Source organism: Myotis yumanensis, unplaced genomic scaffold (genome assembly GCF_028538775.1).
Source record: "Myotis yumanensis isolate MYYU_CA2020_CCGP unplaced genomic scaffold, mMyoYum1.0.hap1 SCAF_18, whole genome shotgun sequence".
NCBI lineage: Eukaryota > Metazoa > Chordata > Mammalia > Chiroptera > Vespertilionidae > Myotis > Myotis yumanensis.
In genome coordinates this window covers 644,976-717,064 of record NW_027223769.1, presented here as the reverse complement: position 1 = coordinate 717,064, position 72,089 = coordinate 644,976, and the positions used below count along the sequence as shown (strand labels likewise).

Genomic DNA, 72,089 nt, shown 5'->3' with positions numbered 1-72,089 from the left:
GGTGCTGCTCAGGTCAGGTTACCAGCCACCTGGGGAGGCTCCCAGCTTTGGACTAGCTCTGCTGCCCTCTGGTGGACTAGCAGCTAAATGTGCAAGAAAAGGTCATGTTACAGTTGGGTATTTTCTGAGTTTGTATTTTTCATTCAACTTACACTTTACAAAAATATTTCATATGTATATAAATACATATAAATTTAACATATTTATTGAATTTTAGTTGACATATAATAAAATTAACATATTGAAAAAATGCAATTAATTAAGTTTTGCTAGTGTATGCACCAAGGAATTTCTTACAATGAAAATAATTAACATGTCCCTCACTCTTTCTTTAAATTCTTTATTGTTGAAAGTATTACATATGTCACCTTTTTCCCCCATTGACCTCTCCCAGCCAGCCCCCACCCCCCAGCATAGGCCCTCATGCCCATATTTTTCTGTGTCCATTGGTTATGCTTATATGCATGCATACAAGTCCTTTGGTTGATCTCCTACCACTCCCCACCCCCGTCCCGACCTTCCCTCTGAAGTTTAATGGTCTGTTCGATGCTTCTCTGTCTCTGGATCTATTTTTATTCATTGATTTATGTTGTTCATTATATTCCACAAATGAATGAGATCCTGCGATACTTATCCTCCAACTGGCTCATTTCGCTTAGCATAGTCCATCTATGCTGTTGCAAATGATAAGAGTTCTTTCTTTTTTATAGCTGTGTAGTATTCCATTGTGTACATGTACCAAAGTTTTTTAATCCACTCATCTGCTGATTAGAATTTAGGCTGTTTCCAAATATTAGCTATTATAAATTGTGTTGCTATGAACATAGGGATGCATATATCCTTTCTGATTGGTGTTTCTGATTCTTTGGGATATATTCTGAGAAGTGGGATTACTGGGTCAAATGGGATTTCCATTTTTAATTTTTTGAGGAACCGCTGTACTGTTTTCTACAGTGGCTGCACCAGTCTGCATCCCCACCAGCTGTGTACAAGGCTTCCCTTTTCGAGCCAGCACTTGTACTTTGTTGATTTTTTTATGTCAGCCAGTTTGATACATCTGAGGTGGTACCTCATTGTCATTTTTATTTGCATCTCTCAGATTATTAGTGACTTTGAGCATTTATTCATATGCCTTTTGGCCTTTTGTATGTCCACTTTTGAAAAGTATCTATTTAGGTCCTTTGCCTATTTTTTGATTAGATGTTTTATCTTCCTTTTGTTAAGTTGTGTGAGTTCCCTATGAATTTTGGAGATTAAACCCTTATTGGATATAACATTGGCAAATATGTTCTCCCATGCAGTGGGCTCTCTTGTTGTTTTATGGATGGTTTCTTTTGCTTTACAGAAGCTTTTTATTTTGATGTAGTCCTATTTGTTTATTTTCTCTTAAGTTTCTTTTGCCCTAGGAGATGTGTCCATAAACATATTACTATGAGACATGTCTGATATTTTGCTGTCTATATCTTTTTCTAGGACTTTTATGGTTTCATGACTTACATTTCAGTGTTTTATCCATTTTGAGTTTATTTTTGTGTATGGTTTAAGTTGGTGGTCCAGTTTCATTTTCCCAGCACCATTTATTGAAGAGACTGTCTTGAATTCATTGTATTCTCTTACGTCCTTTGTCAAATCTTAATTGAGCATAATGGCTTGGGTCAAATTCTGGGTTCTCTGTTTTGTTCCATTGGTCTATATGTCTGTTCTTGTGCCAGTACCAGGCAGTTTGAGAACAGTGGCTTTGTAATACAGCTTGGTATCTGGTATTGAGATCCCACCTACTTTGTTCTTTCTCAGGATCGCTACAGCTATTTGGGGTCTTCTTTTATTCCAGATGAATTTTTGGAGAGTTCGTTCTAGATCTGTGAAGTATGCCGTTGGTATTTTCATGGGAAGTGCGCTGAATTTATACATTGCTTTGGGTAGTATGGACATTTTAATGATGTTGATTCTACCAATCCATGAACACGGTATGTTCTTCCATCTGTTTATGTCTTCCTCTATCTCTTTTTTCAATGTCCTGTAGTTTTCTGAGTAGAGGTCTTTTACCTCTTTAGTTAAGCTTATTCCTAGGTAGCTTAATTTTTTTGGTGCGATGGTAGATTGGATTGTTTTTATAATCTCTCTTTAAGAAAGTTCACTATTGCTGTATAGAAATGCCATAGATTTCTTGGCGTTAATTTTGTATCCTGCTACTTTGCCGAATTCATGTATTAAGTCTAGGAGTTTTTTGACGGAGTCTCTAGGGTTTTGTATGTATAATATCATGTCGTCTGCCAATAAGGACAGTTTTACTTCCTCTTTTCCAATTTGGGTGCCTTTTATTTCTTCTTCTTGTCTAATTGCAATGGCTAATACTTCCAGTACTATGTTGAACAGGAGTGGTGAGAGTGGGCATCCCTGTCTTGATCCTGTTCTTAGGGGAAATGGTGTTAGTTTTTGTCCATTGAGTATGATGTTGGCTGTGGGCCTGTCATATAGGGCTTTTATTATGTTGAGGTATGATCCTTCTACTCCCACCATGCTGAGAGTTTTTATCAAAAATGGGTGTTGGATTTTGTCAAATGCTTTTTCTGCATCAATTGATAAGACCATGTGTTTTTTTTTCTTTCAATTTGTTTATGTGATGTATCACGTTTATTGATTTGTGTATATTGCACCATCCTTGCATCCCTAGGATAAATCCTACTTGGTCATGGTGTATGATCTTTCTGATGTACTGCTGGATCCAATTTGCTAAGATTTTGTTGAGGATTTTAGCATCTATGTTCATGAGGGATATTGGCCTGTAATTCTCTTTCATTGTGTTGTCTTTACCTGGTTTTGATATTAGGGTGATGCTGGCTTCATAGAATGAGCTTGGAAGTGTTCCTTCCTCTTGAATTTTTTGTAGTAGTCTGAGGAGGGTAGGTTTTAGTTCTTCCTTGAATGTTTGGTAAAACTCCCCTGTGAAGCCATCTGGTTCTGGGCTTTTGTTTGCTGGGAGCTTTTTGATGACTGCTTCAATTTCTTCCATAGTTATTGGCCTATTGAGATTTTTAGATTCTTCCTGATTGAGTTTTGGAAAGTTGTATTTTTCTAGGAATTTGTCTATTTCCTCCAGGTTGTCTAGTTTGTTGGAGTAGAGCTGTCCATAGTATTTTTTAACCATCATTTGTATTTCTTTGGGGTCTGTTGTGATTTAGCCTCTATCCTTTCTGATTTTGTTTATTTGGGTCCTCTCTCTTTGCTTCTTGGTGAGCCTGGCTAGAGGTTTGTCAGTCTTGTTTATCCTTTCAAAGAACCAGCTCTTGGTTTCATTGATTTTCTGTATTATCTTTTTGGTCTCTATGTCATTTATTTCTGCTCTAATCTTTATTATCTCCTTCCTTCTGCTCACTCTGGGGTTTTCTTGTTGCTCTCTTTCTAATTCTTTGAGTTGTAGAGTTAGATGATTTACTACCATTTTTTCTTGTTTTTTGAGATAGGCCTGTAGAGCTCTAAACTTCCTTCTCAGGACAGCTTTCATTGTATCCCATAGGTTTTGGATTGTTGTGTTTTCATTGTCATTAGTTTCCAGGATGCTTTTAATTTCTTCTTTGATCTCATTGTTAACCCAATAAATATTTAATAACATGCTATTCAGCTTCCAAGTGTTTGAGTATTTTGGTTTTTTGGTTTTTTTTTGTAGTTCATTTCTAATATTATGCCATTGTGATCTGAGAAGATGCTCGGTATGATTTCAATCTTCTTGAATTTGGGGAGACTTTGTTTGTGACCCAATATGTGGTCTATTTTTGAATGTGTCTTATGAGCCCTTGAGTAGAATGTATATTCCGTGGCTTTGGGGTGAAGTGTTCTGAAGATGTCAATTAAGTCCATCTGATCAAGTGAGTCATTTAGGGTTGCTGTTTCTTTACTGATTGTTTGTCTAGAGGATTTATACAGAGATGTCAGTGGTGTATTAAAGTCCCCTACTGATTGTATTGTTGTTGATCTCTCCTCTGATATCTTCCAGGAGTTTTTTTTATGTATTTGGATGCTCCTGTATTGGGTGCATAAATGTTTACCTGGGCTATATCTTCTTGTTGTATTGATCCTTTTAGTATTATGAAGTGGCCTTCCTTATCTCTTGTTATGGCCTTCACTTTGAGGTCTATTTTTTCTGATATAAGTATTGCTACCCCAGCTTTCTTTTCCTTTCCTTTTGCCTGAAAGATATTTTTCCATCCCTTCACCTTCAGTCTGTGTGAGTCCCTTCTAGTGAGCTGTGTCTTTTGTAGATAGCAAATGTATGGGTCATTTTTTTTATCCATTCAGCCATTCGATGTCTTTTGGTTGGAGCATTTAGTCCGTTTACGTTTAAAGTTATTATTGAAAGGTACTTGTTTGTAGTCATTTCTTTTTTTGTGTGTGGCTGTTTTCTTTCTGAGCTTTTTATTTCTTCTTTTTACACCAGTCCCTTTAGCATTTCTTGCATTGCTGGCTTGGTGGTGATAAACTTCCTTAGACTTTTTTTTGTCTGTGAAGCTTCTTATTTCCCCTTCACATTTGAATGATAGCCTTGCTGGATAGAGTATTCTTGGATTCAGTCCTTTGCTTTGCATCACTTTGTAAATTTCTGTCCATTCTTTTCTGGCCTGATGTGTTTCTGTTGAGAAATCATTTGATAGTCTAATGGGAGATCCCTTGTATGTAACTTTCCGTCTCTCTCTTGCAGCCTGTAAGATTCTCTCTTTGTCCTGAACACTTGCCATGGTAATTATGATGTGTCTTGATGTGAGTCTTTTCGGGTTCATCTTTTTTGGGACTCTCTATGCTTGTGTGACTTTTTTCTTCCCCACCTCAGGGAAGTTTTCTGATATTATTTCTTTGAATAGGTTTTCTAATCCTTGTTTCTTTCTGTTGTTCTGGCACCCCTATTATTCGTATGTTGTTTCGCTTCATGTTGTCCCAAAGCTCCCTTAGGCTCTCCTCCTGTCTTTTAATTTTTTTCTCCAATTGCAGTACAGTTTGGGTGTGTTTTGCTTCCTTGTCTTCTAATTCACTAATTCGGTCCTCCGCTTCTCCTAGTCTACTGTTGATGCTTTCAATGGTGTTTTTTATTGCAGCTATATCGCTCTTCATTTCTTGTTGGGTCTTACATAAGTTATTGATTTTTTCATCTGTTTCTTCTTGCTTCTTGCATAAGTAGTTGATTTTTTCATCTGTTTCTTCTTGCTTCTTGCATAAGCTGTTGATTTTTTCATCTGTTTCTACTTGCTTCTTGAATAAGTTTTTGACTTTTTCCTCCATCCGGTGTATGCACTCTAGGACCCTTAGTCTGAATTCTTTTTCTGTCATGTTGCATGCCTCTGTTTCACTTAGCTGCTTTGCTGGCGAGTCCTCCTTTTCTTTCCTTTGGGGGTTTCTTTGCCTACCCATGTTTGATCTCGCTGACATATGTAGATGTTGAGTTGTTCAGTGGCTGCTCTCTGGGTGGCAGGGGCTCCTTGGGTTGTGGTTTCTGCTTGGACAGTTGCAGTAGCAGCTGCTTCCCAGTTGGCAGCAGCTCCTCTGGTGGGTGCTGTTAACAGCTGTGGTGGCTCTTCTGGCTGGTGGGGGGAGGCTTCACGTACAGCTGCTGTTCCTCAGACAGAGGGTGTGGTGATCAGGAGGTTGCGGTGATCAGGGGGCTGCTGTTGCTTGGATCTGCTGCATTGATTTAAAGGCACAAAATACAACACAACAAGGCACAACGTACCAGGCACTGAACACAAGTATATTCACGATATTAATAACTCCAAATAAAGGTGACCATCCGAATTAAGAGAAGTAGGGGATTAGGAAGAAAGGGGAGAAGAAGATAAAAGAGAGAAAAGAAAAGAAAAATAAGAAAAGAACAAACAAAAAAGGAGTGCAAAAATAGAATTGGGAAAAAGGAGGGGGGAAAAAGAAAAAAAAGAACGAAAAGAGAGAATGAAGTAGAAGCGGGGAATGACTATTTGTATGAGGAGCAAACTCCAATAGAACTGCCACTAATCTCAACAAATTCCAGCAACAGATCCCTGGAGATGAATGCAAACTAGAAACCACCAATAATATCAAGAGGGGCAAGGGAAAACAGAAGCACAAAAATAACTGGCGGGGGGGGGGGGGGCGGGGGGGGCGGAGGGGCGGGGAAGGGAAAAACCAGTAGAAAAAAAATAAAAAGAAAAAGCAAAACAACCTCACAACCAGTCCTAAAAAATAAAAAGAAAAAACACAAACCAAAACAAACAAACAAATAAAAAAAAACACAATATATTCAATCAAGAAAACAATAGAAAAATAAGAGAAAAAAATTGTTTGGAAAGTGAAGAAGGATAAAGAATAGGTATATAAGGATTTAGAGCAGTGGATTTGAAATAGGATATATAAGTAGGGTGGAATTAGACAGGGGGTAAAAAGAAGGAATTGGGAAAATCTAAAGCAGGAATAGGGTAAGAGAAACAGGACACCAAAAGGGGAAAAGTGAGGAAGAGGGTTTTAGAAAAGAGGTGAAATTTAGATAGGGAAAATTAATGCTAAAGGAATGATGAAAATAGAATGGAGAACACTACTCCCAAAAGAATATAAAGAGAAAATAAAATGGCACTTTAAAAAATGGTAAAATGGGAACAGTAATAATACTGGTTAAAAATAAAAATGTAGTAATTGAAAGGGTAAAATCAGGTGATGGAAAAAGAAGAAAAAGAAAAAAAAATTGGTTTCTTAGTAAAAAGGCGAAAAATGAAAAAAAGAAAAAGAAAAAGAAAAAAATTTGCAGTAGTGATGGTCTTTAGGTTCTTCTACTCTTCAGCCTCGTTTGCCTTAGTCCTGCCAGGTATTTAGGAGAGTGTTGAATTTCCCTGCATTACACTGTTCCTCCGTGTTGTAAATCACAGTCCTGATTTTAAAGCAGGCCGTATTTGTGATCCAGTCTGCCTTAATTTGTATTCACCTAAGAGTCAGTTTGTGGCTCAGCCTCTGGGTGGCAGTGTTTTTGGGTTGGCCTCTGAGGCTATACAGCTTCTCTATCCTTTTTTAATCCTTACCCTGCTCTGTGTTGTTGGTGGGACTGAAAGTCCCTCTATAGGCCAGACCCTGGTAACTCCCAGGGACTAATCAGCTTATTTTAAACCTTTATTTCATACAGGGTGGAATCTGGGTGTGGCTGTGCTCCTTGCCTGGGGGGTTGGAGGCAGGAATTCCACCCTCTGGAGAGAATGGCTGCCCCAGTCCTGGGCCCAGGGGTGACTCAGCACTCAATTTGCTGCCACCTCCCCCGGGTCCCCCTCTCTCCTCAGCCTCTCCCCAGATTCCACTCGTCCGCACCTTCGCCCTCTCTTCAGCACTGGTGAGTGTCTACATCCGAACTGTCCTATGAGCAGGGTTCAGTGAAAACAAATAAACAAACAAACACCGGGCCGGCCGTGGAAACGCTCCTCTCTTACCGGTCTGGGAAATGCTCCTCTCTTACCAGCACTGCATGATCTGGGAAACGCTCCTCTCTTATGGGCACTGCATGGTCTGATCAGTTCCTCAGGGTGCCCCCTTTAGTCTCAGTTTTCCGCAGTCACAAAATCCAAATCTCAAATCTCCCGGTGCCAGCAAACCCGCGGAACTCCTTTCCCCATTCAGGGGCTGTGTCTGTCCCAAGAGACGCGGCTGTCTGCCATGCGGTCTCCCTCCGACCCTCTGGGCTCAGGACTGGCAAACTTTCCTGCCCAGATCCCTGGTTTTTAACCTTTCCAGGGGAGCTCTGCCCTTCCCGGCTGCAAACCATCTCACCAGCTGAGTAAATTCGCCAATTCAGGGTTGGTGTTATTAGTTTCAGTTGCTTACTCCGTTTGCTCAGGGACAGGACCTGGGACGCGTCTGCCTATATCGCCGCCATCTTGCTTTTCCTATGTGAGTTTTTTTTTTTTTTAGATAGTTATAAAACATAAAGCCGGAGTAATGGGAACCCCAAAATTTGGAGTTGATCAGATAAACATATGAGTTACCTGGGCACCCCATTTGTGATGGCATCTAAAGAGGGGAAGTTTATGTTACTAAGCCTTGAACCTATGGGGTCTGCACCCACTTCGGGTAGTTAGTGTCAGAACTGAAATTAATTGTAGGACACCCCCTTGGAGAATTGGTTGTTGATGGGAAAAAGCAAAAACAAAACCTTCAACTCATATAAAAACTACCCGGCAGGGTGATGCTAGAAATGATTATGACATTGCCAGTGACCTGCCTATATTAGATGCTCAGGGAGTTTGAGAAGGCCTTACTTTCACTCTCTTCTCTCAGTGAGCCCTCTCTCACCTTCAAAGTCCACCTTCACCCTTTTCCCTCACGGAACAAGGCCTGAGGCAGTGTTTCTGATCCCAGGAGCAGTGGAGGTACAGGCCTATAAGTCTATTCATATTGTTGTCCACCCTGAGGTGGGGGTCTGTTCTCCTAATGCCTAGACAGCCAGTAAACTGACATCAGGTTGCAGTGAAAGAAATGAAAGCATATATTTCAAAGGTACCAATGAAGGGGAATGGGGTAGCTGATACTCAAAGACCAGAACTCACAGTGGTTTATATTTAGGGTCATTTAAGGGGCAAAATTCATGACATGGGGTTCAGAGTCATGGGTTTTGAAGATTGATCAGTTATAAGTATTCATAATGTGACTTATTTCTCCTGGCATCATCCAGGCTGGGGTCTTTTGTTATTGGGGCCTAGAGGTCTTCCTTTGTACAGACAACCCAATGTTCTGCAACTCATTTTGGAGTTGGGTCGGTGATGTTACCCTAAGAGCAGAAAACATCTATCCATCTTGTGCTTAGCAGAAAACATCTTTCTCTTATCTCAAGCAAGATATCTCCTGCAACCTGTTTCAATGACTAGTTTCCAGGCTTCAGGCTCCATCTGTATTTTTTCCTATCATACTTGCCAGATTCTATTTTCTATTTATTGTTTAACTAGAAATCATAACATCCAGCTGTGGGAACATAGGGTATTCTTCCTCTAATCTTTCAAATTCTTCTGTCTGGGCTAAAAATCAAATTAACAAAGACAGATTAACAGGAGACAATGTACAAAATCTGTTATAAGAACGAATATTCTGGGGCTATAAGAATAGAGACCAAGGGAAGCATTGGGTAATGGAGGCTTATGTAATTCTGAAGCTAAGGGGGGAAGAGGGTTATACATTGAGGCTTCAAAAGGCAGGAACATTGGCATGGAGATACCAAAGCAAATGGGAATGTCCCTCCTGGAGCTGGTCCTCCATCTGAGCACATTCTAGGCACTTTAGTGGGAAGGTCCAAGGCTTATTTCTTAAACCTTTTTTCCCCAAAAAGGGTATCAAAATCAATACCCTACAAGGCACATCTGGGGTAAATATCGGTTTCCCTTCACAGCAGAGCCATGACTCTTAGGAAGGTTTAAAAGTCTAACTAATAGCTCAATCCAGGTTACCTAGTTATTGTGTACCATCTCATTACCAAAACAAAACATAAAAATACTGAAACATTGCTCTTTCAGTCTAAATGTGTCCACTTTTGACTTCTGGTTAGGAAAAAAACACACATAAAAGATACATTGGAATCTGCTAATAAAAAAATGTCTTCATTCCTGGAGAGCAACTTGACATACTCACATCATCCCTACCTGTTCAGGAAGAACTAGGAGTCCTGAGAACCTGACTCATGTCTCAGATTAGTGTTTCCGCCATCACTGCTCACTGGTTAAGCTATTCCCTTGTGTTTGTACATGTCCCTAATTTTGACTAGTATGTGAGCTTCTTGCCTGCAGGAAGCACTCCAGTCACGTCTCTATTGTTGAGGAATTGGGGGCAGGAGTCTTGCTGGGAGTGTCCAGCTAGGCTTCAATATCACCCATGCACTTTCATGTTTAACTTAATTTAGTTCCAAAATGCATACAGCATGAATGCTGGAGAAAGGTCCTGATGTGACTTACAAAAACAAAGGGATTCACTAAGGCTCCTGTGGTCATGGTAATTTTATGGCATCTCTGCATTTAGGATCTGATTTTTCATTTGTTGATTCTGGAAATGTGTAATAGACTCCTACTATGTACCTACTAGTCACTATCCAGAGGCCTAGAGGCACGAGAATGGATGAGAGAGACAAACTGGACATTATTGTCGATATCCAACTATTTATTTCACAACTAATATCTAAAAGGCACTACAAGATGCCCTGAGATCCTTGATCCAAGCCAAACTTCTAACCTCAGTGTGCTCCTCCAGAATTTTCCTGAATCCCTTTGTGTTCTCCCAATTTTTCTCTTTCTCCCATCTAATCTTTCAGCAAATCCTCTTGATTCCATGCTCTGACCAAATACAGAAACTGACCTCTTCCTCCCACACTTGTCTGACCACCCACACCTGTCACCTGGATGACTGCACTTGCCTCCTCACTGGGCTCCCTGCCCTCCACCCAGCAGCCACACAGGTGCTGAGGAATGTAGGCTAAGTTGAACATCCTGATTCCTTTCTTGAGCAAGGTTTTCTGTCTGAATCTATGGCAGGAATGTGGGTGTGGGGGGAAGGGTCAAAAGTTCTTTCTGAGTTTTAGTTTCATAAAAGCTTGAAATCAATATCCCAAAATAGGAACTTCAGAAAGACTAAATTTTGGATGCCTTCACTAAACACAGATCACTCATGCCCACTGCAGCTCTGAGCCCTCCAGAGGCTCCTCAGGTCACTCAGAGGGAAGCCAGAATTCTGGCTATGGGCCCTCCCTCTCTGACTCCATCACCTCTCATCTCCAGCTCTGTCTGTTCCAACCAGTTTGTCTCCTTTTTTCTGTCCAAACATTTTAAACGGAAAGAAATAAAAACACCCCACACATCCCTTATTTCACTCTAAAGTGCTATCACATTATTACTGTTGTTGCTGTGTGGTTACTTGGTGCCTCCCCCACCAGCATGCCATGTCCATGAGGACTGGGATTTTGTCTGTTCTGTCTCACACCAGCAGCCGCCCCCCCCCCCCCCCCCGTACTTAGAGCAGTGTTAGCAAATGGTGAACAGTAGGTTGGTCTTCTTTGATACATGAGTAAAGAAGTTACACATGTGATCATGGTTGAAAGGGTGAAATATGGAGCATGATAACCTCACCTAACTGGGATTCTGACCTAAAGTGAGGAACCAGGGAGACTTTCCTGAAGAGTGGCATCTAATAGAGCAAGAGCTCCGGCTAAGCTAGAGCTGACGGGACAGGAGTAAGAGGTCCAGGCAGAGGGCACAGGAGATGCAAAGGCCAGGAGGTGGGAAAGTTGAGGAAAGTAAACGAGTTATACAAACTCATTTGGGTGATTAAATGAGCTAATAGACCTGAAGTGCCCTAGGACACACAGTGTCTACTAAAAAAAAAAAAAAAATAGGCCAGCTGTTATTATTATTGCACATCCAGGGTCTGCCCACTTGGGAACAGCAATAACAGAGAAGAAGTGTTTTCCCCTCCTCAACTACACTAGCAAGTCATGATATCAAGCCTTGATTACAGCTTGACTGAGGTATAAGTGACAGGCAATAACCCACACATATGTAAAGTGTACAATCCAATTAGTGCCGACATGCATGCACACTCCCTGTCACCCAAAAGTTTCTCATGTGCTTTTGTAACTCCTCTCTCTTTACACCACCCCTCAGTAATCAGGCAATCACTCATCCTGCCTTTCTTGATAGATTATTTTGCATTTTCTAGAATGTTATATACATGAAATTACATCATATGTTCTACTTTTGGTCTGGTTTCTTTCAGTAAGCATAATGATTTTTATGAGGTGAAATACTTATAACAAGATATTAAAGTGAACATTTCACTGGCAGTATAGGCACAATTTTGTTCAGCTACCATGTTACTTAGTACTAAACATTTTCATCTCCCAAATAAAACTCTGCTCCCAATAAGAGGTTGCTCCCATCTCCCCAGGCCCTATCCCTCGAAAACACCAATTTGAATTGCCTCCTTCACTTTCTTGTCCCTTGTTTTCTGTACCATCTACCCTGACAGCCTGTACATCTGGTGCCCCACTTGTCCCAATGTCAGGGCACTAATCTAAGCCTTTAAGACCTTATTCTTCCTCTGAACCCTGTTTCTCACCCCTCACATCCATCTAGCTCTGGGGGGGATGGCACCCCAGTACCACTGCACCAGCTCCAGTGGCTGCTTTCTCAACAGGTAGGTCAGCCCCTCTCGTGTTCCTCAGCCCAACTTAAACCTACATTATACCCCTAGGTGCCATAGAACTCATAAAATGCCTGACACCCCCAAACCTCCCAAGCTTTACAATTTCTCATCCTGACTATGAACAAACCCCATCCCTCCATGACCCCTTCCTATGCTCCCTTCTGCTTACCCACCATCCAACTTTGGCCAGGTCTCCAAAACTTTCTACCAAATACCCCAGAGGCCACAATGAGCAAGAAGCAAAACATAGCCAGAGGAGAGATTTATTTCCATTTCCCAAATTCTGGTTGTTGACTCTCTAAGGCAGTAGTTCTCAACCTGTGGGTCACAACCCCTTTGGGGGTCGAACAACCCTTTCACAGGGGTCGCCGAAGACCATCATAAAACACATATTGTTTTTGTGGTTAACCACTATGCTTTAATTATGTTCAATTTGTAACAATGAAATTGGGAGTCACCACAACATGGGGAACTGTATTAAATGGTCACGGCATTAGGAAGTTTGAGAAGCACTGCTCTAAGGCCAGGCACATCGAGTTTGCAAAGCAACAACAAAAAAGAGACAAAGAATGAGGCCCCTGATGTCTGGCCTGAGCTCTGGGGCATGGAGGGCTGGAAACAGGGTCGTCCAGTGTGGGCCTGCAGGTGGCTGACATCACAGGGACATGCATGTTTACTGGAGTTGTTCTTTTATCACTGAATATTTGTTTAATTATCTGTGATATTGTTCTTCAAAGGTGCAGTGAAAATGAAGATAGAATGAGAACACTTTTGATGCTGCATCTTCTCAGATCAGGTGCTAAGGCCACTCAGAGGCAACCTGGAAAAGATCTGGGAAGTCAGGCCATCTCCTGCTGTAAATTCCACTTCAGAAGAGAGGAAGGAAAGTGGGAAACGTTTATTTGGAGGATTGTAACCACATACGGAAAGAAATGGGAAAATCTGAAAGTAAGGATTGACACTGTAAGATGACAGGTTCAGCTAATTACAGGTAGATGATGTCAAAGTAAAACTTGAGCCAGACAAATTTAGGGAGGCAAGAGAGTCCTTATTCAAGACCATGCAATAGGGCAGTTAGACTGACTTCAACACCCCCAAAATAAAAGACTGCGGAGATTTTAAGAACAGGAGAAGGAATCATAGGCATCTGTGTTTGCTAATTGGATTGACACAAAAGATAAATAAAACTCATGAAATCCTAACAGGATGGTTTTCATTATTTTTTATCATTGTTATTATTACATTTAAACCTAACCCTAGGATAAGTTTTTATTAGAGAGAGAGAGTGATGAGAGAGAAAATAATCAGTTGCCTCCCATAAATGCCTTGACTGAGGATTGAACATGCAAACTTTAGGTGTTTGGGAAAAAGTGCCAACCAACTTGGCCACACTGGTGAGGGTAAGCCTCTGTTTTTACATCTTGCTTTTAAATGTTCCTACACAAGTTTAGCTCCTACCCTTCATCAGAGACAGAGACACAGAAAACAGGAGAATTAAATGTTAACAGAATGGACCCAAACCTTCTAGGCAGATATTCTATGAATAATATCACTGACAAGAAGTTGTGTTTTTTTAAAATATCTTTTTATTGATTTCAGAGAGAGGAAGGAAGAAGGGGAGAGAAATAGAAACATCAATGATGAAGAGAATCATTGATTAGCTGCTTCCTGCACACTCCTACTGGGGATCAAGCCTGAAACCCAGGCATGTGCCCTGAATGGAAATTGAACCATGACCTCCTGGTTCTTAGGTTGATGCTCAACCACTGAGCCACTCCAGCTGGGCGGCAAGAAGCTTTTAAGGAGACGTAGCTATATTTCAAAAGGACAGAGAAACAATCTGCAATTACATTTCTAAAGGAAATGCTTTAAAAAAAAATCGAGGTAAGAGGCCTATAGTCAGGAAGAAAGGTTAAAGACTCTGAGGGAATAATGAGGCCACTTGTTCATAACACAACCGCTTTCTGCACAGTGGAGGGAAACACAACTAAATCCTTTCAACCAAGACCCAGTTTTGTTGTTGTTGACTTTTCATTTATTTTCATGCATATTTCATGTCCTTTTTGTTTTCAAAGTGCTTATTTATAGATTAAACATTAGGCATGTACTGTATGTGAGAAAGATTAAAACAGAGGATCATTTGAGGGTCTGGAACAGGTTAATTCAGTTACATTATTTCTAATGGGGAAAACGTGATTCAGTTTTTGATCAGCCTTCCCAAACGAATTAAGTTTGAGAATTGAGGTTCCACTGCACTGGGCTGGCTGCTTCGCCTCTGTGTAGCCCTAACACGCTGCCGCCTCCTCTGCTCCTATCTGCTTTTTTGGTGATTTCCTGCTGTATGAGCTAGGAATGCTTTCGGCTGTAAGTAATTGTGAAGACCTAACAGTGGGCTAAAGGGAATCTGAGCTATTTTCCTCTCATTCTAGTAAGCGTAGGGTTAAGCGATTGCTTCTATTGGCTCAGCCACTCAGAGAAACCATTTCTGCTCTGCTGCCCTTACTCTGTTGGCTTTTGTCCTCCTGCATGTTGCCTCTTGGTTGCAGTAGAGCAACCTCAGAGCATTTGCCATCCTTTGGCTTCAAGGAAGGAAAAAGGGAGGGGAGGCAGTGCTAGCCCACTTGTTCCCTTTTATCAGGAACACAATCTTTCCCAGGGGTGGGCAAACTTTTTGACTCCAGGGCCACAATGGGTTCTTAAACTGGACCGGAGGCCGGAACAAAAGCATGGATGGAGTGTTTGTGTGAACTAATATAAATTCAAAGTAAACATCATTACATAAAAGGGTATGGTCTTTTTTTTTTAGTTTTATTCATTTCAAATGGGCCGGATCCGGCCCGCAGGCCATAGTTTGCCAAAGGCTGGTGAGCCCCAGAAGTTCACTTGTACCTTATTGGCTGGAGCTGGGTCACAAGGCCACTCTTCGTTGCAAGGAAGTCTGGGAAATGGGGCGGGGGTTAGGATTATAATGGGTGACTTGGCCTCAGGCACAGGTTCCCAACCCCAGGTTCCTGAAACCACAGCTCTGTGAGCGGTATGAGTGGGGACATGGGTATAGGGCTGGCAAACAGCATCATCTGCCACACTGACCACCAGCTTGCTTTCCTTTCTAACTAAGCGCCTCTTACTTAGTCTTTATTTTGTGCCAGGCACTGGGCTAAGTGTTTATTTGCTCCAGGTATGGTAGTGCCTGGGTATGGTTTGCCCCACTGTCCAGGGAGAAAGCTGAGTTTCAGGCAGGTGTGGAGACTTGTTCAGCGCTGCCTGGCCCGGAGCAGGGAGATGAGACAGGTGTGTCTGGTCCAACTTGTTCTCGTGCTTTGCTTCATTGCTAGTCTCTCCTCCTGGGGCTGACGCAACCCAGCCGTCCACATCCTCCTCAGGCTGCTGGTGCTTCTTATTCCAACTCTCCAAGAGCTGGGTCCTGTAGGAATCCTGCCTCCTGCCCCCGGGCGTGAAGTAGGAGGGACGGTTGCTGGCAAACGGGCCGCAGTGAGGGTCCACTGTTCAGATCTTTGAACCACGTTCATTTTTGGGCCCCTTTGCCTGTGAGTGATTTCCCCGGGCTCTTTACTCAGAGCAGAATGAGCAGGTCAGAGAGGTCCAGCATTATCCCAGCACTTGGCTTGCATCACCAGTCCCCGCTCCCCGCTTAGGCATCAACAAAGCGAGGAGTTTCGTCGTTGGCAGCTGGGTAGCTGTCTGTGCACTTGAACCGCAGTGGGGAGGCCATTTCCTGCTCATGCTCTACAGCAGCGGTTCTCAACCTGTGGGTCGTGACTTTTTTGGCGGTCGAACGACCCTTTCACAGGGGTCGCCTAAGACCATCCTGCATATCAGATATTTACATCACGATTCATAATAGTAGCAACATTACAATTATGAAGTAGCAATGAAAATAATTTTATGGTTGGGTCACATGAGGAACTGTATTTAAAGGGCCAGAAGGTTGAGAACCACTGCCTACAGGCTGTGGCATTGGCCAGAAAAGATGATGCAACCAGGCAAGACCCAGGCATCTCTGAGACTGTGGGGCATGCACCTGCACCCTTGGCAGGGCCCCAGCCCAGGATGGCAGGGTGGCGGGTGCAACTGGCTATGGGGGGTTGCTGTGGGCACTAGAACCTCGGCCTGCTGGCTTCTCTGGGCTCCCAGGAATGGCTTGTCTTCCCCTTTCACTGTGCATTCTCCTGTGGAGGTGCTGAGTCACCCTTGCTCGCTTTCAGTCTCCCTGCGGACTCCCTCTGGGTCCCACAGAGCAGGGCTTGGCTTTGGCACTGTGTTTGCAGCCTCATCACTTTGCAGGCCACAAATCTGGCCTTCCAGCCTGAACCCAGTAAAGGGCAACACTGATGGAGAACTGAGAGTGTGATCAGCTCCCCAAGGGGCTGGGACCCCCACAAGATGCCTCTGAAAGTCTCTTTCTCGTTTTCCTGCAGGCAAATGGCACCTTGGGCATCACAGCTCTTATCATCCCAACTTCGGTGGTAAAAATTCTTTGGGGGCTTTGTTACCTAGGTAATAGGTTCACTCCCTGTCCCCGGTCGGGGTGCCTGTGGGAGGCAACCAGTTGATGTGTCTCTCTCACATCAATGTTTCTCTCACTCTGCCCATCCTTCCCTTCCTTCCACTCTCTCTCTCTCAATTTGCAGGCTAGATCTCCAGCCCTGGTCTGGGCGTGTGCCGGAAGCAACCAGTTGATATGTGCCTCTCGCATTGATGTTTCTCTCCCTGCCCCAAGACCAAGTTTGCATCGCCATCAGTTCCTGCGATTTATAAAGAAGTGCAAGTTCCCAGCCATTTATAAATGCAAAATAGTTGAGAGACTGAACAGAGATAGCATCTGATCTCCCAGAAGGCTGTGCTTCTGTAGTTTTCCAAGGAGACATTTCTCTCTACAGTCACCTTCCCTTTGATCAAACTTCATCTCCAAGGAAGAAGAGTATTCTCCATCCTCCAACATGGCTGGTTTCTGATTAGTGAGCTAAGTGCAGAGGACTGATATTCACCACATAGTATGCTCTGCTGCAGGTTTTTCTATGAAACCTGAGATGGGAGATTTAACAGCTTCTTGAGGTTAGGCGGCCTCACCCGCATACTTCACCTGCAGTCTCTCTAGCTTTGGGTGATGCCCTCCTCTCAAATAGATTACAAGTCTTCATCAGGTCAAAAGTAGCTCCATAAAAGGTGAGGTCGTTTATAATTCTGTGGGCATCAGTTTGAACTAGGACATTTGCTAAGCCTTGGTTGCATTACCAACATTTCCAATTCTAGTCTATCAAAAAAGAGGATGCTACTGAATTTATGCAAATAAGTCTATTGCTATAAACATAAGACTACTCCAGAAGGCATAGTAATTTTTTGGGAGAAGTCAAACAGGGAGACAAAGTCACTGTTGCATCTCACATAGATGTTCTCTTGTCTATTCCCATCATCACAAGTGTCCAGGCACCCTCCACAGGTCTCCCTGGAAATGGGAAAGAACTCATGTTCCTGTGAGCTTATCTCTTACTCGTACCAGTCATCACACAATGACTGACCCCCACCACCCCCGTGAAGCACATGTTGTCTCCTCCATTGTGGAGATGGTGAAAATAGGACCAACCAGAGATGGGGTTCAATGTGGAACGCTATGTTACGTCAACAATAATGACAATGCCAGCTCACATTTTTTAGTATTTATTGATTGAAAGCAAGTCTTCTAAGCAATTTCTACCACCACAAGATATCTAATAGGTACTTTGTTGGTGCTTTGGTTTTTTGTTGTTTTTTTTTTTTTTTTTTTTTAGTTTAAGAACATAGGGGAGGGTAGGAGGATCACTAGTACTTGACATATAACTCTACAGGCGCACTTTCAGTGGAGCTGATCGGGTTGGAGACTTTACACTGGTAGTTCCCAGCATCCTCTCTCCTGACAGGGTCTATGGTGAGGATTCTGTTGTCCTGGGACAGCTTCATCCTCTCACTGAGCTGCAGACTCATAGCATTGAATAACCAGTTGGTGGAGCGCTCATCTGTGTAGCAGGTCAGGACCACAGCATCCTCATTCTCTGTGACTGTGGTGTTGCTGGCTAGGAGTGTGGGCACACTCACTGGCCCTGTGAAGAAATAGAGAGTGAGAATGATTGAGTGTGAGCTTGAGACCTGGGGCATGCTCCTTCCTCAAATATCTCAGCCCTGACTCTGATAGTTCTGAGCGTAATTTGGTTCCATAGTAAAAATTAATTTATTCTAAATTTGTCATCAGTCCCCAACCAAACGTATCCTTCTGAGCTGCTGACCCCTAAGAAGGAAGGATCTAAACCAGCCGTGGGCAAACTATGGCCCGCGGGCCAGATCCAGCCTGTTTGAAATGAATAAAACTAAAAAAAAAGACCATACCCTTTTATGTAATGATGTTTACTTTGAATTTATATTAGTTCACACAAACACTCCATCCATGCTTTTGTTCCGGCCCTCCGGTCCAGTTTAAGAACCCATTGTGTCCCTGGAGTCAAAAAGTTTGCCCACCCCTGATCTAAACCAATGTTTATTCTAGGGATCCATAGACACCTAATAATGCCCTCAGGGTGGGGGTCAAGATGGGGCTATGGCTGCACAGACCTCAGGTGACTCAGATCAACTTCTCAGAATCTGTGTGACTCTGTTAGAGACTGTACCTCCCTGTGCCTCAGTTTCCCCTCAGTGAAGTAAAATGAATATTTGACTGCCAGGCTGTCAATGTATTAATCATAAAATATTCACAGTATCTGACATAAACATTGGTGAAGGAAAACTGCTCAAATAAGAGGCATCTGCTATTGATGGACTCTAAGAGAGAATCCCCTGGGCTGATCCCTGGTGCATGAGCAGCTGCCAGGAGCATCTTTTCTCCTGCTCTTCTCCTGGGACGCTGACCTTTATCTGGAATCTCCTAAGTCGCCCAGAACAGTCAGCTAATAATTTGGGTAGCTGGTCCAGTTGTACTCTCCACACATAGTCTCAGGTGAAGGACCAGGCTACATCTCTTCCCAGTCGTGGCTGTTAGGGTTGAGCCCCAACTAGAGACCAGCTCAGGAGACTTGTGACTCTGGCACATGGGAAACACTTGTTCTCACTCAGCCCTTCCCAGGAGGCAAACCCAACCTGACATAGGCTCCTCAGGGTCCCTGGAGTCAGGACATTGTGACAGGGGCCTGGAGAGGGCCTATCCAAGCTAAGCTTTTCTGTGAAGAAACCAGGGAGCCACTCAGGCCAGGTCCTTACAGAGCCCTGCAGGGTCTACCACAGGGTCATGGTCAGGGAAAGGGGCCCAGGGACCTGGACTGAGACGGGTCTCCCTCTGCTGACTTACTCCCATCAAACTGGTCCTTCTCTCTGTGGTGAACATCTGTAGGGCTGGAATCTGGGAAGGGAACTCTGACCTTAGGAACTTTGTCTCCATTGTATGTGTCCTTCACTAAATGCCCAAACCCAGCTTGGGACACGATGAAGAGGGGGATGGAGGAGAGTCCAGGGCTGGCAGTCCTGTGTGTGAAGTAAAATTCACCCCACCTGACACCTAGAGGTCAGAGAGCAATCACTCACGGTATACATTGAGCTGTCCAAATCCTATTTCTCTTAGTGAATTTTGAAGGACGGCTATTACGGTGTAGGTTCCTGTGTCCTTCAGAGTGACTTTTCTTATGATCAGGGATCCTTCAAGGTTTGCAGTCTCTCGACCACTGTATTCAGGCCCTGTTCTATATCGTCTCACACGCCATGCAACAGATGCAATAAAATGATAGTAGTCCGTCTTTTCTCCCCTGTACCAAATAAAGCCTGCACAACTGGGAGGCCTATTGTGGGTACGTAGAATCACATCCTGCCCTTCAGCAGCATTAATCGAGACAATTGAAAATTGCGCAGTGGTAGGCGGGATCCAGAAGGGTAAGAGGAAGACTAGAAGGGAAGAGAGAAATTGATCAGTATTTTGATCTATGTATTGGGATGGAGAGATGAGGCATTTCTCTTCATCTCTCAGCCTTAGTCTTCATGTGAGTTCGTGTGTGCATCTCCTTGGTGAAGGTTAGCAACATGGCCACCATGGCTTCAGCACCTCAGAACCTATGCTTCTTGTTTTCAATTCTATTTCCCAGCTGTCTGTGTGGCTGTCCCCTCACTGCCCTCAGATCCCTGTTGACACTCCGTGGCCTTCTTGGAAGACCTTCCCTGACCACGTTCTCTAAATACCCTCTATCTTCACTCTTTGACCTGTCCCCGCTCTGTGTCCTTCAGGACACTTGTGGGTACTTGACGTCACAAGTAGATCTCTTCTTGTCTCCTTTCTCCCCATATAATGTGAGTTGCATGTGGGCAGGGGATTTTGTGATTTTATGCCCTCAGTGCCTGTAATACGCTGCAAACACCTGTGGGTGAATGAATGAGTATCCCCAGGCTTGTCCACATCCCATGTTGTATTTTCCCATATTTGTGGTTGGTGGTGTAGACAATGTTTAGGGCCCCTGGTTAAAATGTTTCTGGTATCACCTGAAATAAATTGTCATGACTGTGGTCAGTTGTCAAAATTCAATATTCAGTGATGAATAACTTACCAAATGAATGGCAATTGAGGTTTTCCTGCCCATCACCACCTCCACATCATGAGATTTTCCTGTTGTTGAGCCTCCTCTCTCATCCTACTCTGCACCCTGTCCTTTCACTCAGGTCCAAAGGGAAGCCTTTCCTCCCCTCAAAGAGCACTGTCCTCCCCAAGAGATCTTGGCCAGTCTCTGACTCCCAACTTGCCTTCCATTCCCAGGGATTGTCCCCTCCTTACCGGCCGGCAGGAGCCCCAGCCAGGGGACAAGTCCTCTGCAGGCAGAGGCTCCAGGGAACTCCATGGTGACCGCTGCCTCTCCTTCTGAGAGAAGAGCTCGAGGTACAGTAAGGCTCCCAGGCTCCTCTGTTCAGACTGGTGGGATGTGCTCTCCCTCCTCCCTGTGTGCTGCACCTCCTGCTGGGGCAAGATAACATCCTTGGTCATGTGAGCCAGGGCGGGATCAGGGCTCAGGACCCTTTCCTCATTTTTGCCATGCCTGTTGCTCTTTTCAGTATTTTGGTTCCCTGGAAACTGATGAAGCCTCTGACAACACACACAGATACAAACACAAACTTACACATGCACAGACACTTGCCTAGAAAAGCACTGGCCTGGGGTGTCCAGTTCCTGATCATTCTCCACAGCTTCCTGTCAGTGTACATTTGACTTTTCCCTTCAGAGCAAGAGTTCTGGGCCCCCCTCAGGAAAACTGTCACAGTTATGACCCGGCTCTGCATTGGGTCTCCTGTGAAACTTTGTTAGGATTGGGATGCACAGGTGACATTTTAGAAAGGCTGCTTCAGCAGCTGTCCAGCTTACATGGATGCCAGGATGAGACCCTATGATGTGAGGTTGGGGTGCCCTGCCCCTCTCCTGTGTACATGGAGGGTCTCCCGATCCTGCTAAAATGCAGATTCTGACTCGGCAGGTGTGCCGTGGACCAGAGACTCTACATTGAGGAGCTCTCAGGGGAGGTGGATCTTACTGGCCTGTGGAGAATATTTGCAACAGCAAGGCTGATGGGGCACATGTCCCCTGAAGGGTTACCCTCTCATTCCAGCATAGGCCCCTGCTGCATCTTGGTCTTAGTTCTGTCAGAACCACACAGAGAGCCCCACAAGCCCCAAACTGGATATTATTTCTGTTTGTGACACAGAAACCCAGCTGGGTACCGGGTCTTCCCTTTGTTCTTAAATGTGCTGGGAAGCTGGGATTTCCTCTCAGCCTGATGGCCACAGAGGTGACTGGCAGTGAGAAGGGGTCAGGCTGGGTGATGACTGCAGAGGGTACCCTCCCTCTATCTCAGGTTGTCACCAGCATGGCAGTTGTTTCCAGAGACAGAGATCCTATCACCAAGGGTCTCAGAAGGACCTGCAGTTTCCAGGTGTGAAGTATAAGGTGTGAAGCAAGAACTGTGGTGGGAGTTCAGGTGGCTGTGGGCTTCACGGTACTTGGGGAATGTTTTCAAGAAGACCCTCCCTCTCCTTGTTGGTTGACCCTCTCCATGTCCTCCCTGACTGTTCGGGCAGCCTCTGTCCTCTGCCTGTTGGACTTTTTTGAAGTCACTTCACCTTGCCCATGTGTGATTCCAGTTATGAGTTGGGAAGCAGCGTGAAGATCCCTAAAAAAGCAGCTGCTCTACCCTGTCAAGGTCAGAAATGCCCAAACCTGTGGAGGACTGTTATGAGTATTTCAGTTGAATTGATGTCATATGACTGCCAGCAAGATCTCAAATCCTGAGAAAGATAGCAGTTTTGTAGGTTATTTTATACATTATAATCAAATGAGTAGATGAAAAAAGTTGCATGAAATCCATTGGAAAGTGAGGAAAAGCATAGCAGTGAAATCTCTGGAAATAAATAAAAATCAAAATGGAGAAACACATATTATTTTTATATTGGAGGGTCCAGGATAGTTAACATTTCCAGCAGGTACAGAGGCTGTGCAGATAACCAGGCAACATGAGCGCTCTGTGGTCTTGTATTCTGGTGCCACAGGCTCTGCCTCAATGGGTACAGCAAAGAAAATTTGCTGGAGGTATGTGATATCAAAGGTATGTTATCCATGATGCATACGAACAGGGAAAGGGCTCACTTGAGGTAAAATCTGACATTTGCTAAAGAAGCTGTGGGCCTGGGACATAACAACCTGCCATGACCTGCCCAGTTAGGCATTTGTGATCAGACCGCACTGTGCGTCACTGAGCTTGTCAGGCCTGCCATGGGGCCCCTGTGCTTATCAGGTTCCTTGCACAGCCGCTTTTCCATTCACAGTTTCTGGAAAGAGCAGGTGGGATGGCCCAGGCATGACAGAGGGGACCAGAAAAAGCTTTTAGTCAGGGAATGGAAATAGGTCTCCTTCTGCACCTCCTTAGGCAAAGCCCAGTTCAAGTGTGGATTTCCTGTGTTTTGCATTTGCTTCTCAATATAGCCTCCTGGAAGGCAAAAGGAGACCTGCAGGCAATGTCAGGTACTGCACTAGGAATGCTGACCAGGCTCCAGAAGGTGGGAGCTCACTGTGAGCCCTGGACAGAGGTGATCTCTGGTCCTAGACTAAGAGCCAGTCATCTGGGGCTCCGTCCCTGTGTGTCTCATACTTCGTGACTGCATCCCAGGGTAGGCTGGGCACAGTGTGAGAACCGGTTTTTGTGCACAGTATTATGAGTCCAATGTCCGAAGAGCTGTACCCTTTGGTAGATGTGGTGTTTCAGGAGGATGTGCAGTTCCAGGTTTTCTAAGCCAGGGCCTGGTGAGGGCTCTGTTGGGAGAGGGTGCTGGCCTGGGTGGTTGATCCCCAAAATACCCTCTGTGTTTCCCATCACAGTATTGGGATGTTGCATCCAGTCCCCTGTGTCCCTGTCTGTCATCTGCTCTAGGCCTTCCCACAGGGCCCAGGTTCTGGAGCAGCTCCACATGGAGTGTCAACCAGGAGACTCTGTGAGTAACTCTGTTAAGGGAGGGGAGGCCCCCGTGGGACCCTCAGCACCTCTGAAATGGAAGCAACCCCAGATCCTGGGTTGTCCTTTCCCATCCTGCTGAGGATGTTCCCCTTGTTCCCCAGGACACCGTGGGCTGGTGAGATGTTTTTAGGGGCCACAGGCAGCTGTATCCAGACCATGGACCTTTGGGATGGGGAGTCATCTCCTAATTTCCTTGAGGTGGGGGTGAGCACCCTCCTGCTTTGGTAGAAACTCTACCTGGGATGGAGAATCCAGAATGTCTGCCAGCTCAGGGATCTGTGATAAAAGGAAGAACATGGGCTGCTTTCCAGCCCCTGAAGAGATGAGGGGTGGGGAGGGCTGTAATTTCCTGGCAGTGAAAGCAGAGTGGTCTGACCCCTCACTGTTAGAAGGTTCCTGTCCCCCTTTCCTCACTGTAAGTGTGGTAAATACCTGGTCCTGGGACATCCCCATGTAAAAAGGGTCTGTGGCCTCGTCCCAGGCTGACACCAAGGCCTTCGTTTGGATAAGGAACATGATCTGACTGCAAGTGTCACACAGGGTGACCGGCTTCCATCATCCACTTAATGAGTGCTTACTGAGTATCTGTTGTGTGTGTGGTCAGGGCTGGGCCCTGGGAACACCACAGAGAGCAGGGAATACCTGGGCCCTGTGCTCATGAAGTTGAACTTGTAAGGAGAGCTAGGCTCTAAGATAAATGTTCCATAAACCTTTGTGTAGAAAAGTCTTTCAAACAAAGAATTAGGTGCTTGTAAAATTATCAAAGGGCTAGAGAAATGGAAGTTGAAGAATTGCCAATGGAAGTTTGGTTTCAAGGTCACGTGGCACAGCCCCTCCCACAAGTAAAGAATTAGCTGTGTCTGCCAGAGGCCACCCATCAGTCAACACAGTAACAGAAATAATAGGCCCATCTCCATTCCAGCTTCCAAATTACACAAAAGTGCATCTCAGAGGCTGAATTTAATTCACATCTGGATTCTCAAGGAGTGGGGGAATGGAGTATTTAACCTTTCATTCTACCTGATATCAGAGGGAACACGGAAAGGGGTGGAACATAAATGCCATGTGCCAATACATGGCATGTCTGAGCCCACATGCAGACTGTGGGACTCTAGGCTAGTGATCCTACCTCAAAAATCTTCAGTTTCCCTATGTGATATCATACAAAGATATTTGGTGTTATTTCCTGGTTCTTAGGACTGAGCAACAAAAAATACTTGGAATTTTTCTGATTTATAAGGGTTGATAAGGGTGTTTTTTGTGATGATGAAGAAACTCTGACAGGCCTCTGGATAGATGCAAGGTAAGCGCAGGTCACCATAAAGACAAAACCTTGCTTAGAAGCTGGAATTTCCATGAAGAGATGAGGGTACATAAAATGTGTAGGAATTTTTGGCTGCCAATGTAAGAAGTGTTTAAATCTGTAGATAATTTTTATGAGTTCATTTGAGCCAAACTGATGAGAATTGCTGGAAAGCCAAAACACAATGGACTGAGAAAATGCTTCAGAGAATGGGAGTTTTACTCCTTATTTTATACATTACAATCAAAGCAGAAGGAGTAAGGGGTTACATGAAATCCATTGGTGAAATATTAGAAGGAGGGAGAAAGCAAAGTGGGCAAATTTCTGAGATTCAATAAAAAGTGAAACAAGTAGACACATACTAATTTTACATGGGTGGGTGCAGAATAGTTAACAGTTAACAACACGATGACAATAATAATGAGAAGTTCTGCAGTGCATTAGGAAGTCTGGAAATAAAGAAATTACACAAACATTCCATAGGTATGCTATTGTAGATAGGATCCGTTAAACTGAAGATTGGCCTTTGTTAGGGAAGAGATTGGCCTAACACATGAATATCCACCATGGGTAGCTTTTGTTTAGAAAATGTTCATTTCAGACCATCCTATGTGGTTACTGTAGGTCTCCGAGTTTGTAAATCCCGCCACAGGCCTCCCCTGAGCTTGTCAGGTTGAGTATGTGGCCCATTTATGTCAACATGTTCATATTTTCATCATAAGTCAATCTAAAGGATGCATTAATGACCAACATTTTGATTGGATAATGTGCTCCCACAGAGCTAAGAAGGCTCATTCCTAGGAAGGCTTAATGTAAGAATTTGTCTTGCTGAACAAAGAAAGGACCATTGGGGATGGGCCAAGACTGTAACCCTGGATGAAAGTCAAGGATGAATTTTCTCAAAAGTGAAAAGCAGGTAAATGAGAGGCAGGCAGGCTCCATGGGCCTTCACTAAGAAAAACACTCTGGATTATTTCTAACCTATAATCCAAGTTTTGCTGTCTGTCTCATTTCTCTGTATTTTGCCTCTAGTTTTACATTTACTCATAGTTTGAGGACAAACTATACAACTCTTCAATTATTATCATCTGAACATGATGTGGGTTCCCATTTACTATGGCCCATATAGTTCCCATTGGAAATGCTCAAGTGCTATTCATTATTAATCTGATTCCTGCTGGTTTTGCAATTGGAAGCTATAATCTTAAGGTTTATGCAGAAATAAGGCTGGAAGAATACAATGCTATAAATTACAATTACCATCTAAACATTCCAAAGTCAAGGAAGTTAGTAAGAGTTTAATCAGTAAATTTCCTATGTCTCAGCAGCAGTTATAGAGGGCCTTGTTTGTAAAGCTTCTATTTTAATTAATATAGTTAGTAGTCCTTGCTAGGTTAAAGTATAAGCATATTCCCATAATCCGGTTCTGGCATTCATACAAAAAATATCTTTCTCAACATTTCTTTTCCACTAACTTTCTACATCTTCCCTTGTTGTTCTTGGTTTATCTCTTTTTTGTCATTCAAAAATAACCAACTTATTTAAACATGCTCAAATTTGCTAATCATCCAAGAAATGTAAATCAAAATGACAATGAAGTACCATCTCACACTGTCAGAATGACTATCATCAGCAAATCAAGAAATGACAAGGGTTGGCAAGGATGTGGAGAAAAAGGAACTCTCGTGCACTGCTGGTGGGAATGCAGACTGGTGCAGTCACTATGGAAAACAGTATGGAGTTTCCTCAAAAAATTAAAAATGGAACTTCCATTTGACACAGTAATTCCACCTCAAGGAATATATCCCAAGTAAACAGAAACACCAATCAGAAAGGATACATGCACCCCTATATTCATAGCAGCACAACTTACAATAGCTAAGATCTGGAAACTGCTTAAGTGCCCATCAGCAGACAAGTGGATTAGAAAACATTGGTACATCTACAGAATGGAATTCTACGCTGCTGTAAAAAAAGAATTATTACCATTTGCTACAGCAGGGATGGAACTGGAGAACATTATGCTCAGTGAAATAATCCAGTCAGAGAAAAATAAATATCACATGACCACACTCATTTGCAGAATATAATGGACAACAAACTAATGAACAAAAATAGAACCAGAGACATAGAAGCATCGAATAGACTGTCCAACCGATGAGGGAAGATGGTGGATGAGAGGGTAAGAGGACAACCAAAAGACTTGTATGTATGCATACGAGAATAACCAATGGACACAGAGAGTAGGGGTGGTGAGGGCATGTGCTGGTGGGTGGAAGTGGCTGGGGAGAGGTCAATGGGAGGAAAAGGAAACTCATGTAATACTTTATTATTATTATTTTTTACTTTTTTCAAGTTTTATTGAGATGTCATTAACATATACAATTGTATAGGTGTAAAGTATACAAAATAGTGATTGGATATATGCATATTGTGAAGTGACTACCACAATAAGTTTAGTTAACTCCCATCACCGCATAGAGTGACAGGTTTTTTTGTTTGTTTTGTTTTGTTTTTGTTTTTGTTCTTTTGCTTAAAGTATTACAAAGTGTATTACATATGTGTCCTTTTTTTCCCCGTCCTTGACAATCCCCTGGCCTCCCCTACCACCCAGTGTCTTATGTCCATTGGTTATGCTTGTATGCATGCATACAAGTCCTTCGGTTGATCTCTTACTCCCCTCCCTCCTGCCCCCCAACCCTCCCTGGCCTTCCCAAAGCAGTTTGACAATCTGTTTGAGGCAGCTCTGCCTCTGTATCTATTATTGCTCATAAGTTTATAATGGTCTGGATTATCCATGAATGAGTGAGATCATGTGGTATTTTTCCTTCATTGACTGGATTATTTCACTTAGCATAATGCTCTCCAGTTCCATCCATGCCATTGCAAATGGTAAGAGTTTCTTCTTTTTTACAGCAGCATAGTATTGCATCGTGTAGATGTACCCCCATTTTCTAAGCCATTCATCTACTGATGGGCAATTAGGCTGTTTCCAGATCTTAGCTATGGTGAATTGTGCTGCTATGAACATATGGGTGCCCATGTCCTTTCTGATTGGTGTTTCTGGTTTCTTGGGATATATTCCTAGAAGTGGGATCACGGGGTCAAATGGGAGTTCCATTTCCAGCTTTTTGAGGAACCTCCATACTGTCTTCCATAGTGGCTACACCAGTCTGCATTCCCACCAGCAGTGCACAAGTGTTCCTTTTTCTCCACAACCTCTCGAGCACTTGTCGTTTGTTGATTTGTTGATGATAGCCAGTCTGACAGGTGTGAGATGATACCTCATTGTTGTTTTGATTTGCATCTCTCGGATGATTAGTGACTTTGAGCATGTTTTCATATGTCTCTTGGCTTACTGAATGTCCTCTTTTGAAAGGTGTCTATTTAGATCCTTTGCCCATTTTTTTTTTTAAATATATTTTATTGATTTTTTACAGAGAGGAAGGGAGAGAGATAGAGAGCCAGAAACATCAATGAGAGAGAAACATCAATCAGCTGCCTCCTGCACATCTCCCACTGGGGATGTGCCCGCAACTCAGGCACATGCCCCTGGCCGGAATCGAACCCGGGACCCTTCAGTCCGCAGGCTGACGCTCTATCCACTGAGCCAAACCGGTTTCGGCCCACTTTTTGATTGGATTGTTTATCTTCCTTTTGTTAAGTTGTATGAGTTCCCTATAAATTTTGGAGATTAGGCTCTTATCAGATATGACATTGGCAAATATGTTTTCCCACACAGTGGGTTTTCTTGTTGTTTTGTTGATGGTTTCTTTTGCTGTGCAGAAGCTTTTTATTTTGATGTTCCCTTTTGTTCATTTTCTCTTTAGTTTCAAGTGCCCTAGGAGCTGTATCAGTGAAGAAATTGCTTTGGAATATGTCTGAGATTTTGTTGCCTTTGGATTCTTCTAGAATTTTTATGTTTTCCCATCTTACATTTAAGTCCTTTATTCATTTTGAGTTTATTTTTGTGTATGGTGTAATTTGATGGTCTAGTTTCATCTTTTTGCATGTATCTGTCCAATTTTCCCAATACCATTTATTGAAGAGACTGTCTTGACTCCATTGTATGTTCTTGCCTCCTTTGTCAAATATTAATTGAGCATACTGGTTCGGGCCGATTTCTGGCCTCTCTGGTCTATTCCATTGATCTATATGCCTGTTCTTGAGCCAGTACCAGGCAGTTTTGAGAACAGTGGCTTTGTAATACAGCTTGATATCTGGTATTGAGATCCCACCTACTTTGTTCTTTCTCAGGATTGCTGCAGCTATTCGGGGTCTTCTTTTATTCCAGATGAATTTTTGGAGAGTTTGTTCTAGATCTGTGAAGTATGCCATTGGTATTTTCATGGGAAATGCATTGAATTTATAGTTTGCTTGGGTAGTATGGACATTTTAATGATGTTGATTCTACCAATCCTTGAACACGGTATGTTCTTCCATGTGTTTATGTCTTCCTCTATCTCTTTTTTCAATGTCCTGTAGTTTTCTGAGTAGAGGTCTTTTACCTCTTTAGGAAACTAATGTAATACTTTAAACAATAAAAAATTTAAATTTCTTTAAAAGCATAAAAGTGCTTTTAATCTTAAAAAAATAAAAAAATAACCAACTTGCCCAGCCAGTGTGGATGAGTGGTTGAGCACCAACCCATGAAGCAGGAGGTCACAGTTCAATTCCCAGTCAGGGCACATGCCTAGTTTTCGAGCTCTATCCCCCGCAGGGGACGTTCAGAAGGCAGCCAATCTATGTTTCATTCTCTCTCATCATTGATGCTTCTCTCTCTATCTCCCTCTCCCTTCCTCTCTCTAAAATCAATAAAAAATATTTTTAAATAACCAACTGATTAGGAAAAACTACTTACTTTTAAATTCTCTTAAAAACACACACAACCCATTCCTTTCTTTTGCAATAGCATTCCTTCTAAATTTCAAAATGTTACCAGAAACGGAGCCAGGTCCTGAACTGATTTGCTTAAGTCCAGCCTGCAGTGTGTGGGTTTTTGACTTGGTGCAAGAAAGCTTTTACAACATGAGTTCAGGTGATTTTGATAGTATATTTTTTAAATCGTGGAACAGTCAAACAGGAAAGGCTTAGGATAGAGACAGTAGGAGAGAGACTAGGCAGGGCTGTTTGGGCTCTCTAGAAACATGGGAATGAAGTGAGTCTAGGTGGGGCTGCTGTCAGCTCACAGGTAAAAGAATTTGAGGGACACGTCAATGGAATTAGTCCCGGACAACATGCTGCTGCCCATTGCTCTCCTGGTTGCAAGTTTCAAGGGGACCTCATAGAGATTAGAAGAAAGAAAATTCATTCAAAAAGGAGATTTGGGGGGGGCAGTGCCACAAGGGGGGCACACACTGGCTTCTTTACTTGAGCAATTTTATTTACTTTCCAAAGGTTCGGATTTAGCGGAGGCCTCAGGGGAGATCTCAATACAGTTTTCATCAGCTTTCCCAGATGTCCCGTTTAAGGGTCACAGTCTCTAATAATAGGTCAGTGCCAGGGCGGGCAGTCTAAACCACATTATCAGCAATATTACAGGGAAGGGAAGGCCTCCCTGAGGCCAGTTTTGCCCATTAATAGGCACCCGGGGCTCTCCACCCTGATGGCCTTCCGTATCCGGCTGTAAATTGCTTGTCCAGTTTTTTCAGCTGTCTATCTCAGTTGACTAATTCCACTTGCCAAGAAATTTTCCTAGCTTCTTACTAACCTGTCTCAAAAAGAGAAAACATAAAGAAGTTATTATTAAAAACTTATATCATTAATAATACAAAAGTTATCATATACATCTTTAGTCATTATTAAAAATTGGGCTATATACACAATGTTTGAGAAAGGTCCAAAGAACAAGTGTAATTATTATTATCACTAATATTCATAGACAGGTAAAGATAATCAATTTGTAGTTATACAGGCCTTGTCGGTATCTTGGGATAGCTGTCGATCTCTCATGTCAGTGACCTCTCATTCTCAAGAAGTCACTGTTCACTATAGGTGGAGGCAAGTTTCAGAGACAGGGGCAGGTGTCCATTTTTGGTTGGGCACCTGATAAGATCCCTTCAAACAATGTTGGAGAGTTTTTCAATTGACAAAATAAGTCATGGTCTTTGAAGTCTTCATGTGCGGAGAGCACTCCTGTAAATAAATGTCACTAGTTTATCTGTCCATATAAGCTGGTTAAAAAGTTTCTGATAATAATGCAGAATGCCTTTTTTCATAAGGTGGGTTCATATGTCTCTTCATCTAGATCAGCTGTTCAAAACCTGTGGGTTGCGACCCTTTTTGGGGTGGAACGACCCTTTCACAGGGTTAGCCTAAGACCATAGGAAAACACATATATAATTACATATTTTTTTGTGATTTATCACTATGCTTTAATTATGTTCAATCTGTAACAATGAAAATACATCCTGCATATCAGATGTTTACATTATGATTCATAACAGTAGCAAAATTACCTTTTTGAAGCACCAAAGAAAATAATTTTATGGTTGGGGTTCACTACAACATGAAGAACTGTATTAAAGGGTCGGTGAATTAGGGAGGTTGAGAAATACTGATCTAGATACATGGGGTTACTGGTGACTATTAAATGAGGAGAAAAGCTATGTGTTTACCAAAAAAGGAGATTCCAGGTTGAACAGAACCATAAGGATGGTTTTAGTCCAAGGGAGATTAAAAGCTTATGAAAATTTACCTAGTTGAGTTTTAATTATATTATTTGTATATTATACCAATCCAGAGAACTAGAATTATAGGTACAATAAAAATACTAGTAGAATAGGCCAAATATTAGAAATGAATTGTATTTTTTGAACAGTGAAATGTGTCCCCAAGTCACTGTAACTCATAGGGAATTCCCCAAAAAGCATTAATTTTCCCCAATCATAATTTACCTTTTTAACTGTTGCTCTACTTCAAGTGAATGCCTCAACCTAGTGAGAATAACATACAAATCATAACTAACACATATTCATATTCCTTGAGATGGTGTCACTTTGGTAAAATTCAATTACCATCTTTAAAAGGGATCTACAGGAAGTAGGAAGTAACCTTTGGGATCTTGGAATGATTTTTCAGGGTTATATTTAGACAGTAGAACATCTGCTACACACTTTGCAATCTATAGAAGGAAAAGGCATGACATGAAATCCATGGGTTAAAGATTAGAGAGGAAGAAGAAAAAACAGCAAGGCATAGAGAGAATTTCTGGGATTAGATAAAAAGTAAAAACAATCAACTCATACTTGTTTTATATTGGTTGGTTTGAGATAGTTAGCAGTAAACAATTAGTATGATAACAATAACATGGAGGGGTCTTGTGCTCTCTGCGCTGGAGTTGTGAGAGGTTTGGAAAAAAAAACAAAATCACCCTGACATTCCAAAGGTATGTAATTGTAGAAGCAAAAAGTCAATGGATGGGCTCAGTGAAGGTAAAGACTGACCTTTGCCATGAAAGATACCAGCCTAGCACATGACTACCAACCATGACTCACTTTAAGTTAGTAGGTTTTATTTTCAGACCATCCTTTGGGCTTTCTTCAGGTTTCTGAGTTTGTAAGGTCCCCACACAGGCCTTTTCTGAGCTTATGAGGTTGAGTACGTGGCCCCGTTTTCATTCACACATCCCAACTCCTTAACCTCTTGGGAAGAGAGAGGAGCTAGAAATAATGACCAATGGCCAATTACTTCATCAATTATGCCACCATAAGGATACTTCCAATAAAAACTTTAAACAGGGGTTTCAGAAAACTTTGTGCTGATGCTGGAAGGCTGAGCACTCAGGGAAAAAATGGAAGTTTCACACCTCTCCCCATGCCTTGATCTGCCCGTCTCTCCCATTTAGTAATTCCTGAATTGTATACTTACAATAAACCATTAATAGTAAGTAAAGTCCTTTCCTGAGTACAGTGTGGGGTTTTTTAGATAATTATAAAGCATGAGGGGTCATGGGAACCTCCAAATCTAAAGTTAAACAGGCCAAAATGTGAGCGTCGGCTTGCAGACTGAAAGGTCCCAGGTTCGATTCGGGTCAAGGGCATTTACCTGGGTTTCGGGCACATCCCCAGTGGGAGATGTGCAGGAGGCAGCTGGCCGATGTTTCTCTCTTATCGATGTTTCTAACTATCTCTCTCCCTTCCTCTCTGTAAAAAACCAATTATATATATATATATATATATATATATATATATATATATATCTACACTAATAAAAGAGAAACATGGTAATTGGCGTACGACCGCTACCCTTCTGATTGGCTAATCAGCGTATCCTTATGCAAATTAACTCTCAGCCAAGATGGCGGCCGGCAGCCATGCACTGAAGCGAGCAGGGAGGCTTCCTTGCTCCAGTGACTGCAGACTGCAACGTTCCCGCCTCACTTGCAGGCCTCTGAGCTGGCAGTTTGAAACATTCTAACAAATATAGCCGGCTGGGATCTCAGAGCTGAAGTTATACATTGTTTCGATTATAGAACGGCAAACAAACCAGCAGTGGAAGCCTCAGAGCTAGAGCCAGAGCTAAAGCTGGCCCAGAAGAAAAAAAAAAAAGAAAAAAAGGAGTGGTTGGGAGCTTCCCGCCAGCCTGTAAGCAGTCAAAACTGCCAGCCTGAAAGCAGCCCTCAGCCCCTCACCCAGACTGGCCAGGCACCCCAGTGGGGACCCCCACCCTGAAGGGTGTGTGACCAGATGCAAACAGCCCTCAGCCCCTCATCCAGGCTGGCCAGGCACCCCAGTGGGGACCCCCACCCTGATCCAGGACACCCTTCAGGGCAAACCAGCCGGCCCCCAGGCCTCTATCCTATATAGTAAAAGGGTAATATGCCTCCCAGCACCGGGATCAGCGGAGCCGAGAGGTCTCCTGGCACCGGATCAGCGTGACAGGGTGCAGCGCCCAAACCCCCTGATCGCCCTGCGGCTCTGTGTGTGACAGGGGGTGGAGCCCCAACCTCCTGATTGGCCCTGCTCTGTGTGTGACAGGGGGTGGCGCCCCAACCACCCCCCCCCACGGGCCCTGCTCTGTGTGTGACAGGGTAGAGCCATAACCTCCCCATTGGCCCTGCCCTGAGTGTGACAGTGGTGGCGCCCAAACCCCCTGATCCGCCCTGCTCTGTGTGTGATAGAGGGCGGTGCCCCAACCCCCTGATACGCCCTGCTCTGTGCGTGACAGGGGGCGGTGCCCCAACTCCCCTATTGGCCCTACTCTGTGCGTGACAGGGAGGAGCTCCCCAACCCCCTGATGGGCCCTGCTCTGTGCGTGACGGGGGGGGGGGGGGCGAGGGGGGGGCAGTGCCCCAACCCCCTGATTGGCCCTGCTCTGTGAGTGACAGGGGGCAGCGCCCCAACCTCCTGATTGGCCCTGCTCTGTGCGTGACAGGGGGTGGCACCACAACCTCCCCATCGACCCTGCCTTAAGTGTGACAGGGGGCGGTGCCCCAACTGCCCAATCAGCCCTACCCTGAGCATGACTGAGGGTGGCATCGCAACCTCCCAATCCGCCCTGCTCTGTGCATGACAGGGGGCGGCGCCCCAACTCCCCAATCAGCCCTGCTCTGAGCCCGACCAGGGGCTGCACCTAGGGATTGGGCCTGCCCTCTGCCACCCGGGAGCAGGCCTAAGCCAGCAGGTCGTTATCTCCCGAGGGGTCCCAGACTTCGAGAGGGCACAGGATGGGCTGAGGGACCCCCCCTTCCCCCCCGAGTGCACAAATTTTTGTGCACCGGGCCTCTAGTATATATATAAAAGAATAATTAAAAAATAGCTCCATAAAAGGTGAGGACATTTATAATTCTGTGGGCATCAGTTTGAACTGGGACATTTGCTTAGCCATGGTTGCATTAACAACATTCCCAATTTTATTCTATCAACAAAGAGGATAGAGTGCTACTGAACTCATGCAAATAATTCTATTGCTATGAACATAAGAATACTCCAGAAGGCATTAGTAATTTTTTGGGACAATCAAACAGGGAGACAAAGTCACTGTTGCATCTCACAAAGGTGTTCTCTTGTCTATTTCCATCATCACCATTGGCCAGGCACCCTCCACAAGCCTCCCTGGAAATGTGAGAGAGCTCATGTTCCTGTCAGCTTATCTCTTACTCCCCAGGGTCATCACACAATGACTGCACCTCCTGTGAAGCACATGGTGTCCCCTTCATTGTGGAGATGGCGCAAATGGAACCAATCAGAGATGGGGTCCAATGTGGAATGTTACATTACGTCAACAATAATGACAATGCCAGCTCACATTTTTTAGTATTTATTTATTCAAAGCAAGTCTTCTAAGCAATTTCCTCCACCACAAGAAATCCCATAGGTGCATTTTTATTTTTATTTTTTTTAGTTTAAGAACATAGGGGAGGGGAGGAGGATCACTAGTACTTGACATATAACCCTACAGGTGCACTTTCAGCGGAGCTGAAGGGGTTGGAGACTTTACACTGTTAGCTCCCAGCATCCTCTCTCTTGACAGGGTCTATGAGGAGGGTTCTGCTGTCCTTTGTTAGCTTCATCCTCTCCCTGAGATGCAGACTCGTAGCATTGAATAACCAGTTGGTGGAGCTCTCATCTGTGTGGCAAGTCATGACCAAGGAATCCTCATTCTCTGTGACTGTGCTGTTGCTGGCAAAGAGTGTGGGCACACTCATTGGCCTTGTGAAGAAATAGAGGGTGAGATTGAGTATGGGCTTGAGACCTGGGGCCATGCTCTTTCCTCAAAGATATCAGTCCTGACTCTGATGGTTCTGAGGTAATTTGGTTCCACAGTTAAAATTAATTAATTCTAAATATGCCATCACTCCCCAGACCAAATCTACCCCTCTGAGCTGAAGACCCCTAAGAAGGAAAGATGTGAACCAATGATTAGCCTAGGGATACAAAGACATCTAATAAGGCCACTGGGATTGGAGGAAAAGATGGGGCTATGGCTGCAGATAGACCTCAAGTGACTCAGATCAATGTCTCAAGGTCTTTGTGATTCTGCTTAGGAACTGTATCTGCCTGTGCTTCATTTTTCCCTCTGTGAAGAAAAATGAATATTTGACTACCAGGCTCACAATGTACTAATCATAAAATATTCACAGTATTTGACATAAATATTGGGAAGGAAAACTCCTCAAATAAGAGGCATTTGTTATTGATGGGCTTCATGAGAGAATCCCCAGGGCTGATCCCTGGTTGATGAGCAGCTGTCAGGGGCATCTTTTCTCCTGCTCTTCCTTTGGGCACTGATCTTTCTCTGGACTCTGCTTCATCCCGTAGAACAGTCAGATAATAATCTGGGGAGCTAGTCCAGTTGTGCTCTCCATACACAGTCTCAGGTGAAGGAGGGTTCAGCCCCAAATGGTGACCAGCTCAAGAGGCTTGTGACTCTGGCACATGGGAAACTGTTGCTTTCACTCAGCCCTTCACAGAAAGCAAAACCCAACCTGACACAAGTTCCCCAGGGACTCTGTAGTCAGGACATTGTGACAGGGGCCTGGGGAGGGACTGCCCAAGCTGAGTTTCTCTGTGAAGAACCAAGAGAGACCCTCAGGCCAGGTCCTTACAGAGCCCTGCAGGTTCTATCTCAGGGACATGATCAGGGAAAGGGGGTCCAGGGACCTGGAATGAGACTCGTCTCCCTCTGCTGACTCACTACCATCAAATTGCTCCTTCTCTCTGTGGTGAATGGCTGTGGGGCTGGAATCTGGGAAGGAAACTCTGACCTTAGGATGTTTGTATCCACTGTGTGTCCTACACTAAATTCCCAAACCCAGCTTGGGACACAATGAAGAGGGGGATGGAGGAGAGTCCAGGGCTGGCAGTCCTGTGTGTGAAGTGAATTCACCCCACCCGACACCTAGAGGTCAGAGAGCAATCACTCACGGAATACAATGAGCTGTCCAAATCCTATTTCTCTTCGTGAATTTGGAAGGACGGCTACTACGGCGTAAATTCCTAGGTCCCACACAGTGACGTTTCTTATGATCAGGGATCCTTCAAGGTATATTTCCTCTCGACCACTGTATTTGGGACCTGTTAGATATTCACTGGAATAGCATGCACGAGACCCAATGAAATTATGGTACTTCATCTCTCTTCCCCTGTACCAAATAAACCCTCTAACATCGGGAGGCGGATTGCGGAGACATAGAATCACATCCTGCCCTTCAAAAGCAATGGTGGAGAGAATAGCAAATTGTGCAGTGGTGGGCGGGATCCACAAAGACAAGAGGAAGACTAGAAGGGAAGAGAGAAACTGATCAGTATTTTGATCTATGTATTGGGATAGAGAGATGAGCCATTTCTCTTCATATCTAAGCCTTAGTCTGCATGCGAGTTCGTGTGTGCATCTCCTTGGTCAAGGTCAGCAACATGGCCACCATGGCTTCAGCACCTCAGAACCTATGCTTCTTGTTTTCAATTCTATTTCCCAACTGTCTGTGTGGCTGTCCTCCTTACTTCCCTCAGATCCCTGTTGACACTCCGTGGCCTTCTTAGAAAACCTTCCCTGACCACGTCCTCTGAAGACCCTCTATCTTCACTCTCTGCCCTGTACCCACTCTGTACCCTTCAAGGCACTAGTGGGTATCTGATGTCACAAGTAGATCTCTTCTTGTTTCCTTTCTCCCCACATAATGTGAGCTGCATGTGGGCAGGGGATTTTGTGATCTTGTGCCCCCAGTGCCTGCAATAGGCTGCAAACACCTCTTGGTGAATGAATGAGTATCCCCAGGCTTGTCCATGTCCCATGTTGTATTTTCCCATATTTGTAGCTGGTGGTGGGGACTAGCATCCCTGGTTAAAATGATTCTGGTATGACCTGAAATAAATTGTCATGACTGTGGTCAGTTGTCAAAATTTAATACTCAGTGAACAATAACTTAGCAAATGAACCACAATTGAGGTTTTCCTGCCCCTCACCACTTCCACATCATGAGATATTCCTGTTGCTGAACCCCCTCTCTCATCTGACTCTACACCCCTGTCCTTTCACTCAGGTCCAAAGAGAAGCCCTTCCTTCCCTCACAGAATGCTGTCCTCCCCAGGAGTTCTTGGCCAGTCTCTGACTCCCAACTTGCCTTCCATTCCCAGAGATTGTCCCCTCCTTACCGGCCAGAAGGAGCCCCAGCCAGGGGACATGTCCTCTTTGAGCAGAAGCTGCAGGGAACTCCATGGGGACTGCTGCCTGCTCCATCCCTTTCTCTGAGAGAAGAGCGCTAGGTCCAGTAAGGCTCCCAGACACCTCTGTCCAGGCTGGTGGGATGTGCTCTCCCTCCTCCCTGTGTGCTGAGCCTCTTGCTGGGACAAGATAACCTCCTTGGTCATATGGGCAGGGAGTGGTCAGGGCCCAGGACCCTCCCGCTTCTTCCCCTCATTTTTTCTACCCTGTTACCCTTTTCAGTTTACCTTTACTCTGTATTTTGATTCCCTGGGAACTCCTGAAGCCTCTGACAACACACACATATACAAACACAAACTTACACATGCACAGACATGTGCCCAGTAAAGCACTGGCCTGGGGCGTCCAGTTCCTGGTCATTCTCCATAGCTCCCTGTCAGTGCACATTTGACTTTTCCCTTCAGAGCAAGAGGTCTGGGGCCACTTCAGGAAAATTGTCGCAGGGATGCCCCGGCTCTGCATTGGCTCTCCTGTGAAACTTTGTAAGGATTGGGATGCACACGTGACATTTTTGAAAGGCTGCTTCAGCAACATGGATGCCAGGATGAGACCCGATGATGTGAGGGTGGGGGGCCCTCCCCCTCTCCTGTGCACAGGGAGGGTCTCCACATCCTGATAAAATGCAGATTCTAGCCCTAACCGGTTTCGCTTAGTGGATAGAGCGTCGGCCTGTGGACTTAAGGGTCCCAGGTTCAATTCTGGTCAAGGACATGTACCTTGGTTGCGGGCACATCCCCAGTGGGGAGTGTGCAGGAGGCAGCTGATCGGTGTTTCTCTCTCATCGATATTTCTAACTCTCTATCCGTCTCCCTTCCTCTCTGTAAAAAATCAATCACTAAAATGCAGATTCTGACTAGGCAGGTGCGCGGTGGACCAGAGACTCTGCCTCTAACAAGCTCTCAGGGGAGGTGGACCTTACTAGCCTGTGGATCCCACTTAAAACAGGAAGGCTGATGGAGGCACATGGCCTCCTGAGAGGATGACCCTCTCACTCCAGCATTGGCCCCTACTACAGCTTGGTCTTGGGTCCATAAGCACCACACAGAGAGCCCCACAGGCCCCAAACTGGAGATTTTTTCTGGTGGTGACACAGAAACAAAGCTGGGCACAGGGTCCTTCCTGTGTTTTAAAATCCCCTAGGAAGTTGGGATTTCCTCCCAGCAATAAGGCCACAGAGGGGACTGGGGGTGAGATGGCGTCAAGTTGAGTGTTGACAGCAGAGGGGAGACCTTCCCTCTATCTCAGGTTGTCACCAGACTGGCCATTGTTTCCAGAGACAGAGACCACAACACCACGTGTCTCAGAAGGATCTGCAGTTTCCCGGTGTGAAAGGTACGGTGTGAAGCAAGAACTATGGTGGGAGCTCAAGTGACTGTGGGCTCCCTGGTCCTTGGGGAATGTTTTCAAGGAGACCTTCCCTCTCTGCGTAGGTTGACCCTCTCCATGTCCTCCCTGACTGTTCGGGCAGCCTCTGTCCTCTGCCTGGTGAACTTTTTTGAGGTCACCTCGCCTTACCCATATGTGATTCCAGTTATCATTTGGGGGCACAATAGAGAACCCTGAAAAGGCAGCTGCTCCTAGACCCTGTCAAGGTCAGAAATGTCCAAACCTGTGGAGGATTGTTATGAGTATTTCAGCTGAATTGATGTCAATTGACTGCAAGCAAGATCTCAAATACTGAGAAGAAGAGCAGTTTTGTAGCTTATGTTGTACATTAAAATCAAAGGAGAAGATGAAAAAAGTTGCATGAAATCTATGGGAAAATGAGGGAAAGCATAGCAGGGAGATCTCTGGAAATAAATAAAAAGGAAAATGGGGAAACAAATATTATTTTTACTTTGGAGGATCCAGGATAGTTAACCTTTACAGCAGGTATAGAGGCAGTGCAGATAACTAGGCAACATGAGCGCTCTGTGGTCTTGTATTCTGGTGCCACAGGCTCTTCAATGGGTCTAGGAAGAAAATTTGCTAGAGGTATGTGATATCAAAGGTATGTTATCCATGATGCATACGAACAGGGAAAGGGCTCACTCGAGGTAAAATCTGACATTTGCTAAGGAAGCTGTGGGCCTGTGACCTGACTACCTGCCATCACCTGCCCAGTTAGGCATTTGTGATCAGACCGCACTGTGCGTCACTGAGCTTGTCAGGCCTGTCACGTTCCCCCCTGGGCTTATCAGGTTTCTTGCACAGCCACTTTTTCATTCACAGTTTCTGGAAAGAGCAGGTGGGATGGCCCAGGCATGACAAGAGGGGATCAGAAAAAGCTTTTAGTCAGGGAATGGAAATAGGTCTCCTTCTGCACCTCCTTAGGCAAAGCCCAGTTCAAGTGTGGATTTCCTGTGTTTTGTATTTGCTTCTCAATATTGCTCCCTGCAAGGCAAAAGGAGACCTGCAGGCAATGTCAGGTACTGCACTAGGAATGCTGTCCAGGCTCCAGAAGGTGGGAGCTCACTGTGAGCCCTGGACAGAGGTGAGCTCTGATCGCTTGACTAAGAGCCAGCCATCCGGGGCTTGGTCCCTGCGTGTCTCATGCTTCCTCACTGCATCCCAGGGCAGGCTGAGCCCAGTGAGAGGAATGGCTTTTTCCAGAGTATTATGAGTTCAGCATCTGAGGAGCTGTCCCCTTGGTGGATATGCTGTTTCAGGAGAATGTGCTATTCCAGGTTTTCAAATACAGGGCCTGGTGAGGCTCTTTTGGGAGAGGGCGCTGGCCTGGATGGTTGATCTACAAAATGCCCTCTGTTTCTCTTCATAGCATTAGGATGTTGCATTCAGTCCCCTCTAGCCCTGTCTGTCCTCTGCTCTAGGCCTCCCCACAGGGCCCAGGTTATGGAGCAGCTCCACATGGAGTGTCAACTAGGGGACTCTGTGAGTTCCTCTGTTAGGGGAGGGGAGTCACACGTGGAACCCTTTGCCCTGCTGAGATAGAAGCACCCCCAGATCCTGGGTTCTCCTTTCCCATCCTGCTGAGGAAGTTCCCCTTGTTCCCCAGGACACCGTGGGCTGGTGAGATGTCTCTAGGGGCCATAGGCAGCTGTATCCAGACCAGGGACATTGGGAACGGGGAGTCATCCCCTAATGTCTGTGAGGTGGGTGTGAGCACCCTCCTGACTTGGTCGAAACTCTATCTTGGATGGAGAAATCAGAATGTCTGCCAGGTCAGGGATCTGTGATAAAAGGAAGAACATGGGCTGCTTTCCAGGCCCTGACGGGATGAGCAGTGGGGAGGGCTGTGATTTCCTGGCAGTGAAAGCAGAGTGGTCTGTCCCCTCACTGTTAGCAAGTTCCTGTCCCTCTTCCTGATTATAAGTGGAGTAAACACCTGGCCCTGGGACATCGCAGTGTAAAGCGGGGCTGTGGCCTCCTCCCAGGCTGACACCAAGGCCTTCGTGTGGATAAGGAACATGATCTGACTGCAAGTGTCACACAGGGTGACTGGCTTCCATTATATGGCTTCACTCATCCCTTTAATGAGTGTTTACTGAATATCCGTGGTGTGTGCGGTCAAGGCTTCGGCATGGGAACACCACAGAGAGCAGGGAATACCTGGGCCCTGCTCTCGAGGAGTTTAACTTATAAGGAGAGAAGGCTCTAAGATAAATGTTCCATAAACATTTGTGTAGAAAAGTCTTTCACACGAGGAATTAGGTGCTTGTAAAATTATCAAAGGGCTAGAGAAATGGAAGTTGACGAGTTGTCAATGGAAGTTTGGTTTCAAGGTTACGTGGCACAGCCCCCTCCATAGGTAAAGAATTAGCTGTGTCTGCCAGAGGTCACCCATCAGTCATCACAGTAACAGAAATAATAGGCCCATCTCCTTTCCAGCTTCTAAATTACACACAAGTGCATCTCAGGCTGAGTTCAATTCACACCTGGATTCTCATCACAAGGAGTGTGAGGATGGAGTATTTAACTTTTCAGTCTACCTGATATCAGAGGGAACACGGAAAGGGGTGGAACATAAATGCCATGTGCCAATACATGGCATGTCTGAGCCCACATGCAGACTGTGGGACTCTTGGCAAGTGATCCCACCTCAAAAATCTTCAGTTTCCCTATGTGATATCATACAAAGATATTTGGTGTTATTTCCTGGTTCTTAGAACTGAGCAACAGAAAATGCTTGGGAATTTCTGATTTAAAAGGTTTGATAATAGTGTCTTTTGTGATGATGAATAAACTGACAGGCCCTTGGATAGATGCAAGGTAAGGGCAGGTCACCATAAAGACAAAACCTTGCTTAGAAACTGGAATTTCCATGAAGAGATGAGGGTACATAAAATGTGTAGGAATTTTTGGCTGCCAATGTAAGAAGTGTTTAAATCTGTAGATAATTTGTATGAGTTCATTTGAGCCAAACTGATGAGAATTACTGGAAAGCCAAAACTCAATAGACTGAGAAAATGCTTCAGAGAATGGGAGTTTTACTTCTTATTTTATACATTACAATCAAAGCAGAAGGAGTAAGGGGTTACATGAAATCCATTGGTGAAATATTAGAAGGAGGGAGAAAGCAAAGTGGGGAAATTTCTGAGATTCAATAAAAAGTGAAACAAGTAGACACATACTAATTTTACATGGGTGGGTGCAGAATAGTTAACAGAAAACAATTAACACGATGACAATAATAATGAGGGGTTCTGCAGTGCAATAGAAAGTCTGGAAATAAAGAAATTACACAAACATTCCATAGGAATGCTATTGTATACAGGCTACGTTAAACTGAAGATTGGCCTTTGTTAGGGAAGAGATTGGCCTAACACATGACTACCCACCATGGCTAGCTTTTAGCTTTTGTTTAGAAAATATTCATTTCAGACCATTCTATGTGGTTACTGTAGGTGTCTGAGTTTGTAATTCCCACCACAGGCCTCCCCTGAGCTTGTCAGGTTGAGTATGTGGCCCTTTTATGTCAACAATTTCAAATGTTGATCATAAGTCAACCTAAAGTTTGCATTAATGACCAACATTTTGATTGGATAATGTGCTCTCACAGGGATAAGAAGGCTCATTCCTAGGAAGTCTTAGTGTAAGCATTTGTCTTTCTGAGCAACCAACCATTGGGGATGGGCCAAGAGTGTAACATTGGATGGAAGTCAAGGCTGAATTTTCTTAAAAGTAAAAAGCTGGTAAATGGGAGGCATGAAGGTTCCATGGGACTTCATTAAAAAAACCCACTCTGGATTATTTCTAACCTATAATCCACGTTTTACTCTCTGTCTCATTTCTCTATGTTTTGCATCTAGTATGACATTTACTCATAGTTTGACGACAAACTATACAACTCTTCAATTATTATAAGCTGACCAGGAGATCGGTTCCCATTTTCTATTGCCCCTATATTTCCCATTGGCAATGCTCAAGTGCTATTACTTATTAATCTGATTCCTGCTAGTTATGCAATTGGAAGTTATAATCTTAAGATATATACGGAAAAAAGACTCTAAGGACACAATGTTATGAAGTACAATTACCATCTAAACATTCCAAAGTCAAGGAAGACGGTAATGTTTAACCTGTAAATTTCCTATGTCTCAGCAGCTATTATAGAGGGCCTTGTTTGTAAAGCTTCTATTTTAATTAATATAGTTTAGTAATCCTTGCTAGGTTGAAGTGTAAGCTTATTCCCATAATCACGTTCTAGCATTCTTAAAAAAATATCTCAATATTTCTTTTCGACTAACTTTCTAGATCTTCCCATGATCTTCTTGGTTTATCGCTTTTCAGTCCTTCAAAAATACCCAACTTATGAAACATGCTCAAAGTCACTAATCATCTGATAAATTCAAATCAAAATGACAGTGAAGTACCATCTCACACTGACAGAATGACTATCATGAACAAATCAACAAATGACAAGTGCTGGCAAGGATGTGGAGAAAAAGAAACCCTCGTGAACTGCTGGTGGGAATGCAGACTGGTGCAGCCACTGTGGAAAACAGTATGGAGTTCCTCAAAAAATTAAAAATGGAACTTCCATTTTACCCAGTAATTCCACCTCTAGGAATATATTCCAGGAAAACAGAAACACCAATCAGCAAGGATATATGCACCCCTATATTCACAACAGGACAACTTACAATAGCTAAAATCTGGAAACTGCTTAAGTGCCCATCAGCAGACGAGTGGATAAGAAAACATTGGTACATCTACACGATGTAATACTACGCTGCTGTAAAAAAGAAGGAATTCTTACCATTTGCAACAGCAGGGATGGAAGTGGAAAACATTATGCTCAGTGAAATAAGCCAGTCAGAGAAAAATAAATATCACATGACCTCACTCATCTGTGGAATATAATGAACAACAAACTAATGAACAAAAATAGAACCAGAGACGCAAAAGCATCAAACAGACTATCCAAATGAGGAGGGAAGACAGTGGATGAGAGAGTAAGAGATCAACCAAAGGACTTGTATGTATGCATATGAGAATAACCAATGGACACTGACAGTAGAGGTGGTGAGGGCATGTGCTGGTGGGTGGAAGTGGCCGGGGAGAGGTCAATGGGAGTAAAAGGAAACTCATGTAATACCTTATACAATAAAAAAATTTAAATTTCTTTAAAAGCATAAAAGTGCTTTTAATCTTAAAAAAATAAAAAAAAAAATAACCAACTTGCCCAGCCAGTGTGGATGAGTGGTTGAGCACCAACCCATGAACCAGGAGGTCACAGTTCAATTCCCAGTCAGGGCACATGCCTAGTCTTTGGACTCCTCCTCCTGTAGGGGACTTGCAGAAGGCAGCGAATCTATGTATGTTTCTCTCTCATCATTGATGCTTCTCTCTCTATCTCCCTCTCCCTTCTTCTCTCTGAAATCAATAAAAATATTTTTTCAAAAAACCTACTGATTAGGAAAAACTCCTTACTTTTAAATTCTCTTAAAAAAAACACACACAACCCATTCCTTTCTTTTGTAATAGTATTGCTTCTAAATTTCAAAATGTTACCAGAAATGGAGCCAGGTCCTGAACTGATTTGCTTAAGGCCGGCTTGCAGTGTGTGGGTTCTTGATTTGGTGCAAGAAAGATTTTACAACATGAGTTCAGGTGATTTTGAAAGTATGTTTTATAAATCTTGGAACAGTGAAACAAGGAAAGGCTTATGATAGAGACAGTAGGAGAGAGACTAGGCAGGACTGTTTGGGCTCTCTAGAAACATGGGAATGAAGTGAGTCTAGGTGGGGCTGCTTTCAGATCACAGTTAAAACAGTTTGGGGGACATGTCAATGGAATTAGTCCCAGACAAGCTGCTGCTGCCCATTGCTCCCCTGGTTGCAAGATTCATGGGGACCCCATAGAGATTAAAAGAAAGAAAATTCACTCAAAAAAGAGATTTGGGGGGAGGGGGTGCCACAAGTAAGGCACACACTGGCTTTGTCTTGAGTGATTTTATTTACTTTCCAAAGGTGCAGATTTAGCAGAGGTCTCAGGGGAAGATCTCAATAGAATTTTCATCAGCGTTCCCATATGTCCCTTTTAAGGGCCACAGTCTCTAATAATGGGTCAGTGCCAGGGCAGGCAGTCTAAACCTCATTATCAGCAATATTACAGGGAAGGGAAGGCCTCCCTGGGGGCAGTTTTGCCCATTACTAGACACCCAGAGCTCTCCACCCTCATGGCCTTCTGTATCTGGCTGTAATTTGCTTGGCCAGTTTGTTCAGCTGTCTGTCTCTGTTGCCTAATTCCACTTGTCAAGGCATTTTCCAAGTTTCTTACTATCCTGTCTCAAAAAGAGAAAACATAAAAAAGTATTATTAATAATACAAAAGTTATCATATACACCTTTAGTCATTATTAAAAATTGGGCTATATAAACAATGTTTGAGAAAAGTCCAAAGAACAAGTGTAATTATTATTATCACTAGTATTCATAGACAGGTAAAGATAATCAATTTGTAGTTGTACAGGCATTGTCGGTGTCTTGGGATAGCTGTCGATCTCTGATGTCAGTGACCTCTCATTCTCAAAAGTCTTTGTTCACTATAGGTGGAGGCAAGTGTCAGAGACAGGGCAGATGTCCATTTGTGGTTGGGCACCTGATAAAGTCCCAACAAACAATGTTGGGGAGTCTTTCATTGATGTCTTTTCCAACTGACAAAATAAGTCACGGTCTTTGAAGTCTTCATGCGCTGAGAGCTCTCCTGTAAATAAATGTCACTAATTTATCTGTCCCCATAAGCTGGTTAAGAAGATCTTCATAATAATGCAGAATGTCTCCTTTTTCATAAGGTTGATTCATATGTCCCTTCAAGCAGGTACATGGGGTTACTGGTGTTTACTTAATGAAGAGAAAATCTATGCGTTTACCAAAAAAGGAGACTCCAGGTTGAGAAGAACCATAAGGAGGGCTTTAGGCCAAGGGAGATTAAAAGCTTCTGAAAATTTACCTACTTGAGTTTTAATTATGTCATTTGTATATTACACCAATCCAGATAACTGGAGTTACAGGTACAATAAAAAGACTAGTAGAATAGGCCATATATGACAAGTGAATTGTATTTTTTGAACAGTGAAATGTGTCCCTCAGTCATTTTAACTCATCAGGAATTCCCCAAAAAGCGTTAATTTTCCCAAATCAAAATTTACCTTTTTAACTGTTGCTGTCCTTAAAGTAAATGCCTCAATCTAGTGTGAATAATATACAAATCATAACTAAAACATATTCATATTCCTGAGATGGTGTCACTTGGGTAAAATTCCAATTACCTTCTATAAAAGGGATCTATAGGAAGTAGGAAATGACCTTGGGGTTCATGGAATGATTTTTCAGGGTTTTATTTAGACAGTAAAACATTTGCTACACACTTTGCAATCTATAGAAGGAAAAGGGGTGGCATGAAATCCAGTGGTTAAAGATTGGAGAGGTAGAAGAAAAAACAGCAAGGCATAGAGAGAATCTCTGGGATTAGATAAAAAGTAAAACCAATGATCACATACTTCTTTTATATTGTTTGTTATAAGATAGTTAGCAGTAAACAATTAGCATGATAATAATAACATGGAGGGGTCTTGTAGTCTCTCCTCTGGAGTTGTCCGGAGTTTGGAAAAAATAAAATCACCCTGATATTCCAAAGGTATGTAATTGTAGAAGCAAAAAGTCAATGGATGGGCTCAGTTATGGTAAAGACTGACCTTTGCCAGGAAAGATACCTGCCTAGCACATGACTACCCACCATGACTCACTTTAAGTTCAGAGGTTTTATTTTCAGAGCATCCTTTGGGCTTTCTTCAGGTTTCTGAGTTTGTAAGGCCCCCACACAGTCCTTTCCTGAGCTTATGAGTTTGAGTATGTGGCCCCTTTTTCATTCACACAGTCCAATTCCTTAACCTCTTGGGAGGAAAGAGTAGCTAGAAATAATTACCAATGGCCAATTACTTCATCAATTATGCCAACATAAAGATACGTCCAATAAAAATGCTAAACAAGGGTTCAAAAAACTTTGCATTGATGCTGGAAGGCTGAGCGCTGAGGGGAAAAAAATGGAAATTTCGCACCTCTCCCCATGCCTTGCTCTGCCAGTATCTCCCATTTAGGTATTCCTGAACTGTATACTTACAATAAACCAGTGAAAGTAAGTAAAGTCCTTTCCTGAGAACTGTGTGGGGCTTTTAAAATAATTATAAAGCATGAGGGGTCATGGGAACATCCAAATCTAAAGTTAACCAGGCCAAAATGTGAGTTACCTGGGAACCCCATTTGTGATGGCGTCTGAAGTTATCTTACTGAGCCTTGAACCTATGGGGTCTGCACCCACTTCAGATAGTTAGTATCAGAACTGAAATGAATTGTAGGACACCCCATTGAAGAAGTGGTTGTTGATGGAAAAAAACAGAACAAAACCTTCAGCTCATATAAATCAACCCGGCAGGCTGATACTAGAAATGACTATAATATTGTTAGTGATCTGCCAGTATTAGGTGCTCAGGGAGCTTGAGAAGACTTGACTTTCACTCCCCTTTCTCATTAAGCCCTCTCTCACCTTCAGAGTCCACCTTCACCCCCTTTCTTCCTCTTTGTTCTCACTAACCAAGGCTTGAGGCAGTGGTTCTAATCCCAGGAGCAGTGGAGGTACAGGCCTGTAAGTCTATTCATATGGTTGTCCACCCTGAGGTGGGATCTGTTCTCCTAATGTCTAGACAGCCAGTAAACTGACACCAGGTTGCAGTGAAGGAAAGAAAGTATATATTACAAAGGTAACAATGAAGGGGAATGGGGCAGCTGATGCTCAAAGACCAGAACTCACAGTGGTTTATATTTAGGGTCATTTAAGGGGCAAAATACATGACATGGGGTTCAGAGTCATGGGTTTTGAAGTTCAGTCAGTTATGCTATAAGTACTCATAATGTGATTTATTTCTCCCGGCACAATCACACCTGGGGTTTTTGGTTATCGGGGCCTATAGGTTTTCCTTTGTGCAGACAACCCCAAGTTCTGAAACCCATCTTGGGGTTGGGTCAGTTATGTTACCTTATGAGCAGAAAACATCTATCCATCTTGTGTTTAGCAGACAATATCTTTCTCTTAACTCGAGCACAATAACTCCTGCAACCTGTTTCACTGACTAGTTTCCAGGCTCCACGCCGCATCTGCATTCTTTCCTATCACACCTGCCAGGTTCTATTTTCTATTTATTCTTTAACTAGAAATCATAACATCCAGCTATGGGAACAAAAGTTAATCTTCCTCTCATCTTTTAAATTCTTCTATCTGGGCTAAAAATCAAATAAACAGACTGATTAAACAGGAGACAATATACAAAGTCTGATATATGAACAAATATTCTGGAGCTATAAGAATAGAGACCAAAGGAAGCATTGGGGGAGTGGCAGCGGCTTATGTCATTCTGCAGCTAAGGGGGAAAGAGGGTTGTGGTTTGAGGCTTCAAAAGGCACGATCATTGGCATAGAGATGCCAAAGCAAATGGGAATATTCCTCCTGGAGCTAGTCCTCCATCTATTCACATGGTAGGCAGTTTAGTGGGAAGGTCCAAGGTTTACTTCTTAAAACTTTTTTTTCCCCAATGAGGATATCAAAATCAATATCCTAAAAGGCACATCAGAGGTAAACACTCAGCTTCCCTTCACAGCAGAGCCACGACTCTTAGTAAGGTTTAAAAGTCTAACTCAAAGCTCAATCCTAGTTTACCTAGTCATTGAACTAACTCATCACCAAAACAAAACAAAACAAAACATAAAAATACTGAAACATTGCTCTTTCAGTCTAAATGTGTCCACTTTTGACTTCTCATTAGAAAAGAAACAATTAAAAGATACATTGGAATCTACTATAAAAAATTTCTTCACTTCTGGAGAGCAATTTGACACACATCATCCATAGCTGTTCATGAAGAAGTAGGAGTCCTGAGACCCTGACTCATGTCTCAGATTAATGTTATGCCATCACTGCTCACTGGTAAAACTGTTCCTTTGTTGTGTTTTACATGTCCCTAATTTTGACTAGTATGTGAGCTTCTTGCCTGGTTGAAGGACTCCAGTCTCATCTCTATTGTTGAGGAATTGGGGGCAGGAGTCTTGCTGAGGATTGCCAGCTAGGCTTCAATATTACCCATGCACTTTCATGTGTGTGACTTGCAAAAACAAAGGGATTCATAAGGGTCCCTGCAGTCATGGTAACTTTACGGCATCTCTGTATTTTTTCAGTCACTAAGAGATATTGTGTATGAGTGTGCAGGATAGGATCTGATTGTTCATTTGTCGATTCTTGGAATATGTAATGGACTCCTACTATGTACCTACCCATCACTATGCAGGGCCCGAGAGGCACAAGAGTGAATGAGAGAGACAAATTGGACATTATTGCTGATGTCCAACTATTTATTTACAACTAATATGTAAAAGGCACTTCAAGATGCCCTAAGATCCTTGATCCCCGCCAAACTTCTGACCTCAATGTGCTCCTCCAGAATTTTCCTGAATCTTTTTCAGTGTCTCCCACAACCCACATCCAATTTATCACAAATCCTCTTGAATCCATGCTTTCAACAAATACAGAAACTGACCCCTTCCTCCCACATTGTCTGACCACCCACACCTGTCACCTGGATGACTGCACTTGCCTCCTCACTGGGTTCCTGCCCTCCACCCAGCAGCCACACAGGTGATGAGGAAAGTAGGCTAAGGTGAACATCCTGATTCCTTTCTTGAGCAAGTTTTTCTGTCTGAATCTATGGCAGGAATGTGGGGTGTGGGGTGGGGAGGGGTCAAAAGTTCTTTCTGACATTTGTTTCTTAAAAGCTTGAAATCAATATCCCAAAATAGGAACTTCAGAAAGGCTAAATTTTGGATGCCTTCACTAAACACAGATCACTCACGCCCACTGCAGCTCTGAGCCCTCCAGAGGATCCTCAGTTCACTCAGAGGGAAGCCAGACTTCTGGCTATGGCCCCTCCCTTTCTAACTCCATCTCCTGTCATCTCCAGATCTGTCTGCTCCAACCAGTTTGCCTCCATTTTGCTGCTCCAATATTTTCATTTTTATTGCTTAAATATTACAAAGAGTAGTACATTTGTCTCCTCCCCCCCGCCTTGAACTTCCTCCGGCCTCCCCTATCCTTCAGTGTCTTGTGTCCATTGCTAATGCTTATATGCATGCATGCAAGTCCTTTGGTTGATCTCTTATGATCACCCAATCCTCCCCAACCTTCCTGCTGTAGTTTGCCAGTCTGTTTAATGCTCCTCTGCCTCTGTATCTATTTTTGTTCATCAGTTTATAATGGTCATTATTATCCATAAATGAATGGGATTATGTGGTATTTTTCTTTCACTGACTGGCTTATTTCACTTAGCATAATACTCTCCAGCTCCATCCATGCTGATGCAAATGGTAAGAATTCCTTCTTTTTTACAGCAGCATAGTATTCCATTGTGTATATGTACCACAATTTTCTAATCCATTCATCTGTTGATGGGCACTTAGGCTGTTTCCAGATCTTAGCTATGGTGAATTGTGCTGCTATGAACATAGGGATGCATATATCCTTTCTGATTGGTGTTTCTGGTTTCTTGGGATATATTCCTAGAAGTGGGATCAATAGGTCAAATGGGAGTTCCATTTTTAACTTTTTTGGGAAACTCCATACTGTCTTCCATAGTGGCTTCACCAGTCTACATTCCCACCAGCAGTGCACGAGTGATCCTTTTTCTCTGCATCCTCTCCATCACTTGTTGTTTGTTGATTTGTTGATGATAGCCAGTCTGACAGGTGTGAGATGGTGCCTCATTGTTTTGATTTGCATCACTCAGATGGTTAGTGACTTGGTGCATGTTTTCATATGTCTCTTGGCTTTCTGAATGTCCTCTTTTGAAAGGTGTCTATTTAGATCCTTTGCCCATTTTTGATTGGATTGTTTATCTTCCTTTCGTTAAGTTGTATGAGTTCCCTATAAATGTTGGAGATTAAAGCCTTATCCGTGATAAGATTGGCAAATATGTTCTCCCATGCAGTGAGCTTTCTTCTTGTTTTGTTGAAGGTTTATCTTGCTGTGCAGAAGCTTTTTATTTTGATGTAGACCCATTTGTTTATTTTCTCTTTAGTTTATAATGCCCTAGGAGATGTATCAGTGAAGAAATTGCTGCAGCAAATGTCTGAGATTTTGGTGCCTTTGGATTCCTCTAGCATTTTTATGGTTTCCCATCTTAAATTTAAGTCTTTTATCCATTTTGAGTTTATTTTTGTGTATGGTGTAAGTTGGTGGTCTAGTTTCATTTTTTGCCTGCATCTGTCCAATTTCCCCAAGAACATTTATTGAAGAGACTGTCTTGACTCCATTGTATGTTCTTGCCTCCTTTGTCAAATATTAATTGAGCATATTGGTTCGGATCGATTTCTGGGTATTCCATTGATCTATATGTCTGTTCTTGTGCCAGTACCAGGCAGTTTTGAGAACAGTGGCTTTGTAATACAGCTTGATATCTAGTAGTGAGATCCCACCTACTTGGTTCTTCTTTTTCAGGATCACTGCAGTTATTGGGGGCCTTTTTTATTCCAGATGAATTTTTGGAGAGTTCGTTCTAGGTCTGTGAAATATGTCGTTGCTATTTTAATGGGGAGTGCATTGAATTTATAGATTGCTTTGGATAGTATGGACATTTTGATGATGTTGATTCTACCAATCCAAGAACATTGTATGTTCTTCCATCTGTTTATGTCTTCCTCTATCTCTTTTTTCAACATCCTGTAGTTTTCTAAGTAGAGGTCTTTTACCTCTTAAGTTAAGTTTATTCCTAGGTATCTTAATTTTTTTGGTGTGATCGTAATGGGATTGGTTTTTTATTCTCTCTTTCTGTAAGTTCATTATTGGTGTATAGAAATGCCATAGATTTCTTGGCCTTAATTTTGTGTCCTGTTATGTTGCCTAATTCATTTATTAAGTCTAACAGTTTTTTGATGGAGTCTTTAGGGTTTTTTATGTACAATATCCTGTCATCTGGGAATAAGGACAGTTTTACTTCCTCTTTTCCAATTTGGATGCCTTTTAATTCTTCTTCTTGTCTAATCACAATGGCTAATCCTTCCATTACTATGTCTAACAGGAGTGCTGAGAGTCGGCATCCCTGTCTCGTTCCTGTTCTTAGGGGAAATGGTTTTAGTTTTTGCCCATTGCGTATGATGTTGGCTTAGGGTTTGTCATATATGGCTTCTATTATGTTAAGGCATGATCCTTCTATTCCTACTTTGCTGAGAGTTTTTATCAAAAATGGGTGTTGGATATTGTAAAATGCATTTTCTGCATCAATTGATTTGACTATGTAGTTTTTATCTCTCAATTTGTTTATGTGATGTATTATGTTTATTGATCTGCAGATATTGTAACAACCTTGCATCCCTGGGATAAATCCTACTTGGTCATGGTGTATGATCTTTCTGATGTACTGCTGGATCTGATTTGCTAAGATTTTGTTGAGGATTTTGGCATCTATGTTCATGAGGGATAATGGCCTGTAATTCTCTTTCATTGTGTCTTCTTTATCTGGTTTTGGTAATTGGGTTATGCTGGATTCATAGGATGAGTTTGGAAGTGTTCCTTTCTCTTGAAATTTTTGGAATAGTCCGAGGAGGATAGGTTTTAGTTCTTACTTGAATGTTTGGTAAAACACTCCTGTGAACCTGTTTGGACCTGGACTTTTGTTTGCTGGAAGCTTTTTGATGACTGCTTCAAATCCTTCCATAGTTATTGGCCTGTTGATATTTTTAGATTCTTCCTGATTGAGTTTTGGAAGGTTGTATTTTTCTACGAATATGTCCATTTCCTCAAGGTTGTCTAGTTTGTTGGAGTAGAGTTGTTCATAGTATTTTTTTTAACAATCATTCATATTTCTGTGGGGTCTGTTGTTATTTCGCCTCTTTCATTTCTGATTTTGTTTATTTGGATCCTCTCTTTGCTTTTTGGTGAGCCTGGTTACAGCTTCATCAATCTTGTTTATCCTTTCAAAGAACTAGCTCTTGGTTTTGTTGATTTTTTATTGTTTTATTTTTTGGTCTCTATGTTGTTTATCTCCACTCTGATCTTTATTATTTCCTTCCTTCTGCTTACACTGGGCTTTTCTTGTTTCCCTCTTTCTAACATTTTGAGTTGTAGGGTTAGGTGATTTATTATCATTGTTTCTTGTTTTTTGCAGTAGGCTTGCAAAGCTATGAACATCCCTCTCAAGACTGCTTTCGCTGTGTCCCATAGGTTTTGGATTGTTGTGTATTCATTGTCATTTGTTGCCATGATGTTTTTGATTTTTTCTTTGATCTCTCTGGTAACCCAGTCATTGTTAAATAGTATGCTACTTTATCTCCATATGTTTGATTTTTTGGGATTGATTTTATTGTAGTTGATTTCCAATTTTATGCCATTGTGATCTGTGAAGATGCTTGATATGATCTTTATCTTCTTGACTTTGAAGAGACTTTGCCTGTGACCCAATATATGGTCTATCTTTGAAAATGACCCAAGTGCACTTGAGAAGAATGTATATTCTGTGGCTTTGGGGTGAAATGTTCTGAAGATGCCAAATAATTCCATCTGATCTATTGTGTCATTTAGGATTGATGTTTCTTTGCTGATTTTTTGTTTAGAGGATTTGTCCAATGATGATAGTGGGGTATTAAAGTCCCCTACTATGATTGTGTTGCTGTCAATCTCTTTCTTGCTCTCCTCCAGAATTTTTTTTTATGTGTTTGGGTGCTCCTATATTGGGTACGTATATGTTTACCAGAGTTATTTCTTCTTGTTGTATTGCTCCCTTTAGTATTATGAAGTGGCCTTCCTTATATCTTTTTATGTCCTTCATTTTGAGGTCTGATTTGTCAGATACAAGTATTGCTACACCAGCTTTTCTTTTTCATTTCCATTTGCTTGAAAAACCCTTTTCCATCCCTTACCATCAGTCTGTGTGCATCTTTTTTTCTGAGGTGGGTTTCCTGTAGACAGCAGATATATGTGTCATGTTTTCTTATCCAATCAGTTACCCTGTGTCTTTTGATCAGGGCATTTAATCCATTTACATTTAAAGTTATTATTGATAGATACTTGTTTGTCGCCATTTTTATTCTTTACCCCTATGTTCCGTCTTCATTTCCTATTTTTTCTTTTTACAGCAGACCCTTTAGCATTTCTTGTGTTGCTGGTTTGGTGGTAATAAACTCTTATAGTCCTTTTTTGTCTGTGAAGCTCCTGATTTCACCCTCAATTTTGATTGATAGCCTTGCTGGGTACAGTATTCTTGGATTCAGACCCTTCCTTTGCATGACTTTATATATTTCATTCCATTCCCTTCTTGCCTGATGTGTTTTTGTTGAGAAATCAGTTGCTAGTCTGATCGGGGATCCTTTGTAGGTAACTTTCTGTCTCTCTCTAGCTGCTTTTAAGATTCTTGCTTTGTCGTTGGTGTTTGCCAATTTAATTAAAATGTGCCTTGGTGTTGGTATTTTGGGGTTCATTTTGTTTGGGACTCTGTGAGCTTCTTGGATTTGTGTGAGTTTTTTCTTCCCTATACCAGGGAAGTTTTCTGTCATTATTTCTTCAAACAGGTTTTCTATTCCTTGCTCAGTTTCCTATCCTTCTGGCACCCCTATATGTGGATGTTGTTTCGTTTCATGTTGTACCAAAGTTCTCTTTGGCTCTCCTCCTGCTTTTTAATTTTTTTTTTTTCTAGAAGCTGCTCTGTTTGGGTATTTTTTCCTACCTTGTCTTCTAGCTCCTGATGTGGTCTTCTACGTCTTCTAGACTACTGTTGATGCTTTCTATTGAGTTCTTTATAGCAGTGATGTCATTTTTCATCTCTTCTTGGTTCTTCTTCATTTCCTCTTGGTTCTTACACATATTATCGAATTTGTCTTCCATTCTTTTCATCCACTTTATGGCCATTTCTCTGAATTTCTTCTCTGACAGGTTGCTTGCCTCCATTGCCTCCAATTTGTTTATTTCCTTTTCTGGTGATGCCTGTTTTTCCTTCATATGTGGGCTGTTTCTTTGTCTCCCCATGATCTCTCTTCTCCAGTTGTTTGTTTACGTAGTTCTCTCTCTGCTGTGTTGATTTAAAGGCACAAAATACAACACAACAAGGCACAATGCACAAGGCACTGAACACAAATGTATTCATGATACTAATAACCCCAAATAAAGGTGACCACCTGAGAAAAGAGAATTAGGGGATAAGGATGAAAAAAAAAATAGAGAAAAAGGAAAAAGAGGAAAAGAAAAGAAGGAGTGCAAAAATGAAATTGGGAAAAGGAAAAAAAAAGTAAGAGAAAAAAAAAGAGAATGAAATAGAAGAGAGGAAGAAACTATTTAAATAGGGAGAATACTCCAATAGAACAACCATTAATCCCAACAAATTCCAGCAATAGGTACCTAGAGATGAATGCAAACTACAAAAAACAACTAATATCAAGCAAGGCAAGGTAAAACAGAAGCAAAAAATAACAAAAAAAAGAGAGAAAAAGAAACAGCAAAACAATCTCACAAACAAGCAGAAAAAATCCCAATATAATCAACAATCAAGCAAACAACAAAGGACACAGAGAAAAAAAATTTGGATAGTGAAGAAAGATTAGAGAGAGGTATTATGGACTTTGAGCAGGGGATTGGAAATTAGATATATAAGTAGGGTGAAATTTTAACAGGGGGTAAAAAGAAGGAACAGGAAAAATCTAAAGCAGATTAGGGTAAGAGAAACAGGACAACAAAAGGGAAAAAGTGCCCTAACCAGTTTGGCTCAGTGGATAGAGCTCAGCCTGTAGACTGAAGGGTCCCAGGTTTGATTCTGGTCAAGGGCATGTACCTTGGTTGCAGGTACATCCCCAGTAGGGTTTGTGCAGGCAGAAGCTGATTGATGTTTCTCTGTATTCAATGATTCTAGCTCTCTATTCCTCTCCCTTCCTCTCTGAAAAACATCAATAAAATATATTTTTAAAAAAGGGGGAGAGTGAGGAAGAGAGTTTTGGCATAATGGTAAAGTTGAGATAAAGTAAAAATGATGCTAAAGAAAAGATGAAAATAGAATGTAGAACACTAATCCCAAAATAAAATAAAGAGAAAATAAAATGACACTTAAAATAAAAAAGGTAAAATGGTAGTAGTAATAATACTGGTTAAAAATATAAATGTAGTAATTAAAAAAAGGTAAAATCAGGTGACAAAAAAATTTAGTTGCTTAAGTAAAAGGTGAAAAAAATAAAAATGTGCAGTAGTGAAGGTCCTTCACTTCCTATACTCTTCTGTTTGGCATGCCTCAGTCCTGTCAGGTATTCAGGAGAGTGTTGAAGTACCCTGTGATACACTGTTCCTCCGTGTTGTAAACCACAGTCCTGATTTTAAAGCAGGCAGTATTTCTTTGTTTCCCAGACTGCCTTTATTTGTGTTTACAGAAGAGTCAGTTCGTGGTTCAGCCCCTGGGTGGCAGTGTTTCTGGATTGACCTCTGAGGTTATAAGTCCTCTCTAGCCAGTATTTAGGTTTTATTTTCTCTATCGCACTTAATACTGGTTTGGGAGAGTCGACTGCCCCAGAGCTGGTTCCTTGATCCTTACTCCTGCTCTGATTCCCAGGTTCCACAATAACAACTTTCCCCTGCAGTCTCTGTGAATAACCCCAATTGGATGATCCTATGTATTGGGTTTAATAATCAAAAGCAAAGATTTAAGGAGAAAATAAAGAAAAAAAAAGAGCCAGAGTAGGTGTGTGAGCTCACACCATCCACCATCCAGCTCTGTGTGAAATACTCCCAAAGTCTGATCCGCAAGTCCTCTCTCCCCTGGCACTAAGCAGCAGGCACACTGGCAAAATACTAGGCTGCCTTTTTGCACCCAGTTCAGATATGGGCTGATTTTTAAAGTTCCCTTCTGCCAGCAGTCCTGTGGGGTCCCTACCAAACTCGTGGATCACGCTGGTCCCAATGGCCTCAGAATTTGTGGGGTGCAGATTTCCCCGCACGTTCCTCTCTCAAACCTGAATTACAAACCGCACCTTTATCTAGGTGAAATCTGACCTTTCCGAGAGGAGGAGCAGGGCTAGTGTGAGTCCACTTATCTGCTCTGCTTGAAAACCAGTGTTCCTGGGTTCATACCTGATCCCTGGATCTGCTCCAACATTTTTAAATGGAAAGAATCAAAAACACCCCACACATCCCTTACTTCATTCTAACATAAAATCACATTATTACTGTTGTTGCTGTGTGGGTTACTGGGCAACTGCTCCACTAGCATGCCATGTCCATGAGGACTGGAGTTTGTCTGTTCTGTCTCACACCTGCACCCCCAGTACTTAGAGCAGTGTCAGCAGATGGTGAGCGGTAGTTTGGTCTTCTTTGAGAAATGAGTAAAGAAGTTACACATGTGATCATCGTTGAAAGGGTGAAATATGGGGTATCATGACCTCACATAACTGGGATTCTGACCTAGACTGAGGGACCAGGGAGACTTTCCTGAAGAGTGGCATCTAATAGAGCATGAGCCCAGGCTAAGCTAGAGCTGACGGGGGCAGGAGTAAGAGGTCCAGGCAGAGGGCACAGCAGATGCAAAGGCCAGGAGGTGGGAAAGTTCAGGGAAGTAAATGAGTTAAACTGACTCATTTGGGTGATTAAATGAGCTAATAGACTTGAAGTGCCCTAGTACACACCGTGTCTACTAAAAAATAATAAATAAAAGGCCAGCTGTTGTCATTATTGCACATCCACGGTCTGCCCTCCTGGGAACAAGAATAACAGGATAAAGGGGTTCTTCCCTCCAAAACTACGCAAGCAATTCATGACATCAAGCCTTGATTACAGCTTGACTGTGGTATAAGTGACAGGCGATAAACCACACATATGTAAAGGGTACAATCCAGTATGTGTTGTCAGGCATACACACTCCCTGTCACCCAAAAGTTTCTCATGTGTTTTGTAGTCCCTCTCTCTGCACCCCACCCCACAGTCATCAGACAATCACTCATCGTGTCTTTCTTGATAGATTATTTTGCATTTTCTCGAAAGCTATATACATGGAATGACATCGTATGCTCTTCTTTTGGAATGGCTTCTTTCAGTAAGCATAATGATTTTTATGAGGTGAAATTCTTATAACAAGATATTAATCCTTTTAAAGTGAACATTTCACTGTCACTATAGACAAAATGTTGTTCAGTCACTACATTACCTAGTACTGAAACATGTTCATCACCGCAAATAAAACTCTGCACCCAAGGAAAGGTTGCTCCCATCTCCCCAGCCCTTATCATTGGACACCCCCAATGTGAATTCTGTCTCTTTCCCTTTCATGTCCTTGTTTTCTGTACCATCTACCCTGCCAGCCTGTACATCTGGTGCCCCACTTGTCCCAATGTCAGGGCACTAATCTAAGCCTTTAATAACTTATTCTTCCTCTGAACCGCATTTTTCACCAATAACATCAATCTAGCTCCAGGGGAATGGCAGCCCAGTACCAATGCACCAGCTCCAGTGGCTGCTTTCGCAACAGGTAGGTCAGCCCCCCTCATGTTCCTCAGCCCAACCTAAACCCACACATAGAGAGCATTCCTACATTAAAGCCCTAGGTGCCATTGAACTCATAAAATGCTTCACACCCCCAAACCTCCCAAGCTTTAAAATTTCCCATCCTGACTCTGAACAAACCCCATCCCTCCACCACCCCTTCTTATGTTCCCTTCTGCTTACCCACCATCAAACTTTGACCAAGTCCAAAAACGATCCACCATATACCCCGGAGGCCACAGTTATCAGGAAACAAAACAAAACCAGAGGAGAGATTTATTTCCATTTCCCAGGATCTGCTTTTTGAATTTCTAAGACCAGACGCATCGAGTTTGCAAAGCAACAACAAAAGGAGACAATGAATGCAGACCCTGATGTCTGGCCTGAGCTCTGGGGCATGGAGGGCTGGAAACAGGGTCGTCCATTGTAGGCCTGCAGGTGGCTGACGTCACAGGGACGTGCATGTTTACTGGAGTTGTTCTTTTATCACTGAATATTTGCTTAATTCTCTGTGATATTGTTCTTCAAAGGTGCAGTGAAAATGAATATAGAATGAGAACACTTTTGATGGTTAGGTCGTGTTTTCTCAGATCTGGTACAAGGGCCACTCAGAGGCAACCTGGGAATGATCTGGGAAGTCAGGCCATCTATTGCTGTAAACACCACATCAGAGGAGAGGAAGAAAAGTGGGAAACATTTATTTGGAGGAATGTAGCCACATAAGGAAAGAAATGGGAAAATATGAAATTATGGTAAGGATCGACGCTGTAAAATGACAGGTTCAGCTAATTACAGGTAGATGATGTCAAAATAAAACTTGAGCCAGACAAATTTCAGGAGGCCAGAAAGTCCTTATTCAAGACCATGCAGCAGGGCAGTGAGACTGACCTCAACACACCTGAAATAAAAGGCTGGAGAGATTTTAAAAACAGAAGGAATCATAGGCATCTGTGTTTGCTAATTGGATTGACACAAGAGATAAATAATACTCATTAAATCCTGACAGGATGGTGTTCATTCTTGTTACCTTTAAACCTCGCTCACAGATAGGGTTTTATTAATGAGAGAGAGAGAAAGAAAGAGAGAGAGAGAGTGAGAGAGAGAGAGAGAGAGAGAGAGAGAGATTTGTGAGAGAGAAAATATCAGTTGCCTCCTCTAAATGCCTTAACCGAGGACTGAACATGTGTGGGAAACTGATATGGGGTTAAGCCTTGGACTGACCTGCTGGCAAAGTCACAAACAAGTCCTAGCTTATAGGGCACAGTCCTCTTAGCATAATTAGGCTTGACCTTATAACACTCCCTAGATCTGTCTAGGAAGCTAATGGGATGAGGAAGTGCAGGAAATTTAACCATGGTCAAAACAAGTGAAACTCACAAGAACTGTGTAAGTATGGTTACCACTACCTTGTTTACCTCTCACTATAAAAAGCTTGGTGAGGACTGTGCACAGTGGAAGTCCTTTCTCTTGAGTTGGACTTGTACGCCTGGTCCCCCATAATCCCAAATTATATTATATCATTTCTATTTCATTTGTGTGCGGCTCCTCTTCCAGACCCAAACCCTGAACCATGCAGGACGTGGAGGGAAACACTTACGACATCTTGCACCCGACAGGTACTCTGGATGTGAAGGCAAAAGTGAGGAACAAAGAATTCACCATAACGGTAGGAAAATTCACTGTAAAGGTGAGCGGTTATTTCACCGCACAACCATGCCCACAATCAGCTACAGTGGTCCGGAGCTGTAGGCGGTGTGGGAACGTTTTCTCAACCAGGCTTAAGGGGCAGGATTCAGCTTTAAAAAAAAAAAGTAGATTGGGCTTTTAAACAAAGTAAGAAACTTTATTATAGACTTTTGAGTTGCATGCTTAAGGAGCTAAAGTTTCAGAAGGTAATTGCATGTTGTTACAGAACATAACTTTTGGTTTCTTGAAAAAGGTACATTAGATCTTAAAAGTTTGTCAAAAAGTTGGAAATTGAAAAAAGGTCAGCAGCAGGGAAAAACTTGCCTCCAAACTGTTTTTCCTTGTGAAACACAGTTTTTCATTTACTAGAGCCTTTGAGAGAGGCCAAGGAGGATAAATCTCCTCTCCTTGCACCCTCTGCTCCTAAAGAAGAACAGAAAGAAAAGAAAAAATGGGAGGAATGGCCTTCATGGCTCCCTCCACCTCCATGTCCTAATTAATTCTCCGTTAATAGAATCACCTGTGCAAAAATGCCAAATTATAAAGAAATTGGAATATTAATAGGTACTCCTTTAAGTCAGGCTGGAAAAAAGAGTGCCATGGTCATCTCAACGTGGTTTCTTGTTCAAATTAAAATCTTAATTTGTATTTGGAATCTAAAATCTGTAATAAGAAATGAAATTCCGCTACGGAATCCACCTCTGGTGTGGAGAGATTCAAAGGTGGCAGGAAGGGCAGAGCTATAAGCTCTCCCGCAATGAGATTACTTAATGTTTTATTTAAAAATTACCGGAGAACATCTTATGACAACCAAACTTTGGCTAAGATAACCTTGGGTGCTAGCCATGAGTTTAGAAAGCAAAATAGGAAAAAATTTAAAATGTCCTTTTCTATTAAGCATGACTTTGGGGAAAATATGCCATCTGAGTCATTTGCTGAAACTTCCCCAAAGCAGGATGTGGGGGAAGCAAAGAAGGGAGCACATGGTGATCCAATACGGATGCCCCCTCCCCAAGTATTCTAATTCAAAAACTTTACAAAATTTAAAAAATGTGTCTGGGATTTCTGTGCACTTGTAAAGAGAAAAACTGGCTTGGAACTAAAGAGTGCATCATCCGATTTTGGACATTTAGAAATAGTTTTGAGCTGAAATCTCTTTACAATTGTGCAGAATAATACCCAATACTAATTATTTCCTAAGTAAAATGGCAAATTTGACCCAAAGGAAAAAAGATGTTGACTAGATTCTAGCAGCAGGATTGGCATTTCAATAATAAAGTACAGTTTTTAAATGCTAATGAAGGGTGCTAAAAAGTTAACTTCAAGGTTGAAAAGGAAATTCAGTAAAATTGTCTCTGTTACAAAAATTTGCTAAAGAATATGCCTTAAAATAATAATTTGGATTTGAATCTCAAGAATTATTGATCTATATTAATTATAAGAATCTAAGTAGCCCAGGTAAAAGATGGCTAAGTCCTTTAATTAAGGCTGGCTTCCCAGAGCAATTTCTAATGAAGGAAGGGCTAGCTAGCCTTCCTTCCCCCAACAGAACAAGCAGGTAGGCCAAAAAATTTCCTGCCAGTGGCAATTTCTAAGGAGAGGCTTGCTTTCCAGTTTCCCATCCTTGGTAGAAAGAATGTAACTACTTTGCATCTTAATGGTTACCTGTTTCCAGTCAATGGCAGCCCAAGGCTTTGGGAGTTTGCTAAATTGTATTAGATAGTCTGAAATAACAAAATGCTAAAATATTAATCTAAATTTTCCTCATGAAAAATCTAGAGGGCAGAATTAAATCTATTGATTGTGTCTTGTATTTTTGAAGTTTATTCTTAAAAATGTTATTAATTGAGAAATGGTAAATATTTAACTTGCCAGCTAAAAGTTTAAGGTTCGGATTGAATTGAGAAAAATTGTGTAATTGAATAGCTAAATGCCTAAAGTATAGAGATTTATCTTTGAAAAAATAATTTTTGTTTTCTCTGAAGTAATTAGAATTCAAAATATGTTACTCATTGATCTGATTAAAAAAGAGGATAAATTCTGTGATCCCAACCGGAGTTTTTATATACAACGATCGGTTTTAATTTAATTGATAGCTCTTAATAATTATAAAGGGTATATAATCTTTAAAGCATATATATACACATATATATTTTATGGTCTTCCAAGTTGGATCTCAAAACTATAACCATGGAATGACTTTGGGATATTTCAAGGGCTCTGAAATGTTTTCAAAAGTTTATTCTCTATTCTTAAAGGATTTTTTAATAAAGCCAATTTAATATACTTGAAATCACATGGAAGGCTTTATCAAATATAAATTAATACATATGTTTTAAGTTTTTACCTCTAAGAAAGGGCAAAACAAGTTATTTTGTTTGATATTTCTTAAAATACAGCAGTAGAATTTTAAGATGTAATTTAAAATAACAAAAGCTCCTAGCCACTGCATTTTAAATTAGGCTAGAGGTGAGGCAGAATTTGCACCTCATGAATCAGACATAAAACTTTACTAAATTTACTAACTTTATTAATAAATGTACCTACTATAAGAAGCCAGTATCTTTGTAAGCAATTGAATCCTAGTAAAGTAAAATTCTTCTAAAAAATTACTGAAGGCTTCCCATGATTCTTCTGTATATGCAAATAAGCCAAAAGGGAATGCTGTTTAAAAATGTTACCTTAAATTTAATAAAAAGGAGAAATTTTAAAATTTTGAAATATCTTCCACTAATATTTTTAGGATAATCTAATGATTTGCCGTTAAAATACCAAATCTGAAAGTACAGTTACCATAAATGTTTAATGACTTTGACTTGAAATACATGGCCTTGCGGTACTATCAGTCAACATCCAGGAAGTAACCCTGTAGGTTACTTAGTGTAAAAGAAAAAGCTTTCTTTTTAAATTGAAGTTCTCCAAGTTTAACCCAGCAGGAGGAGGATGAGTCAGACAACAAACAGCCTGGAGATCACCTGGGGCATGGTAAAGAAGATTGTACAGAGAACATCTTTCTTGACATGCTAGCAGTAATCATATGTATGGTAATATTACCTAGGGCAAATGTGGAAGTATTTCAGGTTTATACTCCTGACACTTCATGGGTAAGAACCCTTAGGTGGGCTGATCCTTCCAGGAGGACCACAGCTGGGGCAAGGAAGCATATGGATAAGGTATTATTACACAGCTGTTGCCACCCTGCTTCCCTTCTGTATGACTCTAAAACAAGCCACTGCTCCCTTGTGTGTAAAATTAAAGAGAGGTTTTTGGCCAGCCTGGACCCCAAAGAATGAGGAAGAAACGGCTCAAATACATGTTCTGGGGAAAGTGCAGAAAATATAAGTGTGCTCAGGCACCCCGCCACTAAGCCTTTACGTACATGGTCTTATGTATGGAATCCCACTGAGGAAGAAGTTAATTGGCAAGACTGTTATAGTAATTATCCTACCACCAGCAAACTTAATAATTATTTTTTCTTTATAGACTGGAGCCCTTATGGTTCTCTGTATAGTAACAACCACACCCTTAAATGGAAAGGGCATGCATCCTATCTATATGTTGAAGAAAATCACTCCATCTCATGGAGGAGACTTTGTTGGGCTTCAATTACAACATGACAACTGGCTTCTACAAAGTATGCAGTGGAAATTAGCTGCTGCACTTGCACCTATAAAATGGTATAGTTTCAATTATAGCTCAAATAGTTCCATTTTTGCTTTACGAGGAACTCTCAATAAGACAGTGTTTGCTACTGCCTGTGTGTTTGATCCGGTTGTGCTCCTATCAGGCCCCATTCAGATGCATCTTAATCTTACAAGCCATCTGTATGAGGTGTCATGCACAGATTGTACATTATCCCATTGTATCAATTCTACTGTTCAAAAGAACTCCCTCATGATTTTAAAACAACCAGCTTTTGTTTGTGTTCCCACTAACTTAACTGAACCATGGGAATCTCATCAAACCTAGGAACTCTTGCATGATCTAGTAAAAAATCTTAAAAAGACAAAAAAGATTTCTTGGAATGTTAATTGCAGGAATCTTTGCCCTCGTAAAGTTATTTACTTCTGTGGGCATCGCTGTTTCATCTATGGTACAGACTGTTCAGACCTCTCACTTCGTACAACATGTCAAGGAAAATGTAACTAAGAGCTTGTCTATACAAAAAGAAATTGACAGCCAGTTTAAAATTGAATTGCCATGGCCTAGAGCAAAGAATATCCTTACATGATATTGTTTTACAATGTCATTATTGTACATTTATCCCAAAAAAACTAATTCTTTGAATGTTTGGCAGAAATTTAATAAGGACATGAAAGGATTTAATCCCTTCTACTGTGTGGAAGGCCTCCCTGAGAAGTCACTTGAGCATTCTGTATTGACCTCTCTTGCCCTTTTTGCCAAGAGGGTCCCTCTTCTCACAATTCAATTGCCTACAGCTGTTGCCTGAGCTCTGTTCATGTTGAGGTTGGAGCCTCGTGGTGGCTGGTGCCATGGATCTGTCTCTCGCCCAATGGCATGAGTGGGGCCCTCCCTGGAGAAGAAACCTGGGTTCCCCAAGATATGTGTAATGCCAGGGCCCCACCAGCAGGCAAGGGGATCCCTAGCCAATTGCTGGGCATGGAGGCCACAGGGGCATAGGCTACCAAGTAAACAGAACTGAACCTCACATCACCCTGCTTGGCCCCAGAGGATGGCTGGTTAGTCAAAGACAGGTAAGATTCCTCAGAGAGGAACAACCTAAGACAGGCACAGTCGCAGAGGGGCCAGTAGAAGTGAACTTGGGGTTCAACACAGGTGGGGCACAGATCCTCACCCCCCCCAACTATGCAGGGGCTTGAACACTCGCCCCTTCTGAGGGAGGTCTCCTGCACCCATGGCTTCTGCGCTTCCCATGCCCAGCTCAGATCAGACCCAAGTAACAGAAGGAGACTTGATTGACAATACCCTATATCTACAACCAGCATAACACCAGGAATGCTCAGGGCTTTCTCAAGGATGCAAAATAACCCTTTCCATTAACATTTACAGTGTAAACTAAGATTGTTTTTAAAGTATTAAATTTGACAGTAAAATAGCAGTCAGGTTTTCAGATTAAAATTGGCTCAAGAAGTATTAACCAAAATTTTCATTTCATGGAAAAATTGATTAACATACAATGAATGTAAAACAGTAATATTTTTGTGCAAAATAATTAAAATTTAAAGTTATCTAGACTGCATTATAAAAATTTTCCCAAATGCTACTAATAATTAAATCAAACAAGGGGGGATAGTGGAAAAATACCATGTAAGGAAAAATATCCTGTAACTAAATTACATCTATAAAAATGTTTTCATTTATAATGCTAACAGCAAGACACCCAGGAAAACACACATGGTGTCAAAATAAGCCAAAGGAAAATCATTTGGGCAAATATAAAAAGGACCCCAAGTAAAATTCCCTTTATTAACCTTCGATCAAGAATATATTTGTATATTTTCAGAAAACAACTCTAAGACCATGTGGATTCCTGAAACAGAGAGGAATTCTCAGGAATGCTCCAGCCATGAAGACAAGAGGAAAGACAGTTCAGAGATGGAGATACTGACAACGTTTTGCCATGCGAGCAGTCAGCAGCTGTGCATCACTGCGGGTTGCCCAGGATCAAACCAAAGAAGTCAGACCTGCATTGCCACCATTTGTCCACCATCCAGAACTGGAATATCATTGCTGACATGTACACATAAGGAACTGTCGGACATTGAAACTTAGACTCAGAACTGTTGGACATTGAAATTGGGACTTAAAACATTTTTTGTTCTTGAAATGAAATGATTAAGTTTTAAAATGTTTTGGGTTACGGATTGGCATTGTTATTGTTTTAATAGCCAGAGTTTTGTTCTTGATGTTTAAGTTATAGTAGCTTAATAATAAAAAAAAGGGTGAGATGTGGGAAACTGATATAGGGTTAAGCCTTGGACTGACCTGCTGGCAAAGTCACAAAGAAGTCTTGGCTTAGAGGCCACAGTCCTCTTAGCATAATTAGGCTTGAACTTATAACACTCCCTAGATCTTATCTGGGAAGCTAATGGGCTGAGGAAGTGCAGGAAGTTTACCCATGGCCAAAACAAGTGAAACACACTAACTGTGTAACTATGGTTACCACAATCTTGTTTACCTCTCACTATAAAAAGCTTGGTGAGGCTGGAGAACAGTGGAAGTCCTTCTTCTTGAGTTGGACTTGCTCGCCTGGTCACCCATATTCCCAAATAATCTTCTGTCTTTTCTATTTAATTTGTGTGCGGCTCCTCTCCCAGACCCGAACGCTGAACCACGCAGGGTGTGGAGGGAAACACTTACGACAAACATGCAAACTTTAGGTGTTTGGGAGAAAGTGCCAACCAACTTGGCCACGCAGGTGAGGGTAAGCAAGATTTTTTACATCTTGGTTTTAAATGTCCCCACCCAAGTTGAGCTTCTACACTTCCTCAGAGACTGAGACACAAAAAACAGAATTACATTTTAACACAATGGACCCAAACCCTCTATGCAGATATTCTATGAATCATATTACTGACAAGAATTTGTGTTTATTAAAAATACACTTCTATTTATTTCAGAGAGAGGAAGGAAGAAGGAGAGAGACATAGAAAAATCAATGATGAAAGCGAATCATTGATTGGCTGCTTCCTGCACACCCCTACTGGTAATCAAGCCTGAAAGCCATTTTGTGCCCTGACTGGGAATTGAACCATGACCTCCTGGTTCTTGGGTTGATGCTCAACCACTGAGCCACTCCAGCTGGGAGGCAAGAAGCTTTTAAGGAGACTTAGGTATATTTCAAAAGGACAGAGAAAGAATCTGCAAGTACAAATTACAGTTCCATTTATTTCTAAAGGAAATATTCTAAAAAATTAGAGATAAGGATCCTAGCTAGTCAGGAAGAAAAATTAAAGTCTCTGTGGGAATAATGAAGCCTCTTGTTCATAACACAGCTACTTTCTGCACAGTGTAGGCAAACACAACTAAATCCTTTCAGCCCAGTTTGCATTGCCATCAATTCCTGCAATTTATAAAGTACAAGTTCCCAGCCATTTATAAATAGATGCCACATAGTTGAGAGACTGAACAGAGATGGCATCTGATCTCCCAGAAGACTGTGCTTCTGGAGTTTTCCATGTAGACACTACATTTCTCTCTACAGTCACCATCCCTTTCATCAAACTTCATCTCCAAGGAAGAAGAGTATTCTACATCCTCCAATATAGCTGGTTTCTGATTAGTGACCTAAGTGCAGAGGAATGACATTCATGTTCTACTTTGCTCTGATGCAGGTTTTTCTATGAAACCTGAAATGGGAGATTTAACAGCCTCTTGAGATTAGGCGGCCTCACCCTCACACTTCACCTGCAGTCTCTCTAGCTTTGGGTGATGCCCTCATCTCAAACAGATTATGAGTCTTCAACAGGTCAAAAATAGCTCCATGTAGGTGAGGTCGTATATAATTCTGTGGGCATAAGTTTGAACTAGGACATTCGCTAAGCATCTCTTATATTACCAAAGTTTCCAATTCTATTCTATCAACAAAGACAACAGGGTGCTACTGAACTTATGCAAATAAGTCTATTGCCATAAACTTAAGAATAATCCAGAGGGCATTAATAGATTTGGGGAAGACAAAGTTCACTGTTGCAGCTCACATAGTTGTTCTCTTGTCTATTCCCATCATCAGCAGTGTGCAGGCACCCTCCACAGGTCTCCCTGGAAATGTGAGAGAGTTCGTGTTCCTATCAGCTTATGTATTACTCCTGCGGGTCATTACACAATAACTGCCCCTCCTGTGAAGTACATGGTGTCTCATCCATTGTGGAGATGGTGCAAATGGTACCAACCAGAGATGGCATCCAATGTGGAATGTTACATTACATCAACAATAATGACAATGCTAGCTCACATTTCTTAGTATTTATTGATTCAAAGCAAGTCTTCTAATCAATTTCCACCACCACAAGAAATCTAATAGGTGCATTTTTTTTCTTTTAGTTTAAGAACATAGGGGAGGGGAGGAGGATCACTAGTACTTGACATGTAACACTACAGGTGCACTTGTAGCAGAGAAGAAGGGTTGGGAGACTTTACAATGGTAGATCCCAGCATCCTCTCTCCTGACAGGGTCTATGGTGAGGGTTCTGTGGTCCTGGGATAGATTCATCCTCTCCCTGAGCGGAAGATTCATAGTATTGAATAACCAGTTGATGTCGTTCCCATTTGTGTAGCAGGTCAGGACCACAGCATCCTCATTCTCTGTCACTGTGGTGTTGCTGGCTAGGAGTGTGGGCCCACTCAGTGTCCCTGTGAAGAAATAGAGGGTGAGAATGATTGAGTGTGGGCTTGAGACCAGAGGCTATGCTCCTTCCTCAAATATATCAGCCCTGACTCTGATTGCTCTGAGGGTAATTTGTTTCCACAGTAAAAATTAATTAATTCTAAATTTGCCATCACTCCCTAGACTAAATCTACCTCTCTGAGCTGAAGACCCCTAAGTAGGAAGGATAAGAACCAATGATTGATCTAGGGATCCAAAGACATTTAATAAGGACACTGGGATTGGAGGAAAAGATGGGTCTATGGCTGCAGATAGACCTCAAGTGACTCAATTCAATTTCTCATTGTCTTTGGGATTCTGCTTAGGATCTGTATCTCCCTATGCCTCACTTTCCCCTCAGTGAAGCAAAATGAATATTTGACTGATAGGCGGACCATGTACTAATCATAAAATATTCACAGTATCTGACATAAATATTTGGAAGAAAGCTGCTCAAATAAGAGGCATTTGTTATTGATCGACTTCACTAGAGAATCCCCTGGGCTGATATCTTGTGGATGAGCTCCTGCCAGGAGCATGTTTTATCCTGTTCCTCCCTTGGGAGACTGATCTTTCTCTAGACTCTCCTATGTCCCCCAGAACTGTCAGAAAATAATCTGGGGAGCTAGTCCAGTTGTACTCTCCACACACAGTGTCAGGTGAAGTAGGGTTCAGCCCCAAATGGTGACCAGCTCAAGAGCTTTGGGACTCTGGCACATGGGAAATTGTTGCTTTCACTCAGTCCTTCACGGAAGGCAAAACCCAACCTGACACAGGCTCCCCAGGGACTCTGCAGTCAGGACATTGTGGCAGGGGCCTGAGAGGGGCTGCCCAAGCTAAGCTCCTCTTTGAGGAACTCAGGAAGCCCCTCAGGCCAGGTCCTTACAGAGCCCTGCAGGTTCTATCTCAGGGACATGATCAGTGAAAGGGGCCCAGGGATCTGGACTGAGACCGGTCTCCCTCTGCTGACTCACTCCCATCAAATTGCTCCTTCTCTATGTGGTGAATGTCTGTGGGGCTGGAATCTGGGAAAGGAACTCTGATATTAGAATGATTGTCTCCAGCTTGGGACATGATGCAGAGGGGGATAGAGGAGAGTCCAGGACTGGCAGTCCTGTGTGTGAAGTAGAAATCACCCCATCCAAAACCTAGAGGTCAGAGAGCAATCACTTACGGTGTACTCTGAGCCATCCAAATCCTCTTATACTTGGTGACTTTGGAAGGACGGCTACTACGATGTAAACTCCTTGGTCCCTCAGAGTGACGTTTCTTATGATCAGGGATCCTTCAAGGTTTATTTCCTCTCGACCACTGTATTCGGGACCTGTTAGATATTCACTGGAATTCCATGCACGAGACCCAATGAAATTAGGGTCATTCATCTCTATTCTCCTGTACCAAATAATCTTTATAACATCGGGAGGTGTATTTCGGAGACGTAGAATCACATCCTGCCCTTCAATTGCAAAGGTTGAGACAATAGCAAATCCAGCAGTGGTGGGAGGGATCCAGTAGGTTAAGAGGAAGACTAGAAGGGAAGAGAGAAATTGATCAGTATTTTGATCTATTTATTGGGATGTAGTGATGAGGCATTTCCCTTTATCTCTCAGCCTTAGTCTTCATGTGAGTTCATGTGTGCATCTCCTTGGTCAAGGTCAGCAACATGGCCACCATGGCTTCACCACCTCAGAACCTATGATTTTTGTTTTGAATTCTCCTTCCCAGCTGTCTGTGTGGCTGTCCTCCTTACATCCCTCAGATCAGTTTTGACATTAAGTGTCCTTCTTGGAGGACCTTCCCTGACCACGTCCACTAAAGACCCTCTAACTTCACTCTCTGACCTGTCCCCACTCTGTGCCCTTCAGGGCACTTGTGAGTACCTGTAGTCACAAGTAGATCTCTTCTTGTTTCCTTTCTCCCCATGTAATGTGACCTGCATATGGGCAAGGGATTTTGTGATCTTGTGCCCCCAGTGCCTGCAATAGGCTGCAAAAACCTGTGGGTGAATGAATGAGTGTCCCCAGTCTTGTCCACGTCCCATGTTTTATTTTCCCATATTTGTAGCTGGTGGTGGGGAAAATGTTTACCACCCCTGGTTAAAATGATTCTGGTATCACCTGAAATAAATTGTCATGACTGTGGTCAGTTGTCAAAATTTAATACTCAGTGATCAATAACTTAGCAAATGATCCGCAATTGAGGTTTTCATACCTCTCACCACTTTCACATGATCAGATATTCCTGTTGCTGAGCTCCCTCTCTCATCCTACTCTGCACACCTGTCCTTTCACTCAGGTCCAAAGGGAAGCCCTTCCTTCCCTCACAGAATGCTGTCCTCCCCAGGTGATCTTGGCCAGTCTCTGACTCCCAACCTCCCTTCCATTCCCTGGTACTGTCCCCTCCTTACCGGCCACCAGGAGCCCCAGCAAGGGGACATGTCCTCTGAGGGGAGAAGCTGCAGGGAACTCCATGGGGACTGCTGTCTGCTCCATCCCTTTCTCTGAGAGAAGAGCTCTAAGTCCAGTAAGGCTCCCAGACATCTCTGACCAGACTGGTGGGATGTGCTCTCCCTCCTCCCTGTGTGCTGAGCCTCCTACTGGGACAAGATAACCTCCCTGGTCATGTGGGCCTGGGTGGGGTCAAGGCCCAGGACATTCCCCTCATTTTTTCCAACCCTGTTGCCCCTTTGAGTTTACCTTTATTCTGTATTTTTGTTCCTTGGAAACTCCTGACGCCTATGACAACACACACACACACATCCAAACACAAACTTACACATGCACAGACATGTGCCCAGTAAAGCACTGGCCTGGGGTGTCCAGTTCCTCATCGTTTTCAACAGCTCCCTGTCAGTGTCTATTTGACTTTTCCCTTCAGAGCAAGAGGTCTGGGGTTGTTATGGGTTTACTCAG

General features: G+C 42.6%; 1 protein-coding gene across 1 annotated transcript; it reads right to left on the bottom strand.

Annotated features, from left to right (window-relative positions):
* Positions 1-17,994: 17,994 nt before the first annotated feature.
* Positions 17,995-71,648, bottom strand: LOC138997290 (cell adhesion molecule CEACAM1-like). The gene is made up of 4 exons (XM_070398895.1): positions 71,585-71,648; positions 70,352-70,705; positions 68,952-69,164; positions 17,995-18,272 (listed from the first exon to the last, which is right to left on the bottom strand). Exons 1-4 carry the CDS (start codon positions 71,646-71,648, stop codon positions 17,995-17,997), a joined length of 909 nt encoding a protein of 302 aa, XP_070254996.1.
* Between the last annotated feature and the right edge of the window lie 441 nt (positions 71,649-72,089).

What these genes read in the sequence shown, in the direction of transcription:
- LOC138997290 (XM_070398895.1), bottom strand. Translation starts at nt 71,648, where the DNA reads ATGGAGTTCCCTGCAGCTTCTCCCCTCAGAGGACATGTCCCCTTGCTG. An exon ending in GCTGGGGCTCCTGGTGGCCG is followed by an intron (nt 70,706 to 71,584) that starts GTAAGGAGGGGA and finishes CTTCCCTTCTAG; the next exon opens with TCTTCCTCTTAACCTACTGG. An exon ending in TGGATGGCTCAGAGTACACC is followed by an intron (nt 69,165 to 70,351) that starts GTAAGTGATTGC and finishes ATTTCTTCACAG; the next exon opens with GGACACTGAGTGGGCCCACA.